Raw genomic sequence first — 60,948 nt, forward strand, 5'->3', positions numbered from 1 at the left:
TGTTATGTACTCTACTGATCCAAACAATAAACATGACATTTCACATGTTCACAATAATTGGATTTTCTTTTCACATGCTTAGGTAACTGTTATGTATTTCATTCTTGAGTCTCATTTACTGTGAGTCTTTTAGTTGTCTTTTAAAAAACAATTTCTATCAGTTCTTTTTTTTCTTGTACAGAGTTCATGTTTTTTTAAGCAGCTTGGAAGCTCTGCATGCCTCTGTGAACGACGGACACTAGGGGTAGTGTTTATTCTCAACGGTGGAAAAGCCACCCGCTGTTTCTGAGCCAGGCTCAGAGTATTTGACTGAAACTGGGTTTTCCTCTTGGTGAACTGTTTTCTCTGTTTTCTCTGTCTGTGGCACGTGCACCACAGAAGCACTTGGATAGCTAGAGAACAGCCTGTCCTCTGCCATCACAACTGGTAACTCACTTGTTGTTCCTTCCCATCTGGAAATAATCGGATCAACATGTCTGCAAACCACTTTACCATCTCCCAACATTCCTTTGTAAGAGACAGGACCAGTCACTGAGTCTATGAATCCAGGAATCCATTTCGACCCCTGACTGAAATTTGTGGTAAGGACAGGGTCCCCCTCGCCAAAACTTCTGCCCTTGGTGAATTTGTCACAATTCCGGTGTTTCTGAAGAACTCTTATGTTTCTGTACTCATGAAACAGGTTGCATTGTCGCTCACCACCCTCTCAGGTATCCCTTGACAACTAAAACTCGTCGTAGGCCATCTATAGCAGTGGTGGACGAAGCAAAACTAACAGGATACACATCCATCCATTTTGAATGTGCGTCGATGATTATCAGGAACAGTTTCCCATGAATGGCCCTGCGTAATCTATATGAAATCTTCTCCAAGGTTTCTCTGGGAAGTCCCAAGGCTGGAGGGAAGCTGTTGCTTTTGCCTGTGTTCCTGACACGTGTTACATGTCTTGACTAGATTCTCTATCTCCTTATTTAGTTTAGGCCACAATAAGTAACTCCTAGCCAACCCCAGGGTGACTCTGATGTAGCTGCTGTAGGATAGCCTGGCATGCCGATAGTTGAATAATCACTCGTGCTCCCCACAAAACGCAACCGTCCTGTACCCAAAACTCTGTTTTCCTGACTCTGAAATTCAATCCCTTCTGTTTGTTGTGGTCATCCCCTTACCATATATTGTCTAAATCTAGACAGTACTGTATCTTTACCTGTCCAGGTTCTCACTTGCTCTGCAGTCACGAGTGCCGTGTCTGTCCACGAACATCAGCACTCTGTCCTCTTGAGCTGTTATGTGGAAGATAGCTCAAGGCAGTGGAAGATAGCTCAAGGCATCTACATTCCCATGGTACTTTCCTGCCTTGAAAACGATGACATACTCATACTCAAAGTTACTGCCCACCTCTGAATTCTCGGAGACACCATCTGTGGAACTGCCTTCATTTCTTTGAAAAGAGACAGTAAAGGTTTATCATCTGTACATATGATAAACTTCCTGCCATAAACAGTGCATTCAGAAAGTATTCAGACCCCTTGACTTTTTTTGCTTCAAAAATGTATAAAAATGTTCCTCATCAATCTACACACAATACCCCAAAATGACAAAGCAAAAACAGGCTTGAAGAAATTTTTGCAAATTTATTAAATATAAAAAAATGAAATTTCACATATTCATAAGTATTCAGACCCTTTACTCAGTACTTTGTTGAAGCACCTTTGGCAGTGATTACAGCATCGAGTCTTCTTGGGTATGACGCTACAAGTTTGGCACACCTGTATTTGGGGAGTTTCTCCCATTCTTCTCTGCAGATCCTCTCAAGCTCTGTCAGGTTGGATGGGGAGCGTTGCTGCACAGCTATTATCAGGTCTCTCCAGAGATGTTAGATCGGGTTCAAGTCCAGGCTCTGGCTGGGCCACTCAAGGACATTCAGACTTGTCCTGAAGTCACTCCGGAGCTGTCTTGGCTGTGTGCTTAGGGTCGTTGTCCTGTTGGAAGGTGAAACTTCGCCCCAGTCTGAGGTCCTGAGCGCTTTGGAGCAGGATTTCATCAAGGATCTCTCTGTACATTGCTCCATTCATCTTTCCCTCGATCCAAACTGTCTCCCAGTTCCTGCCGTTGAAGAACATCCCCACAGCATGATGCTGCCACCACCATGCTTCATCGTAGGAATGGTGCCAGGTTTCCTCCAGACATGACGCTTAGCATTTAGGCCAAAGAGTTCGATCTTTGTGTCATCAGACCAGAGAATCTTGTTTCTCAGGTGTCGCTTATTATCCCCGTGTTTCCTGTCTCTCTGTGCCAGTTCGTCTTGTTTGCCAAGTCAACCAGCGGTTTTCCTTGCTCCTATTTGTTCCCCAGTCTCTTTTGGTTCTAGTCCTCCTGGTTTCGACCCTTGCCTGTCCTGACTCCGTACCCGCCTGTTCTGCCTGTTCTGTCTTCAAGCCTGCCTATCCCCTTGTACTGTTTGGACTCTGATCTGGTTACTGAACCCCTGCCTGGCCTGACCTCGAGACTGCCCTTCGTCTGGTACTGTTTTGTACTCTGACCCGGTTTATGAACTCTCGCCTGTCCCCGACCTACCTTTTGCCTAACCCTTGGATTAATAAATATTGGAGCTCAACCATCTGCTTCCTGTGTCTGCATTTGGGTCTCACCTTGTGTCCTTATAGTCTGAATACTTTCCGAATGTACCCCAAACTGTACTGCTAACCCCTCTTTGTCTAGTTGGGAATAGTTATTTTCTGCTGGGTTAAGAAGCCTCCTGCTCTTTCCCCTAAATGCCACTTTGTCTCTTTATGCAGTAGTGTGTGAAGAGGTGCAGAAACCTGTTATAATAGTTTAGCAGTCCCAGGTAAACTCAGTCACATTTATAGGAGCAGGTGCGTTCTGGATTGCTTGTACCTTGTCATTGAGAGGATGGATACCCGTGGCGTCCAATCTGTGTCCTAGGAACACTGCCTCGTTCCCCATGAAGGTACACTTACTCCGCTTGAGACGTAAGGCCGCACTCTCCTCCCCGTCACCAGGACATCATCTCTCCTCCCCGTCACCAGGAAGTCATCCAAGTAAATGGTGACATGTGGAATCCCTTGACGTACGCCCTTGATGGTCCTCTGAAAAATAGCAGGACTGCTGGAGACACCAGAAGGTAAAAGTTTATACATAAACAACCCCTTGTGTGTGTTTACTGTACAATACTTCTTAGATTCCTCATCCTGTTGCTATGCATGGCTCATATCTAACTTTGTGAACTTCTGTCCACCAGACAGATTTGCAAATAGATCCTCTGTTTTCTGGAATAGGATACTGCTCTAATTTGGATACTCTCTTAACAGTCAATTTGTAATTCCCACAGTATTGTCAGGTTTCAAAACAGGTACTATGGGAGCTGCCAATTCCAAGAATTTGACTGGTTCCATAATGTCCTCTCTCAAGAGACGGTCAATCTCTGCCTCCACCTTTGACTTCATGATATAAGGCACAGGTGTTGGTTTGTAAAACCTTGGTGTGTCCTCCTCATCTACATAGATTTTAGCTGGGGAACCTTTCAATGTTCCTCTTTGAACACATTCTCATGCTTTGTAAACACCTCTTCCAACGTGCACCGTTGACCCTCATCAATCTGATTTAATGTTCGCCATTCTAACTTCAGTTCTTTTATCCTGCCTCGACCTAGCAGGTTCTGACTCCGACTCCTACGGGTAGCTGAGTCACTGTGTCTCTGTGCTGCACAGTTACATTAGCTGCACCTAATGTGTCTCTCACCTGTGTACGTTTTGAGATGCAGAGAACAAGTCTTTAAGTTTGGAAATGTTGCACTGTCCTACAACTTTGAGTACTCTGATCTGTTCATTATGTTTACACTGCACCCTGTATCCACTTCAAACTTCACATGCAGGGGATTCAGCCCTGCATGCGTGTTTTATAGATCCTTGTTTACCACAACTATGGCACTTCCTCCTAAAAATGGCACTCACTTCCCATGTGATCACCTTCACATCTTTCATGTGCTCACCTAGCTCGTGCTGGTTCATCTTCCTGAGGCATTCTTAGCTTGTGCACACTTCCCTGGTATGTCCCTTGTTTCCAAGTCACATTAGCACTGTCCACACATTTTCCCTGGATTTCTTTTACACCCTTGTTGGCAGTCTCCATTGCTTGAGCAAGGAACAATGCTATAATCAAATGTAAGTCCAGTCTCGGATAATAACTTCAGTTGGATCCAGTCATTATTTATGCTGCAAACTAGCCTCTCTCAGAATTTCCTTCAGATTGTCCCCATAATTGCGATCTTGTGCCAGTATACGCAGACAGCTACACAGTCCACAACACTCTCATCTGCATTTCTGTTGCTTGAATTAAACTTAAACCATTGCCCAATCTCACTTGGCTTCCGGTTGAAATGTGCTTTTTGACAAACTTCACCATCTCCTCAAAGTGTTTATCCCCAGGCTTACCAGGACTATGCAGATTTCTCATAAGATTGTAGGTTTAGCTCAACAGAATGGCTATTTTCTTGTCATAATCTACAATTTCGTTTGCCTTGAAAAAATGACCAAGTACTTCACAGTATTCCTCCCACAATTGTGTCGGGTGATAAAAGGGAGATACCTACACAGATAGAACAATGAAACAGATATTTCACTAGATGTATAAATGTGAAGCATCTGATTGGCGTTTCCACTCACTACCAAATATGACATTCTGACATTCTGCAAATTTTCTCATCAATGAAACATTTGATCACACCACAGTTTTCTGCTCCCAAAACTACAATCTGTTATGAACAGAGTGGACTAAGTTTTGTAGACTTTACCCTTTGCCAAAGTAAAAAAAATTGCACTGTTTAGAAGTGCAAAGGCGAATTGAGTTATTGCACACGTACACTTCGCACACAAGGCGTTCATTAACGGAAATACACAAATGTCGCTAGAAGGTGCATTCCAATACTCTTAACAATGAAACCAATAGGTACTCAAGTGCTACATCCCCTGGTGGCGAGTAGATGTAATGACGTTAATACCACATTACCACACTATCCCTATTTTTCTGGGGGGGTTGCCTGTTTTGCATGTTATTTTGGTATTAATACATGTCACATATCACTTTGCAAACAATGTAAAAAAAAAAAAAATCATTGAGTTAATAAAGCCGCATTCAAGCATGGTCTCTTTGTTTTCTTGATTAAGGCAGCTCCAAAATGCAGGTGTTTCAGTCTAGCTCAGTGCTTTCTGTGGTGGTGGGGCAGCCGGCGTGAGGGTAGGGGTTGCTAATGTTCTCTAGTTGCGCCGTGATTGGCTCAGTGTTCTGTCACTCATGGGGACACTACGTCACTGATAAATCAAAGGGTAGAGCTCGAAAATTCTAGCCCCTTAGGTGCTGCCATACAGTTACATTAGAAGTGCCCATCCAAGAAGGCTCAAGGTCATTGGCCACAGATAAAATTACATCGAATCACGTTATATCTACAGTAGCTTTGACTCATGTCAACATCATACTTAATCTTAGCTAGCAGTCATCAACATGAATCAAGTCGACAATCTGCTGGCAAATCCTTTTTAATCCTTGTTATATGAAGAGAAGAAATTATAGTTAAAATGTATCGGAGCTCATCGGCCATTGGACTTGAACATTACACAAAAAGTTGGAAATTGCAAATTCAACAATGACTGGTTTGGAAGGAATCAGTGGTTAACTGCATGCATTGCAACGCAATCACTAGCCTGCTATTCAGTGGAGTGGGTGTGTGGTTCCAAGACTAGGATTAAGGGTCTCTTTTCAAACTTAAAATTATAAACATTCAACATTGACCATGCTTCAATCCAGCATGATTTCTGCCGCGCTCAAAACAACTGTTAACTAGAAACTGGGAAATCTGACTTCAGTGTGTTCAAGACAACTGGGAACTCAGGAAAAAATGAGCTCCGACTGGGAAAATAAGTTTTGAACGGTCATCCAACTCGGAATTGTAAGTCGGGAGCTCGTTTTTTCCCAGAGTTCCCAGTTGTCTTGAACTCACTGAAGTCAGATTTCCCAGTTCTGAGTTAACTGACGTCATCATGATTCCACCTTGTTTTTTCCCCGCATTTCCAGTTGTCTTGAAAGCCCCATAAATCCAGAGAATGCGAGACTTTGATGACAAAGCTTGATGACAAAATTTGCCCACGAAGGACCGCCGCACCACCTTTCTGTTCAAGTGAGCACAGCACAACAATGTGAGTCCAAAAATGTCTTGTATGCTGCTGTATAAATGATGTAATATGCCAGGGAAATATGTATACTGTAGCTAAGAATGTAATACTAAGTGTATGTTGTGTAGTAAACTGCTAGTAGTCCTTGTTCCTCACCCTAATAATTTGGTCTATTTTCCTCTCTTAATTTTGCCTACTATTCTGACTTGGTGGTGCACATGTAGCCTTTAACCTGTTTTAGAGAAATGTAATCATTGAATATTGTAAGAGCTTTCAATGTCTGCTTATATGCCCCCTTTATTTATCCTACGGTTCTGACTTGGTGTACATGTAGAACACTGTAAGAACAGCACATGTTCTGAATTCTGTCGCTGTACATTCAAAAGTTCTGAACAAATAGTTATATTGACAACGTCCCAATTTCTAAGTCGCTCTGGATAAGAGTGTCTGCTAAATTACGTAAATGTAAATGTAAATGTCCGTCCTAGCTCGCTCATTAACGTCTTAATCTAAATTACGGATTGCCTCTTATCCGCTTGTCGTCCCCTTGTGCCATAATTTGTACATCTCATTTAACAGTAGAAACCACATTTGTTTAAGCAAGTCAACCATGTCAGGTATGTATTTCTAAAAGCTAGTGAATGAGGCTGAAAGAACTGTTTCGCTGCCAGACAAGGCTCCGCTGATATCCAGGTGTAGTAGTGGTAAGGTGTTGGAACTGCTGTTGGGACTCTGCTGTTGGGACAGCTTTATGTAGGCCCTAACAGTTTGTGGGCACCGTTTGTCACCGTTATAGTGCAATGAATGTATTGTTTAGTGTTATGGCTTTGCTGGCATGCATCCCCCAATTTTTGGGGTTTGTTTGCCCCACCAAGATTTACATTCTAAAATCGTCACTGCCAGGGGCTAAGAACAAAGCGGTGTGAAAAGGCCTCACGAGGAACAAAAGGGCCAAGCATGTGCTGGTTCTGCTTGCTGCTATCCTGATGCTCCTCTTCATCAAAACAGGCCTGTTCTGCATCAGGAGGTGCTGTTAAGTCTAAAAGGAAGACAGTGACAGGTTCAGTACGCAATATTATTTCCATACTCTTGTACTGTTATTTAACTTGACTCTCTTCCTCGTCAGGGAGAAGTGATGGACACCAAACGACATCAGCATTTTTTGTCTCATATCTTACATTTCTGTAAGATTGCTCAATTTATTTTATTTCATGTTTGCGTTCATTCACTTTTTTGAGGAAATAATAGGCTTCACACAATTTGATCCTGTTCTTTCAAAAGAACAGTGTTCATAATTATGGAAATAATTCATTCTCTGACACTGTTTGAGGTTTTATGTGTCCATTTTGATCAGGTAACATCACATATAACATCTGAAAGTGTTGAGGATTGTAGATACACACACTGTGGAGGAGACTATTTATTGTTAAAGTTTTTAGTTCATTTGATTTTGGATTTATTGACCCTAATCTCATCAGGTGAAAATGTAAATATTCTTCAGGTGTTCTTTCAATCAACACAGCCACCATCAACAATAACAAGGTTATTTATTGTTCAAGTTTTTAGTTCATTTGATTTTGGATTTATTGACCCTAATCTCATCAGGTGAAAATGTAAATATTCTTCAGGTGTTCTTTTAATCAACACAGCCACCATCAACAATAACAAGGTTATTTATTGTTAATAAAACCCCATAACAGATTTATTTTCTTTTACTTTCAATATATTCTTATTTCCCAATGTTCAGAGTGCATCCCCAAATAATTTTACATTGACAAGAGAGACTGCGAGAGGAGCATAAACATGGTTAAACAAAAATGAATTTCACCAATTGACATAAAAATTATAATTTCAGTCCCTCTCCAAGCCTACCCAGGCCATTCGAAGAAAAGACCCAACAAATAACACTTCACCTTTATACAAATAAGTGACATTTGAACATGAATATTTGTGATTTCATGAAAAACGTAGGCGGGCGATGCCAGTTTTATTCAGATCACCATCGTTTAGTTTTACCATCTTTGACCTTCCACAACATGAGCTGTCACGTCTACTCCCGCTCCTTCTCTCTGGCACTCGATGTTGCCAGTTTATTCATTATTACGCACACCTGCCACCATCGTTACGCGTACCTGCGCCTCATGAGACTCACCTGGACTCCATCCCCTTCCTGATTACCTCCCCTATATCTGTCACTCCCTTTGGTTCTTTCCCCCAGGTGTTATTGATTATGTTTCTGTGTTTTATGTCTGTACGGTACTCGTGTTTCTTGTTTTGCTCCATTTATTATTAAATTCACTCCCTGTACTTGCTTCCCGACTACTAGCGTACTCGTTACATGAGCTCCATACAGGCAGCAGCATCTTCTGCAGAGTCATGGCCACCCACTGGAAGGGAGCGGAACAATACCATACACACAGTTACTATTAACCTACAGCGCACACACACAAAATCTGAAAACCTTGGATTAGGAATGATTCTCACATGTTTAGGACTTTTGCCTACTACAAAACACAAAATATGATCAATTCTCAGATTGTCTCGACTGCTTTTACTAGTGTTCTAAGAACACATTTAACTGTAAGCAGTAAATGGACAGAGTTGGGATTGTGAAACACTTCATTAAAAGATTCATGCAACATCTTTCCCTGCTTACACCATGATCAGTTTGACTGTTTAAAAATGTAATGACACACAGGTGATGGGTATTATTCCCATTACCAGAGACTTGTTTGTTTGACCCTCCACTCTCCTGGATGATCCTCGTCGGGTAGTCTGCTGTCAGGTTGTGGAGCGTCGTTTTATTTATGAGGCTGAGATTAGGCCTTGTCCTGGACTAAAAAAAATATGCTCAAAGACAATTCTCATTGGCAGTTGAAATGTTTTTATTTCAATATTAATCTATACTGTATCGAGAGAAAAAAAAGCAACTGGTATCGACAGACTTTCCATATCGGTGCGCATTCAGTAATAAATAGTTACTATTAATAACTAATGCAGCTGAACTTACCTTAAGTGCACAGAGGTCAGTTTCTAAGCGTTGGCCAATCAGTATAGTCTCTGCACTGACAAAGCTCAGAAGAGTCTCCTGAACATCTCGTATGGACGAGCTTGTTCCTTTCACATTAACTTCACTGATGCCTGAAAACCTGAGCAGGAGAGAGTATTAGTGACTGCGATGCCATCTTTGTTTAAAATGCTGGATAAAATAAAGCAGTCTGTCGAGATTCTATATTCATTCTGGAGTGTTATGTGGCCCTTTCTGGTGTTGTAGTCAATGACTTCATTATCAGCTTTCACAAAAGGTGTCATAGGTTACCTGCAAACTGGAGTTGACAAAGGTCACTCTAGCCAGCTCCAGACCATGAGTGGTATAGCACTGAAGGAAGAAAGACTACATCTATTAGTCATACAGTAAACAAAATAACTTTACCAGATCACTAGTATGGCAGTGTGGACATTGATGTTCAAAACACACTGACCTAACTTTAACTGGCATGTCATGCAAAAGGTTGCCTATGATTTCCATAATCAGACTGTTGAATCTCACCATTTCACAGTCGACTGAGAACACCTCCAGGCAGCCCTTATCAGAGGCAGGTCCAGGAAGGGTACTGACAGAGCCATCCAGGCTAACTGTGTCATGGACATGCAGCTGAGGGGGAGACGTATGTGGGGGATACTAAAATGTTTCATGACGTCTTTGAACGGTCTTATGGAAAATATATGCTATGCCCTGTTCGTCTTCTTCGTACCTTTAAAACGTGGCATCCAGGGCATCCAATGACACCCTCACAGCAGCTATAGCGTGTTTCCACTCCACCTGGAACTGTACAGTAGTAACACGTTACTCAAACAGGATTCCATTTCTAAATTCAGAAATGTGGAAGATACCATAACGTCCTCTCACCCTTCTTTTCACCTCCTTTCCGTTGTGGTAGTCACACTCCTCCGTGCGAGTGTGCTTTCCCACTTGGTTCACAGAGTAAGTGGCCCCACACCGACAGAAAACCCTCTTTAAAGCTTCTTTACCCAGAAACAAAAACACACAAGTTGCCAATTTGGGAGTAAAACAGGACTAGCCCTGAATACAAATACATCATAAAGTGGAAGTATGCCCTATTCTGGCATGATGGGGAATGATGAACAGAGCATGAAGAACAGGCCCATGTTGACTACAATACCCAAAGTGGGCCAGTCCAAGGGAAATGAATCATACCACAGCCTATAGGATATATTGCCTATACCAAGCATGTAAAAGGCATGCTTATGACTAAATATGTCACATTTCAAGAGGTATATTTTTACATTTGGTCGGCCCTTCGCAATATATAACTGAACAATACTTTGCTTCATACTGTACTCATGGTCAGTGAATATCACTGAAGCCATTTCAGTCCACCTCTACATCTTTAAGTTTGCACTCACCTCAGCAGGGATAAAGGCAGTGGGCTGAGGTTCTACAGGAACAGGGGAAATGGGTGAAACTGGTGGGACTGGGTACGGACTGGAGTGACTGCAGTAACTGGAGTGACTGGAGTGACTGGAGAACTAACTGAGGTGATGGACAGAGTATAGCTTCCCTCTGGGAGGATGACAGTGCAGGTTGTTGCCCACCTGGATGGTTGTTCCCACAGGTATGATGTTCACACAGGCTAGCAGGGAAAAAACACAAGCAATGACTTGGTACACACAATATCAACATGTTCCCAACTGTCCAAGTATCCTACCCAATGTGTGAGAGTGCGGGTGTACCAGCCTGGTGCGTTGATCCCTCTTCACCTTGTTGGCTTCCTCCAAGAAGATGCGGTAGCATTCCTCCATTGTATCCCTATCAGATGACTCAATACTCAAGCTCCTCAGAACTCAATAACTTGTTCATTCACTTCTTCTATGGTAGGTGGTTCAAAAGGAGCAGATTCTAATTCTATTCCATTAGTTGGCCCATATAACAGCTGCCGTTTTGTGATACCCGCGGTAGTGGCTGCTTGCTCTACAAAGTTTGTTGCCGGAACTGGACTAGGCAAGGCAAAATCATGCCCTTGAGTTTGGCCTGGTATTTTCTGAAGACATGGCACTGATGATACGCTTTGTACAAGTGACCAGAAGCTCTGTGTTGCTGTCTGCTTATCTCTCTGGGTCTCAATGGGGAGTTTATGGGGGGAGGAGATCGAGGGAGGGACTAAAACCTTGTGAGGTAGTGAAGATACATGTCCATATAAGACTTCATTGGGTTGAAGAGAGTTATTGTTCTCAACACAGTTGGAGGCAAGCTCACTTTCAAGCAATCCAGGCTCTGCCATCAGTCGACATCCGCATAACCAACTGGATCATTATGGTGACGTGTCTGTAAAGATGAAGCCTCCATTTTGGGACATTCAAGTTCTGTCTCAGTTACTTTCTGCAGTGGCCTCAGCCTCTTGGTAACAAACTATTCTCTCACTTTCACTCCTCAGGTTTTCCAAACATTTTGACAGGTCATCGAACACACTCTCAGCACTGGGTTTACCTTCAATTTCCTGACTAGCAGAAACACTAGATATGACAACACTTATAACCTCATCTTTCACACTCTCACACACTGCAGGTGGGGATATGACTTTGACTACTTTAGGACTAGGAGTGGACACAGGAAGTGGAATAGCAAGTGGAGGATCAGCCACAGCAGGAACAGAAACAGGAACAGGGTGGACTTCCGCTTTGACTTCCTGTGGAAGGTTTGTGATGGTCTTACAGGGCTTCTAAGCTCGACTCTTCTTCCTGTCGCTCTCCAGAGGTGGAATATCAATGATAAGGACCCCTTCTTCATCAGTCATCAACTAGCTTGTTTCTACTAGCTTGTGAGGGAGTGAGCTCTTGAGAAGTTTGGTTTGTTTCCCCTTACAAACATTCTCTCTCGTCCTATTCACACTTTGCCCAATTATCCCTGTACTTAAAACAATGAGTAGATCACAAAGAAGCTGAGAAGTTGGACAAGGGCTATTATTCCAAATCAGTCCTCTGTTTGGAGTTGTCAAACACGTACTTCCTCCTAGAAGGAGAATAGACTGTAGTTGACTGCCTGTGTGAAGATTTGGTGCTATTTCCATTCAAATCTTCACCTGCCGTTTCAGATTTGGGAATCGAGACTTTCTGGGACTCTATGCTTTTACTGTTAATCTTCACAGTTTGGTAAAGGGATAATCTCCTCTGCTCCTTCTCTACCTCATTCCCATTACTCTATTTCCTTGTTAATCCTCTCCAACTCCAAAAGGCAAAGGTCTTTGTTCTCATTGACCTGTGGGGCTCCATTGATGGAAGTGGAACGAGTTTTCCATACACCTGTTTATGGAGAAAAAGTCGATATAAAACAGATTTGTCATTAAGAATATTAAACGATGTAATAAAGTCCATTGCTACACGTCACATTACACTTTTTCCAAAGTGAAATAAAATGCAGCCAATTGATATTGCCTTCCATCATTCCTTACAAAGGCAGGTTTGATGCATTAATAATGCAATAAGGTTATAGGCCTACTTGAAAACAAGTAATCAGATTGCAAATTGATTAAATAAATGTACTACTGCCCATTACCATTTGAGAATGGCATGTTGGAATTAACTAATAGGCCTAGGCCTATTTTTAAAAGTATGGCAAAACCAAAGGCAAGCTGAAGAAGAGATACTTTGGGAAATTTGCATGTAAATACATTACAATAAAACTAGACTAACCTGCCACTTCTGTTACCGGTGATCCATACAGGGTGTTGTCCAACATTCCTCCCTCGACTCTGACATGCTTGTACAGACAGTAAGGCCTATCACAGAGGTCACGTCTGAAAAATGGATAGTATAATTCAGCGAAGAACCCACTGGAAGGCAACATCGGCAACTTATAATTTATCTGTATTCCCGATATGTTTGATCAAATTCATTAACGCGTGCACGCTTTCCATCAGTGGCCCACTCACAACACCATGCACCTGCAAAGCGAGAGGGATAACTGGGCGCTCAACAAGCGAGAAGTTTTTGAGTAGAGGTCAATGCGAGTGTCGAATTTGGTTAACAACATTTTTTTATGGGATATTTTATCAAAAGTTTCATAATGATTATTTGAGAAAAAAACACTTTATATTGGAGTTGTGCCTGGTCGTCATTAGTTACCACAGCCACAAAGTCATGGGATTTGCTCCATTGGTTTTGTTGGTAGACCTACATTATGCTGAAATAGCCACAATAGCCTGTTAGCTACTGTTTTAAACTGTAAGTTTAAAACTACTGTTAGTGTTCCCTGTAAACGTGTGCTGGAAGTTGCACAAAAATCTCAGAATGTTTACATTTTTGCACACAAGACCAAAAATTTGCTCAGTGCCCCAAAAGTTGTGAGGGAATATTGGCCCCTCCTATTATTAGGTTTTGAACAAACAGTGTTAAAAACTCACGGACAGCTAGAAAAAGCTCAAACCAGGTTTAGTCACTCACTTGGTCATACAGCTGCAAAGACAAAGACATGTTAACACAAGCACATATATTTCTACTCTCCTGCTAGGTTGGAGTCAATTCCTTGCACATCTAGACAGCCAATACATCTGTTAAGTCTGGAACTTCATTGGTTCCTCTCACTGGTGTAGTCATGGCCCTGCCTCATGCTAGAACCTTCGTGGGCATGGAAGTATATGTGTGTGGGATAGGACTGTTCCTTCTCACTTCATCTGACCTGACCTCGGGACGAATTCCTCACTCCTCTCTAATCCACGGCTGTCCTACCTTATCAGAGACTGAAACCAAACTGTTGCCCTTTGCCTCCCTCCTTAGGAGCCATAAGATTTCACAATACCATGTTTTGACAGAATGTAAACTTCCTGCTCTCCCCCTTCCTCACTCAATAACTTTCCATACATCTAGTTCTTCTCCACCCTCCATTTACCCCTAACATATACATTCCTTATACATGTACAGTAATGAATAAGATCTAATCTGATAACATGAATAAGTATATTTCAAGCTAGAATCCAATAATATTACACTCCGGAATCCGACATTGCTCGTCCTAATATTTCTATATTTCTTAATTCCATTATTTTACTTTTAGATTTGTGTATTGTTAGATACTACTGCACTGTTGGAGCTAGAAACACAAGCATTGCGCTACATCCGCAATAACATCTGCTAAATATGTGTTTTACGGAAGAACTCTCACCTGTCTCTGTGTTTTCCCCCATTCAGAGTCGCTGATGTCATTCTGTCCATTTAGTCAAATGTCTGGGATATGTTAAGAATTTCATGGACGTCACTTGAACTTTCTTCAAACTACAAATCTACCATTCCAGTGTTTTTCTTGCTATACTTTATTTACTTTGCCACCATGGCCTTTTTTTGCTTTTACCTGCCTTATCTCACATCATTTGCTCACATTGTATATAGTCTTATTTTTTTTTTTTTTTTTTTTTCTACTGTATTATTGACTGTATGTTGTTTACTCCATGTGTAACTCTGTGTTGTTGTATGTTGTCGAACTGCTTTGCTTTATCTTGGCCAGGTCGCAATTGTAAATGAGAACTTGTTCTCAACTTGCCTACCTGGTTAAATAAAGGTGAAATAAATAAAAATAAATAAAAAACAGAGATGGTTGGAATTGACTCCAGAGTCTGCTCGTTATTCATCATGACACTGAGTAGCCTGTCTAGCAGCATTCAGACTGGGTACTTACTGATAATACGGTTCTAAAGGTATCCATTTGGCTTAATGAAACCAGGATATGGGTTGTGAAACAACCTGTCAGGATACAAGTTTCCTTCATGTACAGCCTGAAAGGGTTTGGATTCTTATCCTTAGCCTTTAGTTCTTCAGTAAATATTTTCTTAACTCTATTTCTTGAACTGCCTTGTTGGTTAAGGGCCTGTAAGTAAGCATTGTATTCTGCGCATGTGACAAATACAATTTGATTTGATTTGATTTTAGTTAGAAGAAATGAAATGTCTTCATACTAGCAATCAGTTTACGATGACGTGAAATGCAACCAAGAATTGTGTATCTTATTGTTTTGTTTACTCAGCCTCAGATGCCAAAGTCATGGACCACCCTGGACTGGGTTGTTGTGGGCTCACACATCACAGCTGAACTGAGAACAGCCATCCAAAGCAAGCTGGGCCTCACTGGTGTCAGGCACCTTCAAGCCAAATCAACAAACCACACTTTTGCCAGAGAGTGTCAGAGAAATCATGGGTAGCCTAAGTGGTTTAGATAAAGTACCAGGTTTAGATATACGTTTTATTTCTAACTTGACTCAATTTAATTTATCCAACTCACTACATGAAGTATTTGTATTTATTATAGATCCCCATTAGGGCTCCAGCAAAATGAAGGCAGTTATACATTTTGAAAAACATTACAGTACATTCACAACAGATTTCACAACATATTACGTGTGTAGAGTAGAGATTATTGATGCTCAATGTAACCCATAGCAGTTATCACCTCTGTAGCTGTTGTCAAGCCATTCAGGTCTTTACCTTCACCCATCATGGCCCATTTCAGGAGGTAGTTTTGTTTAGTTGGATAGGAACAAGTACAAACACATTGAACAGACAATTGTCCTATGCATTGTCCTATAGTGTTTCCTAACTCACGCTCATTTTCAACACCTATCCCTAGTTGGACTTTAATGGAAACAAAAGGAAAGAAATAAGTGCATAATCAATGTTTAAAATAATAATAATCACATAAAATAACACATCTGTACATTATCATAATTATATCACAAAGCAGATGTCAGTCAACAATTAGACGCACAAAGCAAATCTCATACATCCAGTATATACCCCTAATATTTACAACTTGGATGTACAGCGCTCTTCTTGGGAGCACTTCATACAGTTCATACATGATTGCAATGTTGGAGCTGTAGCAACCAGTTGTTGCTGTTTCTTTTGAATGTATTGACATGTTCCAGCAGTTTATGTTCTTCTGATAACGTGTTCCATGCATGTGTCTCCTCCGTAAGAGGACTGACCTGTAGAAGTTTTATATAGAGGGACATTGCCGTTTCCCTCTGGTGCACCCCCTGGTGGACACTCCGGGCCACTGCAGCTAAAAGCTCAGTACATTGTACTTTTTCAGGATGTAACAGTGATGGTACCGTACAATGGCTACCCAGACTATTTGCATTGTGTGCCCCCCCCCCCAACCCACCCAACCCCTCTTTTTACGCTGCTGCTACTCTCTGTTTATCATATATACATAGTCACTTTAACTATACATTCATGTATATACTACCTCAATTGGGTCGACCAACCAGTGCTTCCGCACATTGGCTAACTGGGCTATCTGCATCGTGTCCCGCCACCCACCACCCGCCAACCCCTCTTTTACACTACTCCTACTCTCTGTTCATCATATATGCATAGTCACTTTAACCATATCTACATGTACATACTACCTCAATCAGCCTGACGAACCAGTGTCTGTATGTAGCCTCACTACTGTATATAGCCTCGCTACTGTATATAGTCAGTCTTTTTACTGTTGTTTTATTTCTTTACTTACCTATTGTTCACCTAATACCTTTTTTGCACTATTGGTTAGAGCCTGTCAGTAAGCATTTCACTGTCTACACCTGTTGTATTCACGTGACAAATAAACTTAGATTTTATTTGAAATAGTCCAGGTGGCCATTTGATTAATTGTTCAGTAGTCTTACGGGTTGTGGGTAGAAGCTGTTAAGGAGCCTTTTGGTCCTAGACTTGGCGCTCTGGTACCGCTTGCCATGCGGTAGCAGAGAGAACAGTCTATGACTTGGGTGATTGGAGTCTTCGACAATTTTTTGGTCTTTCCTCTGACACTGCCTAGTATATAGGTCCTGGATGGCAGGAAGCTTGGCCCCAGTGATGTGCTGAGCCGTAAGCACTACCCTCTGTAATGCCTTGCGGTCAGATTCCGAGCCATTGCCATACCAGGCGGTGATGCAACCGGTCAGGATGCTCTCATGGTGCAGCAGTAGAACCTTTTGAGGATCTGTGGACCCATGCTAAATCTTTTCAGTCTCCTGAGGAGTAAAAGGTGTTGACGTGCCCTCTTCACAATGGTCTTGGTGTGTTTGGATCATGATAGTTCATTGGTGACATGGCAGTGTGGTGCCAGGGCAAGGAACTTGAAACTCTCGACCCGCTCCACTACAGCCCTGTCAATGTTAATGGGGGCCTGTTCGGCCCGCCTTTTCCTGTAGTCCACGATCAGCTCCTTTGTCTTGCTCACATTGAAGGAGAGGTTGTTGTCTCTGACCTCCTCCCTATAGGCTGTCTCATCATTGTCGGTAATCATGCCTACCACTGTTGTGTCGTCAGCAAACTTAATGTTGGTGTTGGAATTGTGTTTGGCCACACAGTCGTGGATGAACAGGGAGTACAGGAGGGGACTAAGCATGCACCTGGGGGGCCCCAGTATTGAGGATCAGCGTGGCAGATGGGTTGTTGCCTACCCTTACCACCTGGGGGCAGCCCATCAGGAAGTCCAGGATCCAGTTGCAGAGGGAGGTGTTTAGTCCCAGGGTCCTTAGCTTAGTGATGCGCTTTGTGGGCACTATGGTGTTGAACGCTGAGCTGTAGTCAATGAACAGCATTCTCACATAGAGTGGGTCTAGGGTATCCAGGATGATGCTGTTGATGTGAGCCATGACCAGCCTTTCAAAGCACTTCATGGCTACCGACGTGAGTGCTACGGGATGTTAATCATTTAGGCATGTTACCTTATCTTCCTTTGGCACAGGGACTATGGTGGTCTGCTTGAAACATGTAGGCATTACAGACTCGGTCAGGGAGAGTTTGAAAATGTCAGTGAAGACACTTGCCAGTTGGTCCACGCATGCTTTGAGCACACATCCTGGTAATCCATCAGGCCTCACGGCTTTGTGAATGCTGACCTGTTTAAAGGTCTTGCTCACATCGGCTACCGAGAGCATTATCACACAGTCGTCCGAAACAGCTGGTGCTCTCATGCATGCTCTAGTGATGCTTGCCTTGAAGCGAGCATAAAAGGCATTTAGCTCGTCTGGTAGGCTCGTGTCACTGGGCAGCTCACGGCTGGGTTTCCCTTTGTAGTCCGTAATGTTGCACAAGCCCTGCAACATCCATCAAGTGTCAGAGCCGGTGTAGTAGGATTCAATCTTAATCCTTTATTGACGCTTTGCCTGTTTGACAAGGTACAGAACGGCAGGCAGGCTCAGGGCAGGCAGAATGGTCAAAACCGGAACTAGAAAAAGACAGGGGCAAGGGGAAAAACGCTGGTAGGCTTGACGAACAAAACGAACTGGCAACAGACAAACAGAGAACACAGGTATAAATACACTGGGAAAATGGGGAAGATGGGCGACACCTGGATGGGGGTGGAGACAAGCACAAAGACAGGTGAAACAGATCAGGGTGTGACAGGTGCAGGGTATTGGGCTGGGCAGTCTTGACGGTGTTCATTGCCCTGTCCATAGTAAAATATTTGGACCCAGTGTGGATCGATCTTTGCATAGCGGGGTATGGGCTTGCTTGTAAACAAAGCAGTCTCCATTGGAACAGTTAATTCATTGGTTCTTGTATAGAATCATGCATTTCATCACTTTCCCCACAGTTTTGCAGCCTGCTTTAGTTAGAAACTAATTCAGGCAGTTCTTTGGTTGTCTTAGGTCTCTCTTTATGCAGTGTTGTGGTGTTTCTCTTGTCGTGATGTGTGTTTTGTACTATATTTTTATTTTATTTTTTATTCTTAATCCCAGCCCACGTCCATGCAGGAGGCCTTTTGCCTTCTGGTAGGCCGTCATTGTAAATAAGAATTTGTTCTTAACTGACTTGCCTAGTTAAATAAATAAAGGTAACTTGGACTGAGTTCTGATTGGCCATGCATGACTTCAACCTGAAACAGTTGTTTTCCTTGAACACTGCATGCTTTCCACAGACAGATATTCCTCTAATTGGAGTTTTGCCCTTGCGTCCTTTTATGTAGATGGATACGCCAGAGTGCTCTAACTCTCTGTACTGACCTAAGGTGGCTTGGGTGGATTTCCTGGATGAGGCTATGGTAGAGCTCTTCTTCTTTCAGAGGGTTAGCTATGGCATCCTCCCTTGTAAGGATTTCTCTCTCCAAAATGAAGATAGGAAGAACAGTTTCCTTTGACGTGTTGCGCCCGGCAAATGTACTCCGGCCTCCTTTTCTAAACCATTTTCCTTGATGCTGCTTGATGTGTCAGCCTCCATGTACTCGGCCATGTTGACTGGTTCTGATGTCCCTATATTATGTCAAAAATCACAACAAATGCTTCTATCATCACAAAAATACTTATCCAACATTGTCGGGAGTAACGTAGTGAATATAATTCCCACTGTATAAACATTGGATGGTTGATTTTGTACTATATATTCACTTGGCCACCAGACTGCTAAGGGATTTCAGGCCCTGGGATTGATTAGTGTGCAGGACTTGCAGCTCTTCCCATTGGTTGACCTGGTGAGGGAGTTCGGAGCCTCCAACGCTCTTCGTCTCCAGGTTCTAGCCTTGGGCATAGACGACACTCCAGTCACCCGACTGAAAATGACAACTGATAAATGGAATAACCTTGTGATTTAAACCGTTTTCAGCTAACACTGTTAGCACTAACACAGTGCACATATTGATATGTCTTTCTGTCTTTTGTCTACGTACATATCTTCATAATATCCCAGTCTATTAGCGATGAAGACTCCGTTCATGAAAAATAAGAAGCAAATCATTTTGGACATGCGTTTTTCTGGATTATTTTGTTGTTATTCTGTCTCTCACTGTTGAAATAAACCTACCATTAAAATTATAGACTGATCATTTCTTTGTCAGTGGGCAAACGTACAAAAGCAGCAAGGGATCAAATACTTTTTTCCCTCACTGTAGGTGCAACAACAGCTGAGCCGTGAAGTGGTAGGCCACACAAGCTCACAAAACGGGACCGCCGAGGGCTGAAGCGTGTAAAAATCATCTGTCCTCGGTTCCAACACTCAGTTCCAAACTGCCTCTGGAAGCAACGTTGGCACAATAACTTTTCGTCAGGAGATTGATGGGTTTCCATGTCCGAGCAGCCACTCACAAGCCTAAGATCACCATGCGCAATGCCACGCATCGGCTGGAGTGATGTAAAGCTTGCCGCCATTGGACTCTGGAGCAGTGGAAATGCGTTCTTCCCCTCTCTCTGCCCTCGGACACTAGATAAGGGTTCAGAGGTCAGGGGTGGTCTCTGTGTCCACACAGCGGTCAGGGTGATTGCAGTGGACAATCAGAGGGATGGCCATTACTGGCCCATTGAGAGGGAACAAGGGCTTTACTAGACTAGGGGATCCAGGATGGACCAGTACAAACACACAGGGAGCAGCTGTACTCTTGACTTACTGGATCGGCACTTTCTGTTACATTAGTAAAAATGGTTGCATGGTGTCAATGGAATCCTCTTTTAATGATAAGAGGATGGTACTTAATTACTTTTGATAAATTCAAACAGAGTATTTTTTTTATTAATTTACAAATAATTTATTAAATAAATAGTTCCTATAAATAACATATTAACAACATAATATTAACCAACATTATACAAAAAGCATATTAATCACAATTTCCTTGAGAAAAGATGGTAAAATAAAAATCTTTGGCTACATGACATGACAATTGTACAAAAAGAGCAAGATTAATATATACTTGAATGGACAGACAACAAAAACTATTCATGTTATCTGTTCATACAATACAGTCCTACAATTGAAACATATTTCAAAGATAATTGTCAGTTGTGTTATCCTACAGCTCATTCCCTGTCGTCCAAATAAATAATCAATCAATACTGTACGTAGTCAATACATATAAGATCAATGTGTCACTCAATGAATGTGGTCATATTGCAGGATTTGAAACGTGTTCTCTGGAGTGACGAATCACGCTTCACCATCTGGCAGTCGGACGGACAAATCTGTGTTTGGTGGATGGCAGGAGAACGTTACCTGCCCGAATGTATAGTGCCAACTGTAAAGTTTGGTGGAGGAGGAATAAGGGTCTGGGGCTGTTTTTCCTGGTTCCGGCTAGGCCACTTAGTTCCAGTGAAGAGAAATCTTAATGCTACAATGACATTCTAGACAATTCTGTACTTCCAAATTTGTGGCAACAGTTTGGGGAAGGCCCTTTCCTGTTTCAGCATGAAAATGACCCTGTGCACAAAGCGAGGTCCATACAGAAATGGTTTGTCGAGATCAGCGTGGAAGAATTTGACTGGCCTGCACAGAGCCCTGACCTCCACCCAATCAAACACCTTTGGGATGAATTGGAACGCCGACTGCGAGCCAGGCCTCATCGCCCAACATCAGTGCCCGACCTCACTAATGCTCTTGTGGCTGAATGGAAGCAAGTCCCCACAGAAATGCTCCAACATCTAGTGGAAATCCGTCCCAGAAGAGTGGAGGCTGTTATAGCAGCACAGAGGGGACCAACTCCATATTAATGCCCATGAGTTTGGAATGAGATGTTCGACGAACAGGTGTCCACTGACTTTTGATATGTAGTCTAGACCTGGTATAAAAATGATGTACAAACAGTGGGTGACACAATACAAGTTACCCCCACATGCCTCCCCACATGTTGACCTCAAGATGATGTCCTAATGCATAAGAAAGGGAAACACTCAGTTTAGAGTATTAGCCAACTTGTTGAGATTCCAGAAGAATAAGAGGGAGAAATGACTTTTAGGGGGTTTACAAAGCTCCCAGTTTGCTGAGTTCCACTAAAATCCACATAAGCACACATTATTTGTAGACAGGGCCGCAATCCAGTTATTAAAGAGCTTTTTCCCCCTGAGAAATACCAGAAAACACAAGGTCTGTGAACACCGCACTCTGTGGTTCTTTTTTTAGCTGGAAACTCCTCCCTTATAGCATGTGAGAGGGGGAAAGGTTCAGGCAATAGCTATGTGTTTGCCAAGGACTGGTTGAGCTCCCTGAATGGAAGTTGGCAGTACCTCTGGCTAAATCGGTAAGATTGAATTTATTTATCGTTTTTTCTCCAATCTTGGTAGAGTGAAGTTCATGCATTTTGTAGCAGCATCATTGAGTGGCATATTGGTTTACTCATCTCCAGGCATTTCATCGGGCATTGTATTGTCTGTCACACTGTATTGTTGGGGGCATTATAGTTGGCCTACATTTTCTGAAAGGGCATTTTGAGACGTTCCTTATGTGCATAATGGCCATTTATCTTCAAGAGAATCTGCATACAGATTCATTTGTTCTATGGATAATTTACACATTCTCTGCATACAAAATAAATATTGTCCAATGTCTTAAATATTTCGGGCATCACAGACACATGCCATTGAAAGAATTTCATCAGGCCTACTTTTTCTCATCTTTCAATAAAGACAACAGACAACTGAGCAGAAATATCATATTGATAATCCACACTGGAAATGAGTCAGCATTTCATATTGGCATCTCATTCCTTTTTCAGTGCCTATGGAATCTGAGTCGTGTGACAGGCCATTTCCAAGTAGGAAGCAGATTGGATATAAAACATTTTAAATTAACAATAAGGTTGTGCTTTTAGACTGTTCCCAACACAATAATGGATCAATTGATGTCCATGACGGTAATGATGTAAAACTGTCAACATTTGATATTTTCTTCCACTTGATCTTCATCCACATACTACAAGATGCTTTGTCATGCTATTACTCAAATAAAGAGTTACCAGTGTAACTGAATAAGTTACAGGACCCCAAGGTCGTTTTGCACTCTTTGTATTCTGCCTCTGTACTATTTGAGAGTGTACTGTATGAAAGACAATGAATAGAAGCCACAGTTTAGAGTTTTCCTGCAGCTCACACAGGACAGCCACTTGACCGCTCATGTGAAAGCTGGGTCGAGTCATGTGCTAGCTCTGCTCTGATCAGCTTTTAATGACTCGAAGTTGTGACGGCCTACTAAGCCAATGTGATCATGAACCCACTGACTGGGAATTTCAGCTATGTGTTAGGCCAATGTTTGCCTATTTGTTCAATCCTTTTAGGGCACTTTGTAGTATATTGACTATAATAGCCTACAGTACTTTGGTTTCATATTTTAGGGCAGGTTTGGCACGAGGCTGCACAATGACGACTGATTGGGATTATGACTACCTGATCAAGCTCTTGTCGTTAGGGGACTCTGGAGTGGGGAAGACCACTTTCCTCTACAGGTACACCGACAACAAGTTCAACAGCAAGTTCACCACCACAGTGGGAATAGACTTCAGGGAAAAGAGAGTGGTGAGTCGTGATGCTTTACTTGTGTGCAGCCCATGACATTCCTTTCAAACATATCATTCATGTTCAGTCATCCTTGCTCCACACCAACTTCCAATGATAATGTGGTTATACAAATCCAAATGTTGAATATTGGATTGTTTTTTGGATGGAATAGTAGGGGATCAACTCACAATTAAAGTAGAACATTTGTTAAAAACATATTCCAGAGCGAAAGAGCATGCCTTTGGTCCCAGCTCTTGAGATGACGCTTAATCTACAACTTTCTTGTGTCTTCAGACGTATTTGGGGACAGGCTCTAATGGAACGACAGAGAAGACTTTTAAAGTGCACCTACAGCTCTGGGACACAGCAGGGCAGGAGAGGTAGGCCACAACAAGCTGACAGTACATGTGATATAGGAACTGTCCTGCTCTGCAAGTCTGTCACATTTCACGGTATTTGCCGTTTTTCTAGGAGTATACTGTATTTAGAAATTCAAAGGCAATTTTGTATCATTATTAGATGAGCATTTTCAATGGTATAATCCACATCCATAACGTTACCAGTGTTCGAACATTGTTGTAATTGTATAAATTCCAGGTTCAGAAGTCTCACTACAGCCTTCTTCAGAGACGCAATGGGCTTCCTTCTTATGTTTGATCTGACCAATCAGCAGAGTTTTCTGAATGTCAGGAACTGGATGAGTATGTCTCAGCACACGTATCTGCCAAAGCACTTAGATCAATGTCAGCCTATAGTCAGTTTGAATCATCCATTTAGTAGTAGAGCCTGTAAGTACAATACCACATTGATAGTGTATTTTACGTTGAATTTGGCATTATAGTAAATTATCTCAATCTAGCAGGGTAGGTTACTGTTTGTGATTCAAATACTAACTTACATATCCATCAATAACTGGAATTTGATTACCTCTTGTTGTGATTGTTCAGGTCAGCTACAGGCAAATGCCTATTGTGACAGTCCAGACATAGTCTTAGTTGGCACCAAAGCAGACCTCAAAGACCTGAGAGATGTACAAGGAAAACAAGCCAGGGACCTGGCGGACAGATATTGGTAAGTGAGATGGATACCTGCTTGCTCAGGACAAAGTTCTGCTATCTCCGCAAAATTTGATCTAACCATTGGCACAGCTCTCTTCTCCAGTGAACCGCCATGAACTGAGGGTGTTTGAGTTCATACTTTTAGCACAACTCTGAAGCATTCGTACCGATCTAGTGCGAATGCTCCAAACAGAAGTAGTACTATTGTACTACTTCTGTTAATTCACCAGGAGGTTGAGTCAGTTAGCTACTACCATCCACTCTATGGAGCCTCTTCAGCATCTTTAAAGGCCCAGTGCAATCAAAAATGTGATTTCCTGTGTTTGATATATATTTCCACACTGAGGTTAGAATAATACTGTGAAATTGTGAAAATTATTATAATGGCCTTTTAGTGTAAAAGCTGTTTGAAAACACTGGCTGAAATTTCAGCCTGTTTAGGTGGGATGGAGATTTGGCCTGCCTTTTAATTCACCAGGTGGTAAATGAGTTATTAGACCAATAAGAAAGAGAGTTCCAAACCTCTCTGCCAATAACGGCTAGTGAAATATCCCCCCCTCCCCACTCAGACAACTCCCAGACAGTCTGAGAAATTCCTCTTTGCTAAGAAGATATTTTTGCTTATTTCTGACCAATTAAATTGAAAACAATCACAGTAAGGTACTTAATTGTTACCCAGAATTGATTTGATATTAAGATACAAACGGCTGCATTAGACCTTTAAAGTAAAAATGACCTCATTAGAAATAAACCACAATTCAACTGAACGTTGTGACCTTTATCCATTCATTAATAATCACTATAATCAGTATAGTGTTCAGGTTAATAAGTCCCTCCCTTTCTCCCTAGTGTCCCCTATTTTGAGACGAGTAGTGCCACAGGGGATGAGGTAGACCAGGCAGTGACCACTCTGCTGAACCTGGTGATGAGGCGCATGGAGCAGAGCACAGAGGGGCCTGTGTCAGAGGCTGCCAATGGGAGCGCAGTCATTAACAAAGTGGCTGAAACCTCCACCAGCAGGAAGTGTGCCTGTTAGGGTGTCAGCCACATTTCATGGACATGTGGTTGGCTGCATTCAGAATGAAGGACCATCCATTCAAATGTGTAACTATTGCATCATAGGAGTTTTATTATATTGGAAAGTTCAATTATCCCATACAGTATTTTAAGGATGTGTATTATCCTCTTATGCAATAATGTGTGTTTATTTTTGGATTGATAACTGCTGCACTGGCTAATTATTCCCAACCTGGTCAGTATTATTTTCAGTCTGTACTTGTGCTGTATGTTAATGACCCGAAACAAGCAATATAACACACAATCCAGTTTTATAACATTGTAAAATGATTCAAAAGTAAATGAAAGCAGCATGTGTAGATCTCAAGCCAATATTTGTAATATGACTAGGCTTTGTGTGATTCTAAATTGATAAATACTAATCAAAAGTGTTTGAAGAAGAGTGAAATGTAAAAAGTATGTATTTTTTTTATTTGACACATTGAGGCATCGATGGAAGGAAAATGCAGGCACGTACATTTATAATTGACAATATATAATCCAAAACTGATTATGCAACAACTCATTCACAGTCATGGTTACATATCTTATATAGGAATGAGAAAATGTATTATTGTTTTACACAAACATAGATAGCAAAGTGCATGACAGGATCCATGGGTTCTACTGTATACGACAAGGAGCACATTTGGTACTAAGCTTGACTATTACTGGAACAAAATTGTCATGCACATTTAAGAAAGTATAGAAAATGTTTAGAGGTCATAATTACTGACAGAAAAAAAATATTAAATAGGTTTTAATACAAAGTCTTAAGAATAAATGCTGTCATTTTAAACACAATTAATGTTAGTTTTACCAATAATTGCCTTTTGACATGAAAATGGCTGGCTGCTTTGATGACTTATCAGTTTGTTCTTATCAAATAAATACATGCGAGCACAAACTTGGGGTGATTTGCAATCCGGGATTCTGTTAGTACCATTCCTTTTGAACACAAACGCGTCTGCACACACATTACTACGCACACATTGGACATTTTGCTCTAAGGACATGTGGGGGAGAATACATTCTCTTCATTTATGTGAGTAGTACTGTAGTTTTCTTTGGAGATGATCAGTACATGGAAGCATTTAAAGGAGGACATTCATAGAGGCATTATAATTCGACAACAGAACCCATTAGACAAGACATAAAAGGCAAATATACCACACAACTACCCAAGTGTTTTCTATGTCAGGAAATCATTTGACAACACATCAAATAAAAAACATAAATTGAATGAAATATATTGTTGTACATTGGTTGCCATACTTAAGCCAACATTTTAAATCACATCACATTCAGATAAATGAGTATCTCTTGTTTAATGGGCTTTCTTTGGTGTATTTACTTTTAAGAAATAAACATGAGTGAAAATATAAATCTAATTTCATCTAATATCGAATCTACACGACCAGGGTATGGACTAAGAGTAAACTACTACCTAACAAACTAATGGCACATTCATATCATATATTTGTGTCATAATAATGATGACAGACAGTACTATGATGGGAAAACAAACCGGTCTGTTCTAAAAGACTTCTGTGAGCATGACACCCATGGTCGATGTAATACTGAGTAACTTGTCTTTTAAAAGTACCAATGATCTGGTTCATGAGCATAGTAAATCTGAACTCATAAGCAAAATATGTTTTAAGGTAAATTCCTAAGATTTTCTACCGCTGCTCATAAAGGCAATCCCATATCTTGTGCATGCCATGTACACTATGACACAACCCTCTGTCTAATAAATACAGCCAACTTGTGGTGTTTTTCACCAACCTCACCTCCTACCCAATGTGAGCATGTGCTGTGAATCATCATGTGGCTATCATACGGTACCGTTTGAGCAAAGTCAATGTACAGACGTCAATGGTTAAATCCTTAAAGCTACAGTACCAATCCATACCCAATCCTCTAACATAGTGGAGCTTGATACAGTATATGTTTCATGTAACATTTTGTTGAGGAGAGTAAATATAATCTTGAGATATAAAAATAAAGTTACATTAGTTCTTTAATTGTCAGAAAGGTAAAACAAAGAATTTTGGTCCCAGTGGTTTGATAGGAATTTCTGCCTTAAAACAGCATTCATACAAAGTTTCTGGTGATATTTAAATTAGAATATCAGCACAAATAATTTGTTAGTTTCTTACATGCAGTGTCATTCAATAGTGTATCATGCTCTTTGTACAAGATGCTACAATTATTCAACAAAACTTAATTTCTCTGGTTTATGTCTCAAAAGTCAACGTAATGTATACACTGAGTGTACAAAACATTATGAATACCTTCTCTTTCCATGACAGACTGGACAGGTGAATTCAGGTGAAAGCTATGATCCTTTATGGATTTCACTTGTTAAATCTACTTCAATCAGATCAGTGTAGATGAAGGGGAGGAGACAGGTTAAAGAAGGATTTGTAAGCCTTGAGACAATTGAGACAATATTAGGAAAGTGTTCTTAAAGTTTCGTACACACAGTGAATGTGGTGGGAAGCAAAACGTTTCCCTGTGTTGATACATGGGTCATAACATGAGTTATGTGTTCAGCGTTTGACTAAAACCAAAAATGCTGTTACGGTAAGCATCCCACAATGTAAAGACTGGTTGGTGAAATTCCTTTTACCTTCAGCACCATGGTGTTCAATGGTATTTCCAAATTAGATAGAGTTGAAGTCGTATGAAACTAAAACAGAATTCTGACACTTTTTCTGAATGTTTTGTTCAATTACTCAAGAACAATTCTTAATCGGGATGATAACAACAATAGATATACTTTAAAGTGTTCTGTAACTAAGCTCAGTCTATGGCTTGGTGTTGGAATGTAGATTACTCATTCGCTAATTTGAATATTACCAGAGCTATCACCAGAATCTCAGTAAAATAGTGGGACTATGGCTATCGCCACAGTATCTTTATCTATATAGGGCAGCAATTATATACATTAAGGGGCATTGTAAACAAATCTCACTGCTACAGTAGTTAGCAGTGCAGTGTGCTGGCTGGGCCCGTTGTCTGTCTGCTGGCACCTGTGGTACTTCACTGTATGCTAAAAAAGGGAGGGGAAATAGACAGTGTGTCTGTTCGCACCTCAATGGGAGCATTTGAATCTGATAAAAAAAACAAAAACATTCCTTCTCTTAACTCCTTCCCTGAGACTAAGCAGTGATATCAAAAGAACAATCAAATCCCTTTGAAATAAGGCTATAGCCTAGTAATAATTATGCCCCCCCACCTTACCCCTACATTCTGGAAAAAACTTTTGTTTGGAAATAGTGATTCTTTTTCATAAAATGTATGTGTTTTATTGATCTATTTATCCACACAATTATGATAGCAATGCAAATAAATTGATGTGAAATATTGTATGATAAGTACTATGATAGTGTGACATAATATATTCAGCATAACATACATCATAACGACATCATCAACCAGTAATCCACCTTTGAAATACTGTGCCATGTTCCTCGCAACCTAAAGTGTGAATTACATACCCTATGAAGAAGCTGAAAGGCAAGATGCAGTGGTGGTATGATGGTGTGTTTCTGGAGTGAAAGAGTAATACGTCTTACTACTAAATCATGCATTGTCTGCTTCGAGTCGCAAAATATATTATGTGAGCGCAAGGTCAGCTGCTGTGTTTGGAGCTCCACCAAATTAATTTCTTGACGCCCTGTCACCCAGACTGGAATGTCTAAGAACAGTGTGAAAGGCTCAGCTTGGTCACACCTTCTCCATGCATCTTGTAAAGCAGCTTAAACTCACTGGGCAGCTGGTGGGTCTCCTGCCACTTGGTGGTGAACTTGGTTCCTTTCTTGTCATAGTAGTGGTAGGGCAGCTCCTTGCCTGTGTTGGGATCCCAGCCGAAGGGCCAGAAGCCATACAGATGGATCTCCTCACACATGGCCGATGCCAGAGTGTACATGAGGATACCAGTGCTGAGTCGCTTCGGGGACAGGTTCTTGGTCTTCCAATATCTACGGGAAAAAAGTAAACACTTTTTTGGACAATGAAGTGTTCGAATGATGGCAAAAAAAGACAGTCAAAAATAAATCATAAGGAATAAGGTTTTGAAGTGTCTGTCCTATATCTAAGAGATTTACGAAAGCTTAGGAAATAGTTTAGCTTTTTTGGCACAAAACTACCTCCATACTTCCATTCGTGTTACCTTCAGACAAGTCCCGTGACACTTGTGTGGGTCATAGAGCAAAAAAGAAAGTCCCCCCTTTCCATAGTGGGGTCCTATTAGTTTTGTAAGCCAAACTGTTTGGATGCTACAGACGTTTTCATGAAAAGATCGATTTTCGGTATGTCTCATGGGCTGACAAACACAGCTGTAGCTCGGCCACTTTCCGGATATGTCTAGCTTAAACTGACGGATTTTGATCGAGTTTTTGATTATGTTACTTAGATTCGTTTTTTTGGTTGTATTAGACAGAACCCACGGTGGGTTATTTTGACCCAGCCAGTTGGGTTGCGTGAATAACCCAACATGTTGGGTTGTTAGGATTACCCAAACATGGGTTAATTTAACCATCAGTTGGGTTTTATTCACTTTCATGCTAGGTTGACCCAGCAGCAGGTCTTTTTTAATGTAATCCTTATTCTTTTCAGGAGGTATGGCTTATTAAGGGTGTGGCTTTCAGATAGTTATTTTTGGTCACCCATGAGAGTACATGTCATGCCTGTTCATTTGTTCTGTTCTATTGTATCACATGTTAAGATTGTACACTGAATTTTTAAATATTCCTTAAATATTTTTGGATATTAACATTATTAATTACATATTGTAATAAAGTGGTAGCTATCCCAACACTGGAACTTGCATAGGTTCTTCAAGATGGAACCCGCAGTAGTGGGAAACAGCGCCACTGGCCACCGCACCACCAATGTTTTTTTATTTCTTTAGAGCGGAGGAGCGTTGCACAGCATGATAAAAAAAAACATTTGGAGTACATATTGTGCTCTTCTATCTCGCATCCAATAAAAAAACGTATTTGCTGTTGTAATATCACAAACGGATGTGGCTGTTTCACCATTAAGGACTCCTGCTTTAAAGGTCCAATGCAGACATTTTATCTCAATATCAAATCATTTCTAGGTGTCAGTTAAGTACCTTACTGTGATTGTTTTCAATAAAAAATAAAATACAAATAAAAGCTTCCTAGCAAAGACTCTAGCAAGAATTGTGCTAGGACTGTCTGGGAGTGGTCTGGGTTGGGGGGGTAAAACACAAAACTAGCTGTTATTGGCAGAAAGGTTTGTAACTCTCTTTCTTATTGGTCTATTAACTAATTTACTGCCTGGTGGTGTGACCAGGCAGGCCAAAACTCCATCCCACCAGGCGGTCTTTGCAAAGTGCTCTTACACAAAAAGGAAATTATCATATTTTTCAACATTTTCACAGTATTATTCCTAACTCATAGTGTGGAAATATATATAAAATACTGGAAAATCACATTTTTCATTGCACTGGGACTTTAAGGAACACAAAACCTCTGTAAGCCTTCTGTAAGCCTCATAGAAGCTTCAAAACTGCCAGTGTTCAACCTTAACATGCGGTAACAATACAACAGAACAGATTAACAGGAATGGCAATTACTTTCACAGGTGGCCAAAAATAACTATCTGAAAGCCACGCCCCTACTAAGCCACGCCTGCAGTATATTTCAATAACCCAGCATTAAAACCCAACCTTGCTCTTTTAAAAGAAAACAATCTAAGTGACCCAATGCCTACAACCTAGCAGTTGGGTCATTTTTTGTGTGTACAGTTTGTAGTAACAATGGTGTCTGAAAGTGAGAACAAAACCAACAATGACAGTTCTGATTCCCAGAACTCTGGCACAATAAACTCAGTCTCTCCATACTCACTTGTTGACATCCTGCATGATGTTTCCCGGCCAGGCCAGCTCGATTTTCAGCTGCCCCTTGTGCTCAACAAAGAAGTCCACCAGGGTCCGTGTGACGGTGGCCGAGGTGTGGAGGAAAAATGCAGGGATCCACAAAATGGCCCCCTCCAGCTTCTTCAGGTTGAGGAAGAAGTTGTTGCGGTCCTGGATGGTCAAAAGGTTGTTGTAGTACCTCTCCAGGATGCTGGGGTTAAAGGTGGTGAGGTTGGTCTTCCGGCCCACATCCTTGTAGTAGGAGTCGGTAGGGGCGAAGTTGCAGCGGAAGATAAAGTCGGAACTATCGATCTCTGGCCCACAATGACTACCAGTCAGGATCCCACTGTTACCCACCACGGCACACACATTGTAGTGCTTGTTCTGGATGGGCGAAGCATCAGGAAGCAGTGACTTCAGGTTGTTGCTTATAGAGAAGACATACTTGTGACTGGAGTAGTCAAAGTGCATCAGCTGGCCGACGCGCACACCATTCTTGGTGAGGGAGAAGTTGTTGGCCACATCAATGTAATGGAAGATCTCTTTCCTGAAAAGTTGTAAACAGATCAAAATATCAGCTCACAGCTGTTGTTTCAACAAAATGCAATGTTATGTAGCCAACTGCAAACGACAAATAAACTGAAATGTTCTACTAAACACATAAACAGTATTCTGTTTAAACCGAACACTCCATTAAAAACAATAGAAAATGTTTCTACAGATTATGACAGATAACCCACATAATAATAATAATACCTTTGCTGATAAAAAGCTGTCCTATTGAATTTCCATTTGGAGGGTTTCCCTTGCAGCTCATCATTCAGAGCATTGGTTAATGGGATGAAGGATGGGTCCAGGAAATTCATGGCAAACTGTGACCTGAGAAGAAAAGGGTTTTTCCTTATTAAAGATGCTATTCATATTGTCAGAATTATTGTCAGCATATTGTCAGCATGTCCAAGCCCACTCATAGCATGCATTTATGTGTGGGCTTGTAACAGTATAGACACAATAACAGCTAGCAGCACCTTGGACAGTTCTCTTGATTGAAATTGGGCTACTGATGGAGCAACGATATTTTGTGAAATATGTATATATACATACATATATATTATATATATAACAAATTGGCCAAAAACCTACTGTCAATGATTCTACAGTTGAAATCTCATTAAAAATGTAATGTAAGGCTAATTGACGCTGGGGTTTGCATTAGATTAGGCTACTCCCGTTTGCAGAGGAATTATTATTTATTGTGATTATTTATTCAGGCCCCGATTCCTCTAATACAGTTGGCCATACAATGCCATAGCCTACATAACAATGTAGACATAATCAATCACAAAGATTACGTTGGGAAAAAAAATGTAACGCGTGCGCCTTGTCAGAGTGAAATAAATCACATATTATCGGACCATTTCAGGATTTTTACATGCGTCATATCAAAAGAAAAAATGATGAGCTTCCAGATCTTGGTTTTAGCCTACTCACCGAAATCCTGCGTGGAACATTATCCGTGGTCCTCCCATGTTGTCATTTTTTGTGGAAGAGAAGATGCTGTCCTTTCTAATGGACACATAACTTATTAAGGATAAAATGAGAAGAGCAACCATCAATATGACCAGACCCAGTGCGTTTGCGATGCGGACCATCTTGGAGCGTTTTCATTCCTTGAAGAACAGCGATGGAAATGTGCCAGCCTTCATCACCTCGATTCTAGATGTTGATTTTGGCTATACATATTGGTTTTATGATACAAAATAAACATGCTTTCCAATGTAAAATGGACGGCAAATATGCAATGTGGTTGAAATGGTAGTTAGCGATTTGTCTTCGTGCACTCACATCATCCCTGCTGCCTTGCCTTGCCTTCGCACTGAACTACAAATTCTCTCCAGGCAGCCAGATTAATACCATTAGGACGATGCATCTGAAATTCACGTCAATGTATCAATCCAGCAAAATTCTCACCGGTCTCGGCTACGCAACCTCTCCCCATTAAATCATTTCACATATTCCGGTGCAAATGGGGAAGTGTTTGTTGAGCCCAGATGAAAATACGACTAAAAGTGTCATGACTGTATTACACCTCCGTGGTTTAGAGATGGGAGCAATAAACTTAGTGTGTTATGCATACCATCGAATATTACTTGCTGACTGTACAAAATATTGTATCACATAATATTTTGCAAATGTGGAAGCCTGATCCGCATCTGAATAAGGGATGTCCCTACGAATATTAAAGTACATCTCATTAACAGTAGCATATCAGTTTAAAGGTCCAATGCAGCCGTTTTTTTTCACGATAACAAATCATTTCTGGGTAAAAATTAAGTACTTTACTGTGATTGTTTTCAATTGAAATGGTCAAAAAGAAACAAAAATAGCTTCTCAGCTGTTATTGGAAGAGAGGTTTGGAACTCAGTTCTTATTGGTCTTTAACTAACTTACTGCAGGCAGGCCAAAACTCCATGCACCAAAACAGGCTGACATTTTCAAACAGCTCTTACACTGAAAGGGCATTATCATGTTCACAGTATTATTCCAACCTCATGGTGTGGAAAAAGTATTCAGACCCCTTGACTTTTTCCAAATTCTATTACGATACAGCCTTATTGTAAAATTGATTTAAAAACAATTGTCCTCATCAATCTACACACAATACCCCATAACGACAAAGCAAAAACAGGTTTTAGTATTTTTTGCAAATATATACAAAATTAAAAACAGAAATACCTTATTTACGTAAGTATTCTGACCCTTTGCTATGAATTTCGAAATTGAGCTCAGGTGCATCCTCTTTCCATTGATCATCCTTGAGATGTTACTACAACTTGATTGGAGTCCACCGGTGGTAAATTCAATTGATTGGACATGATTTGGAAAGGCACACACCTGTCTATATAAGGTCCCACAGTTGACAGTGCATGTCAGAATGAATAAGGGGGAAATTCAATTTAATCAATTTTAGAATAAGGCTGTAACGTAACAAAATGTGGAAAAAGTCAAGGGGTCTGAATACTTTCCGAATGCACTGTATAAAGTACAGGAAAATCATTGACTGCACTGGGCCTTAACAATAATAGGGAATACACAACAGGGTTTAAAAATTGTAATTCTTTTATTTGCAGGGTTCTTTTTTCCAAGCAAACATGGTTTGTTTATAACAACATGTTGATATACAGTAACATAAAATGGCTTATTCACAAAGAATGATAAAACATTCACTTTTTTTAATAATTTCTTATACAAGTTATGTAAATGTATAAGTCATTTACATATAAATATTTTGCACGTGTACTGAATCAACATCATTCTCTAACAGAATCCCATTGACATACTTCCATACAAGTCCCCATTAATAGAATACAGTATCATCCTGCGTATAATCACAAACACATTACAATAACATGGTGAACTGGCAACTACTACAATAATACTATTCTATAAAACCGGTAAAACTTGCACAATGTACCGATGTTGGGCATTTCCCATTGATTGAACAGTTAGTGTGCGGGACGGACATCCTAGGAAGAAAATAATTTCGCCCTTGTGCTTAAAGGGATAGTACACCCAAATGACATAGCGTATTGGTTTCCTTACCCTGTCTATGGACAAGGTATGACAGCAATCCATGCTTTGGTTTAGCATCCCTAGCACTGTTTCCACATGCTAAAGTTTTATCATTTGTGGAACAAATCTAACATTGTATTTTTCATGCAAAATGTTCAAAACATCTAGAAGTGACTTTGTTGAACTTCATAATCAATTTGAGATACTTTTGCATGATTTGGAGATGCGTGAAAACTGCTAATACCGATGACTTGAATGGGATTTGTGCCACAAATGCTAAAATGCTACAATGTGGAACAGTGCCAGGGATACTAAACCAAAGCATAGATTGCTGTCATACCTTGTGAATAGACTGCTTATTACATGGGTAAGCAAACTAATGTGTCATTTTGTAATTCTGGTGAACTATCCCTTTAATGACAACTGGAATGTGTCAAGTTTTGACATAGAGTGACACCAGGAACATATTTAAAAAGGCATTTTAAGATCTTATTGCCAGTCAGCTGCCAAGATATTGCAATTTAAATTCCACTAAGATCTTATCTAAAATCATAACAAAAGTTTAAAAACTGCACATGGATTAACACAGGCACTTGGTAGGGCCTGTTGTTCAGTATTTCCAGAATACATACGTACGTAGCAGAGGTGGTTTGTTGAATACGCTCCCATGATCAGTAAACTTACTTTGGACCGGAAGATTTGTTAGCTTCCACACCTAGGCTTTAGCTCAGAGGTCTAACAAGTCACGCAGGGAACTTGAGTTAGATACCCATCTGTCACACATACTGTATAGTAATTAACATAAATGTTTTTACAAACGACAAGGAAAGTTACATTTAGGGAAAAGTTACAGTTAGCACCCTGGTTATACATACAATCTCTATCGAGAATTTAAGCTGATCAAAAAGAGAGGAGTATCATTTTCTGCCCTGGTTGCAAAACTCCGAGGGGAAGAAGGCTCCCTCTGCATCACTGCCAGGAGAGCCGCACAGGCTGTCCTCTTCACAGCTCATATCCTCACAGGAATCCTCACTAAATATATGCAGGGGAGAACAGATGTAATCATTAATATCTTCAGATTAGTGAGTTAACTTTTCTTTCTTCCCTGAAACATCATAGCAATGTAGAAGTGATGTGGTGCATTACGTTGCAGTTCAATTTAATAATTAGCCTTTATGTTAACACACAGTAGCTCTAATGTAATCAAATGTTATTCTATTATTAAACAGTGAAGTGCATTAAAAGGGGCTGTTTGTTTACCTCTCACTTTCACCCCAGCTGCCCTCTGGAATAGTCGGCAGTTCAGGGACACTGAAGTGATTCGCGTGCAGATTTTGGGCGGTTCGTCTGGACACGATCCACACCAGTTTTTTGTTGTCTGGTTTGTTACATTCACTTGAGCTGTACTCAGTCATGCATTTGGCCACGAGTCCCCTCCAGTAGAGTAACTCACTGTCAACAATCTGTGAAGGGAACAGGAAACATTTGAGAGGCTGGCGGAAGACATAAATATAATAAATAAATATTAATAAATAGAGTAGTCATCCAAGCCAGAAGGTGCTAGTTTCCATGTAGCATGTTGTCAGATGAATTCACTTGTTCAGTGCCAGGGTAAAATATAATGTCAGTGTCAGCCTTAGTGGGTCTTTGTAGTATAACAATATAATAAATGTCATTGGTCACAACACCATCATATCAAACTGAGGGCTCTGTAAGTAAACTGTATAATACCTTTAGGTGTCTTTTGAGTTCTTGGACAATTTCCAACATGGCAAGAGACTGGAGGGCATCAAATTCCTGAGTAATGACAGACAGTGCCAGCACCGATGGCTGAAGAAAAAAAATGAAAAAACGTATCAGTCCTACAACTCAAAGTTAACATTCTTGTCATTTAAAAGTGTATTGGGAATAATTCTTACTTTTGCTTTAGAGAAAATAAGCTGGCATAAGCAGGCTTTTAGCTGGGCTTCCAGTCTCCCAATGCTTGGGATCTCCCCCCTTAAAATAAAGGGAACTCTCATGTGATCCTCATGTCAACTGATCATTAGGATATCAACTTTACAGCATCTAGCCATTGGAAAAATACTGATGATATAACGCGAAAAGTGATCAATTGAGAAACAAAGTGCTCACCTTTCTGATGTAAGTGATACAATGACAGCATGGTATAAGTGTAAAAAGGTTAAGGCTGTGACGGCTTTGAGCTCCAAGTTGAGTTTTCCAGAGATGATCTTCTCCATTCGGCTGAGGTCAGAAACAGTGAACTTGCTTTGGCTGATGCGGATGAGTTCATGGGTGGGTGAGATGTTGCACTCGTCCTCAACCATTTTGGCAGCAATATGGAGACAGGAGACTCCAATGCAGGGCAGGTGCTTAGGTTGGACCTGTGAACATACCATTATAGTGATACACTAGTCAGCATTAGTGGGCTACTTCTGCAGAGTTCTATTAAAATAAAAAACTAAATAAAAGGCATGCAAATGTACATAACGTAAACAACAACAGAGGTATCAAACAATAATTTAAAAAAATGCATACAATATGCCAATTATGTAGAATATTCAGTATGACCACATCACAAAACAAATATACATTTATATTTTAGTCATTTAAATATCTTTAAAATACACACCTTCATAATGGCTAAGAACCTGTCCAGTAGATTGACAGCTAGGACAAATGTCTGGGTGCTGAAACCAAAGAAACTGGTCAGGCTCCACAGGTCTTCAACTTTGGCATTTCTGCATTTTGCAGAGACTCCATTGTGATTCTGAAAATGAATGTTAAATACCACATCAAAACACTACTGAAAGGTAAGTACAGTATATAGAACTGGGTCACTGGGATAGCAATACCTACCTCTGCTGCAGACTCCATTATATTGAGGCCAGTTTCCCTTGGTAAAAAGTCTGCTTCTTGAGCAATGTATGACTTTAGCTCTTTGACAAGCCAACATGTTTCATTGTCAAGGTCTTGAAGAGCCTGCATCCTGAAAAAACATTTGTTTTATGTGATTAGATCCAAAACAAATAAACTGTAACATTTCCCTCAGAGAAAGGGGGACTGTTTTACCCCACCCACAGGGTGTCAAAATGTCAAACCCCACCCATAATCATAGCTAGCTAGATTGCTAATTGTGAAAATGCCATCATCTGAAAAGGTTCAGTTATCTGATTTAAGTGCACAATTTCACACATCTCTGAGCTCACATGCTCGATATTGTACCGTTGAGAACACAATCAGAACTCTATTTCACGTTTTATATTTGATCCAGCTCATTTCAGTCAGGAAATCATCCGTTGCTGGGATTTTTAAGTATTTTTCCCTTTTCACTTGCCCTGCGCCATGAAGCTGTCAGCGGTAGGTCAGATTTATGCTGCAGAAGAGCTCGCCAGTTTGTAGTCCTAAAAAACGGAAATTAAACCTCTGGTTCGTTCAGCCATTCCAATGGGGGAAATTAATGGGGAAAGACTGGGTTTTTGGGATAAACGCCAAAAATAAGGTCTGAGGTTAACACAGGCTTAGAAGATCTTATACGTTTTGTTCTATGAGATAATATCAGTCAGTTAACATGACCTTTATGAATTATGAAGCCTTATTTTGATTACATAAATGCTTCAAAATTCACAAAAAGTGACATTAGCTGATGAAGATGATCATATAGAACAAAACGTATAAGATCTCCGAAACCTGTGTTTACCACAGACCTTATTTTGGGCTTTTGTCCAAAAACCCTATTAAATTTTCACATAGGCTTTAGCCAACGAGCGATGGAGCAGTTAACTCTGATGCATGCTTCCCAGTCAAAATAGTTTTTCCGACTGTTCAAGCACACACATTTTTTTCTTGAGGCAATAGTGTGCAACTGCAACTGTCTACCGGTCGGCCCCGCCTCCGGCTAGCACAGCGGGCAAGAGGCTTGGGCAACACCGTGTGCTAGCTAACTTGCTAGTTAGCGACACCGAGGGCGAAAGACGCCTTCTGGCCGTGCGTACTAGCTAGCTACCATTGTCGGCCGCGCCTCTTCTGTGGGTTTTATAGGCGGTTGGAATCCAACGTCATAGTGCATTACTGCCACCTACTGTGTCCCTACCCCTCCCCGTCTATGTACAGGAGATGCAGGAATGTCCCGAATTGCGGAATGCAGTTGCACCCTTCTCACATCCTGTAGCCGAAGCCTACACACCTTCGTCTGTGATTGGTCAACAGTACTACTCCTAGTAGGTGTGAGAACATGAAGAATTCGTTGTCATTCAACGAGAGACGGCTAGTTTTCATGCACCAAACATCTTAGCTAGATGTAAAATTGCGCGAGTAAGACCTCTTCGGCAAAAACTTCCAAATTAATGATAGATTTCTTGATTTATCTTAGATTAATTCTTACTATTTTGAGGATGTGTTTCTCGCTATGTTGTTGCTACGGTGGTTCAAGAGGAACAAAGAGTAATATTGCTGCTTTTTCAAATTTTTAAAGTGAAGGTCTTTAGGAATTATGCGAGACGGTTGCTGTTAACTAAAATGACACAACGATTAGGTTCCAGTTGAACAACGTTTAATTCATCGTATTTCCACAGTACATAGTTGCCATTGCACTTTGGCCAGGTCCATCTCCAGTGAGACTCTTGCGCAGGCGTACTAAAAACAGAGTGATAGCACCGTAACAACAGAGTGATAGCCCCGTAACAACAGCGTGATAGCACCGTAACAACAGCGTGATAGCACCGTAACAACAGATAGCACCGTAACAACAGAGTGATAGCACCGTAACAACAGAGTGATAGCACCATAATAACAGAGTGATAGCACCGTAATGACAGAAATATTGGGATACCTAAAACATGAACTTAACAGTTGCTTCCCCTAGCCGAGTTCTGACAGGAGCAAACGGAACCTGTGTATGCGCACGCCTTAAGCCTCTGTTAGTGCCTACAAAAAGATGCCATTACGATTGCTCTCAATGTTCTCCATTTAACTAGCTAACAGTAATAAAATCACTTCCAACTTCACTGCTGTTTACAATTATCTTTATTTAGGAACAGTGCTACAGTGGTGAGAGTATTTGAGATTGAGAAAAAGATTTAAAGGAATTTTGCCAGGTCACATTGATATCCTTGGTTAGCTTGCTAGCTAGCTTAGACACAATAGGGCTAGGTAACGTTTGCTAGGTAACCGCTTGTTCAGAGTACATATATTATTATTTATATTTCCAGAGTACATTTATTAGAAAGGGTCTAGCTATATGGTAATATTTGATCAGAAATACAATAGCTATATTATTTTCATGTTGTAGTTAGCCACGTTTTGGTGGTTAGCTAATGTTAGTTGGCTAGCTGACTGCAGGCAGCACCAATGGCTGTCTAGCTAGCTAGCTTTCTAGAGCTAACTAGCTAGCTTGGTAGTTTACTTATTAGGAAACAAATATTTCTGCCAGATAAGTTGATTAGCTAGCTAACAATGATATACATGTGTTGTGCCATCCAACAATTTCTTATCAACTCAAAAATGTAGCTAGCTAGCTAGTATTCACTGTTTAAAATGGCAGCATCATCAAGTTGATAGGGAATTCACTGACTGGCTATAGCTGACTAACTAACAACTATATCATATCTCATTATCTGCATATGAGTGATCATTATTGACAAACGTTTATTCCCCACATATTCTCACATCAGTATCATTTTTCTTCATTTCTGATCCATAAAAGGACTCAAATCCAAGCAGCCTAAACTCAACTCCTCAATTTACAATGGAGTTGAGCAGTGTCTAGGGTGGGTGGACTGGAGCGCCAATGTCACATAAAATGTCATTAAAAAAGTTAAAAACCGACTAATTTCAGCAACCAAAGAATAGCACACAATTACACAGAACAATCTTGTGTGTAATTGTGGGCTATTCTTTGGGTGCTGAAATCAGTAGCTAGTTTTAAAAAATGTGAAGTCGCTGCTCAACTCTTGTAAACTGGAGTTAATCAGCTAACAAACAAAAGCCAAATCTGTAACTTGTGTTGCTTGCAGTATTGTTGTTTTTATTTTGACCTGAAATGATGTCCTCAAATGATGTTATGGACAGAAATGACATATTCACCAAAATGTAGAAATAACAGCCAAATGTAGTGATAGACAAAATTGCTGTTGAGGCTTATTTAATGAAGCCTAAATTAACATTATGTTTTATGGTTTACATGGAGACCTTTGCCTGTCATCTTTAACATTATTTCTTAAAAAGTATCCACCAAAATCTTATTGATAGTAGAATGGATGGATTTAAAAGCAAGCAGTTTAGTCTCATAGGCGGGGCACAATTGGCCCAGCGTCGTCTGGGTTTGGCCGGGGTAGGCTGTCATTGTAAATAAGAATTTGCTCTTAAGTGACTTGCCTAGTTAAATAAAGGTTAAATAAAAAACATCGAATTATTACTATATTATTTAGCTTGCTGCTAACGTTAGCTGAAAAAAACGGTCGTATATAGGTCACGTATCAAGCTCATATTGTGACATTATTTTTGACGCAATTAATTAACGTCAATAATCTTTAATGAAAAACGATCCCATGTATCTCAAAATTACATGCTAAGAGTATACAGTATACCATCTGCAAAGCAAAAAGTGTCAACAAGCTAGGCTAGCTAATGTGAGCTAAGTTAGCTAACAAGACAGAGCAATTTCGTACCTTGCCAAACGCTTGGAACAAGACGAATTTGTGCACATATCAAATCAGTATTCACATTTCCATTTCGATTATGTTAGCTACAACGTAAATTAACACTATGTTTCCTAAATGGTCATCTAATGTAATGTTGGTGTTGATAATGTCCGTCTTGAACTCAATACAAACAACAACGCTTGAACCACAGATAGAACAATGAGAGATATTTCGACGAATGTATAAATGTGAAGCTTCCGCTTGGCGTTTCCAATCACTACCAAATATGATGGTGAGAGGAAGCCCAGTGGCCGGCAGTGGGAGAAGATGGACCGAGATAGATTTTGTCCGACATTCTGCACATTTTTTCATCGATGAAACATTTGATCTCGAAAAGGTTTTCTGTCCTTAAAACTATAATATGTTATGAGCAGAGTGGACTAAGTGTTGTAGACGTTAACCATTGCCAAATAAAAATTACATCGCGTTGTTTAAGAGTGTAAAGGCGAATTTAGGTATTGCACACGCGCACTGCACGGAGTAGGCGTTCCCAAACGAAACATGCAAATGATTTCTACAACGCGCCAATAGGATTTCGCTAGCTCGGGCTTGGCTCTGCCCACCTCCTTGCTTGTTCTGCCCAGTATGACTCATTTGTCCCCATTGGAAACAACAGGCTGTGGTCTATCTTGGGTTAGTTATAAAATCTTCGCGTGTCTCGTAAACTGTGAGAACTACAACAGGTTCTACTACCCTTTAATATTTTGTATTTAACAGTAAAGTAAATATCTTTCTGTTAGTTCTTGAGATAGTATCTATAAAGTCATGAACATGTTTCAGGAACAAGTTTGTGGCGTTAGCTAGCTAACGTTACCGTTTCTAAAATCCACCAACTTTGAAGAAAGCACGAAATCAACGGTTTCCATGGCGAGCGATTAAGCTTCCCTAACGTCATAGTAGTTACTTGTAGCTTGCAGGCGTTTGTTAATTTGCACATGCTATCCCACACGACTAGATAGCTAACCAACTGATAATGTCATCTGTATCTCAACATTCCATACCTAAAGATAGTGATTTATCTATCCATAAATCGTCTGAATTGTTTGATGATGGATTATTGCACGAGATTCCAACAACAACAAGTAAGTCAATTAACCTGACTAGCTAGCTATAACGTCGTTAGCTAGCAACGTTTATTTGTCATAGTACTGATCCCTGGCGCCATCAGCAGTGGCAGCACTGAGCCACCCCCTTTGGCTATCTAATTAAGATAACTATCCCTACCTTACAGGTACAAATGACACCAGTACTGTCCCTAAAAGGTACAAGAATCTGGATGAGTTTAGGTAATTTTTCCACTTGTAAGTTTCTCTAGCTAGATAACACGTTACCAGTCTGCCTTTTGCACCATGAACCATCATCCATTTGGAAGCGAATTTGTTAGGTTGGCTTTCTTTACAGTGAGGAGCTCAACAGACGAACCAAGGAGACCCAAATGCTGCAAGAAGAAGTGGAACATGCAACTGAAATTACCATGGAGAAAATGGGACGCACATTTCCCAGCAGCTCACCCTCACAAATAAATTACTTTCCCATTTTTATGGGTGAGTATGAGGTTTTCTTGTATCATTCATAAAAATATAGCCATTGCAATGCGTACACGCTAGCTAGTACTAGCTCTATACAGTAACATCAAAATATGACACTAACCTATTTTGAATTCTGATACTACCTGTAGTACTTTGCTGTGACACGTTTTACCTATTGCCCCCCCCCTTTTTGTATATATATTTTTTCAATTATTATTATTATTTTATTTTTTTACAGATGGTTCATCGGAGGAGAACTCAGAAGTGCTGTCACCGTACCGACCGTCTTTGATCCAGCCTCTTACATATGACCGGGATGGCCTGGATCTGGAGGTGGTCAGAAGTGGCGTAACCTTCCCTGGGAAAGATGTTTTAGAAAATGTAATAGAGGACTACTCTCAGCAGGTGTCGGAGCTCCAAAAGCAGATGAGTGAGGTTAGTCTGAGATGGAGGACTATTTATTTTCCTTTCCTGCTGAGAGTTGTTGATATAATCTGGTTGAAGGAGGCCTCCTGAACTAAATTATTCGCATCAAAAGCCATGCAATTCTGTGCCACAGAGTTGCCATTGATTGCAGCACATTTGCTAATACTTTTTCAGATGTTTGCTTTTCATGAACAGCAGAAGTTCAAATTGCGTCAGTCCATCATCAAGCTGCAGACAAAGTTGCACGAGGTCCAGATTGAGAAAGATGCCCTGACTGATCTAAGGTAATTCATGCTAAAACCCTTGCAATGTAGGCCATTTGTACTGTATACCTTTGGACAGATCTCAGCTCATTTTAACTGTAAAAGTAAGGAAGTAAAGGATATAAGTTGCGCCAATGTTAATTGTTTTGTCCCTCAGAATGAAAGAGAGCAGAAAACAGGCAGATGTAATGGGGAAAATGCATGCAATAATCAGAGTGCTGCAAATCAATAAACAGACAGGGGACCAGAGGCTACTGGAGGCTGAGGAGGAAGCAAAGTCACAAAGCAGGAAAGCAGAGTCAATGGAGCATACACTACAGGAGGTTCACTCCACACTGTTGGCCTATGAGAAACGGTGTAGAAACTATTTGTACACCAGCCATGATGCACTGGGAGTTGCGGTGGAGAAAGTATTACAGGACTTGGAGCATGAGAATCACAATCTGAGAGAGAGATTCCTGCTGGTAATACAGTCTTATGTTTTATGCCACTCTAAACACTTTTGTCAAAGGTTTGACATGTTGTTCTTGATATTGTATCTTTCTATTCCAAACTCATTGTGCCAGGTGGAAGAGCAGATGGAGACTCAAGAACAGAAATGCCAAGATAAAGCAGAGATACGGTTGAAGGAGCAAAGGGAAAGGTACTTTTTCATGAACTTTTGACAATTCTTGCCTCAGCCACTTGGGTTACCTGGGATTAGTCATTCATTCACTTCTCTGATTTTTAAAAACTGTAAGTATGTTTACGACATAAGTTCCTTGAGGCGACATGTCAAGTTGCCTTGCTTGGCTTGCTTTGCTCTTTTCCAGACTGGAGCAGCTTATTACCAGTCATGACCAGGAGGTGGCGATATTGACTGAGAAATTGAGCAGCTCCAGAAGCAGTGCCTCCAGCTTGTGTGTCCAGGTGGAATTGTTACAGTGAGAGACGTGAATTAACTAGCAATACAATATCTACACATTTCCTGAGTTGAATTCAATTCAAAGCTCTTTCTTTCCCCCCCAAATGAATTATATCACCTATATTTTAATTTAGTTGTGAGACACCAGTCTTATCTTTCAGAAAGTGTCCAAAAACATGCATTATTTCCTTCTGACCAGAAAACAAGGTGAGAGTCAGGCTTCAGTGCACCAGTGTCAGGTCAAGGACTTGGAGTCAGCTTTCTCCATCCTGCGCTCCGATCTACTGGATGCCAAGCGGATCCATGAAGACAAGGTAATGGCTACATATCCCTATTGTGTTATAAAATTATTAGAATAATGATAGTGGCCTTGGCCTATTCAAACAGAAGTTTAGGAGGTAGACATTGTAACACAGGAGGTTGGTGGCACCTTAATTGGGGTGGATGGGCTCGTGGTAATGGCTAGAGCGGAATAAGTGGAGTGGTATCAAACACATGGTTTCTATGTGTTTGATGCCACTCCATTAGTGCCGTTTCAGTCATTATTATGAGCTGTCCTCCCCTCAGCAGCCTCCACTGCATTGTAATATTCTATGTGAAGGTTCTGAAGGTTTGGGTTGTCATGATGTTGTGTGCCAGGTGAGTGCTCTGGAGAAGCAGTTGGCTGAGGCCCAGTCTCAGGTGGAGGAGGCCCAGAGAGGGAGAGACGGATCTCTCCAGCAGGCAGAGGAGCTGGACTCTCAGCTCTGCCAGCTCACGGTAAGACAGCCCAGCCTCAGACATAAACAGGGAGGATACATCCATAGTGTGCTCCCTGCTGCTGTGGAAAAAGAACATTGCACATTTTTTTAGATTCCATAAAGCCTACATCTATCAATGTATTTGATATATAAATGGTAAAGTGGCTTTGATAAAAAAATAAAAACGTTTTGAATAAATCCAAACATATGAACACAAACAGCGATGAGTAAGAGTGGGTACTGTGTTACGTGTGGGGTCAGTCAGAGCTCCGGCAGGCCCGTGAGGAGTTGGCCCGTGAGAAGGAGGAGACCAAACAGCTGTGGGAGCGGGACACGGGCCACAGTGTGACCAGCGACGGGCTGCGCAGGGAGCTGGAGGAGCGACACCTGGGGGTGCAGCAGCTGGAGGTTCTGGTGGGATCTCTCAAAGACGACTGCCAGGCACAGATGGAGGCTCAGGTGAGAATGAAATTAAAAGCCTTGAGCTGTTTGTTTAAATGTTTTTTAAATGACTTCAAGGCATTAGTTGTCAAACACGTACTATTTTGTATCTCCTCTGCCAGTTGTTGGGCGAGAAGCATCAATGGGAGCAGCAGGAGGAGCTGGCTGTGCTGCGAGGGGAGCTGAAACTTACCACAGACCAGCTGAACAGGGCCAGGGACGAGGAGCTGAGACTGCAGGCCCTACATGGGGACCGGGACGAGGAGCTGAAGAGGGTCCAGGCGCTGCTGGAGGAGAGGGACAGGGAGCTGCAGCTGAGGCAACAGGAGGCGCAGCAGGGCCGGGCCAGGCTGGAGGAGGCCCAGGGCCGCTGCCAGGCCCTCAGGGCAGAGACTGAGGTGCTGAGGCTCAAGCTGGAGGACCGGGAGAAGATGGTGGACCTGCTGCGGCTGCAGATGGAGAGCACCACTCAGATGACGGTACAGCATGGACGTAGCATTGACTCCCTGCACGACGAGAAGAGCCGCCTCAGCAACCAGCTCAGTGAGCACAAGCTGGAGATCCAACAGCTAAGGGTTGGTTTGTTAGTTAGTTAGCTAGTTAGTTTGATCATAGTTTATTTGCATCATCCTACTTTAATTTCATGGTTGGTTGTTTCCTCCACCTCTGGGCCAGAGGTCATACAGTCTGCTAAAAGGAATCCTCAGTTAACACCAAGAATTGTTCCTTCTCTTGGATTATAATACTCCAATGTTTTCTTTTTGGGTGTGTTTTCAAAGCTATCCTATCAATAATGTTCAAACCCTGCTGTGTCCCGCCCTGTACAGACAGACTTGGAGCAGCGTGAGGAGTGTTTGGCAGTGCTGGAGAAGGAGAGGCGAGTGCAGCAGGCTGGCCTGTCCAAACAGAGCCACTGTGTCAAGGAGCTAAAGCTGGAGAAACAGAAGCTCACCGCTGAGCTAGGGATGCAACGCATGCAACTGGTCACCCTCACAGGTACACTAGCTGTCATTATAGATGGCTTTCATATGAGAATATTCCCCGTGCACAGATAAAATGACACACCCTCTCTGTCAGTTCTTTCATCAGCAGGATAGTGTTGTGGTTATCCGTCTTGAGGCTGGCTCCCTAATCAACATAAACAATTGTGTTGACGTCGTGTCCTTGATTTATCCAATTAAATGTTTTACTCCTGTGACCAAACCGTTATTTGTTAACGTTTCTCTATGAATTATGATCTTTATTAATTCTGTAATATTGAAGACCTTTCAGTGATTAGATATAACGCCCTCCATTTCTCCAGTCTTTGGGGTAATACAGGTCTTTAGTGGCAAAAGGCAAGAATAATGATGATGTTGCTTCACTGTGTTGGAAAAACACTTCAGCATGTACTGTATGTTTTTCATGTTCAACCAAGCCCTCATTGTGCTTTGTGTGTGTGTGTCCATCTGTCTGTCATCCAGAGGAGCATGAGGAGTTGAAGAGGCTCCACAGCAGTAAGAGAGAGGAGCAGGAGGGTGTGGTGGTGAGTCTCAAAGCCCAGCTGAAGACCACCCGGGCTGAGATGGACCAGGCCAGGAGGACCCTAGAGGGGGTGGACGGACACGGTCAGCGCTGCATATCTGACAAACATCACGGAGAACATTATAATATAGCAGAGAATTTTGTGTTTGTATGATTATGGGAAATATACACTGTGTTTAGGCATGAGGTTTTTAGTCGAGAGAACTGACTATTGCAACAGATGAGTAAATAGCTCTGGAAGTAATACATTTTTTAAAAATCCAACCAACATATTTCCAGACTAACCCATCTTTCCCAGTACACTACTATTTGATTTGCAATATATACATCTGTTTTACTGTGGTGTCTTACGAGGGTCTAAACCTCTCTATTTGTACCATTTTTATCGAGATTGCCCCACCAAAATAAATTGTGTACCTAAAAGTATAATCATATTTTCCATTGTTTGATCGTGGTTCTTCAGATCTCTTAACAGTACTGTTAGTAGGTCCACACAGACATTGTGACTTAATTAACAACCAATCCTGGACCTTATTCCAAAAGTGAGCCACCGAAGGACAGAACCAAAAGAGATGATCTATTGGTTCTGTTTCCTTGTGGCAGAGTCTGCACAGGGATGACTGTTCAATGCCACATATATTGAGCCTTCTTTTTATGACGAGAATTTTATATAATAGTTTTAATTAAAAAGAACGGATTGATGTGACGATTGTTGTTTTGTCTATCAGTTCATAAACCCGATGCCTTGGCATAGTTGGCAAACCTCTCGATCTTAAGTAAAAACTGATACATTTTACAATTTATACTAGTCATTTTAAGCCATGCATGGATTTTCTTTGGAGGCAGACCAACCAATTCATTCCTTTCTCTTTTGAGCAATTGCCTCTTCCATTTTTGTGGCAGAGCTGCGACGACTTTGTTGTACTTTTGTATTGGGCATACACCTTTGTTAATAGCTTGGGTGACAATTTGACTGTTTTTATTTACAATGTCATTCATAAACATGATACTTTCCTTATACATTTTTATTTTCCAAGAAAATTGGTATTTTCTCTATCAGTACATTGGCATTTTAGCCATATTGTGTGCTGTAATACTCGTTTTGCCTCATCTGGAGGATGAAATTGGATTTGTAACCAACTCTGTATCGCTTAATTTAAAAAAACAGGATACTTTTAACAGGAATCCATTGTCAATCCACCGGAAATGGTTGGTTTTAATCTGTATAACGTCCCAAAAAAAACTACTTTTGAACATGGATGTGCCTCTTAGTAGCATCCTGGAAAACAAGTTTGGATGTAAATATAATTTCAGTATAATAGAGGCTTTAATTAATTCCCCCCTCCATTGAGTAGACAGAAAGAGATGAGAGTAGATGAACCTTGATTGACTCGTCCTCTCTGCCCTGCCTCCCCTTTTCTGTCCAGGCCTGAAGGTTACCATGGGAATGCAGAACCAGATAAAAACTAAGCGAGACCAGATCCACTATCTCCAGGGCCGAATCCAACTACTGGAGGAAACCATGGACAAAATGAGCCAAGTAGGAACACCTCAAAGTCTGCTTCAGGGCTCCATTAATCCCCCTTGTCTCTCACTATTACACATGCCCTGGCTTCCATGCAGAAAATAAGGCATGTGTCCTTAATTATGTAGGGATTTTAAACAAGGGATTCTAGTGTTTACTTAAATGTATAATAATCTGCCTTTCAATATGGTCTCTCTCTTCCCAGGAAAAGTGTTACCAGAGTCTGGAGAGTAAGCGTCAGGTCCAGGAGCTGGCCTCAGTCACAGAGGAGAAGAGACAGATGGCAGCTGAGTTGGAGACCGTCCGTTCCCTGGAGAGACTGCTCAGGGAGAAAGTGGCCAAACTGGAGGCGACCCTACACAAGGTGGTGTGGCACTATCTTGTATGTAAACTCACTTTATCACACAGTATGAAGAGATATATATATATATACGCTTTGACTGACCCCCTTTTTTACACTTGCTACGTTCCTCAGATGTCTGGGAGCATTATTGACTGTCAAGACTTCATCCAGTTGCAAGAGCAGGCGTTTGTGCGGCTGAAGCTGCAGCATGCTCTGGATGTGAAGGTACAGTTCAGTAAGACGGGTGTCCATTTGCCTCTAGAGGTCTAATGCATATGATGTTTTGTTGTTTCTGTCTCTACCTTTTCTACTGTGTGCTTTTTCAAGTGCTGTGTCTTTTCAGCAGGAGCTGCGGGGTGAAAACCTGCGAGACACAGGGAATGCTCAGCGTTCTTCCCCTACAAGCCCAACAGCCCGGAATGCACTACCCTCAACCCAGCACCGCTCTAACTGCCTGCTAGAGGTAAATCAATACAGAAACCTCCTACAAAATGGCTCCAATCCTCCCAGGGCCTGGCTTTATTGCTGTTTATTCGGCTGTGGAAAACAAAGATACAAGCTCAGCACATCTGACTTCCCCAAAATTAAAAACACACCCTGATTGCATTCCTGTGGTAGCACGACAGACTCGCTCATCAACCGTTTGACTTGACTCTGGAACGGCCGGATTTAAGCCAATTTATTCAAAGCATGGAGGGATTCCAGATAGTAAACAAAAGATTTCTGTGTTGAATGTACTGTAATCCTTATTGGTATTGACCATAATGGTATTTTACACAGCACCTCTTCACCCCTCTTGCAGTTGAAGTCTCAGCGTCTGCTGAAAAGCCCCACTATGGAGCTGCGTTCTCTAGTCAAAGAGCTGCGACGTGTAATTTCTGAGAACCCCGGACCACACACCAGCATTATCAAAAGGAAGTCTGCTCCAGAGAGAGTGCACAGGACCACCCTGTAAGTCTGTCCTCATCTATTAGAGATCATGTGACCATTTAGAGGTCATGATGTTACCAGTTTTCACCCCACATTTTATAGTGTGCGCCAATCAATTTATTTCACAACCACTAGTGACATGTTACTCAAATGTTTACTAAGATTGTGTTCTATTTGGATCTCAATCAACCCATTAACTAAAATAACGTGGAGCCTCTTTCATTCAAATGTAATACAATAAAATATTTATCTTACACCAATGAAGTCACCATTTTTTTTTTTTACAAATAATGCCAAAACGACAAAGGGGACCTACAGCAGGTAAGAGCATGTATCCTTGAACCTCTGTGTCTGACTGCCTGAGCATGGCAGTTGGCAACCGGCCCCTACCCGTGTCTTGGCTTTTCTACTCCTCAGGCCACATGCATGTGCAGTGTCTGTGGCATCGTTCTAATGCATGTTTGTGTATGCAATATGTGTAGTGGTGTGCCTGACCTCCTTAGGACAACTGATCTGGATGAGCGGAATTTATACAGCACCTTCTCAAGCGAGAGTGAGTTTGTCTTTGTTGGTACGACCAACCGCTTAAACACAGTTAACAAAGCATGTGCTTAATTTCCCTTATTTCACACGTTTCGTATCACTCTTCTACTCTCCTTTATCATCCCTGTGGTCCCCTCAAACGTAATATGATTAAGGTATACACCATTTTGATCAGTTAATCTTTCCTCCACTTTAGACATTGTTTACTATTTCTACAGGCCAGGACTTCTCTTTTGCTGCAACTCTGCCTTGCTACACATCGTCACCTCGAGCCATGGCACTGGGCCGCACGTCCCCTGTACACTCACTCCTGACTACTGACCACAGCCCCACGCATCTACAACCGAGCAGGCCTCTGCCTCAGGCAGGAAGCCCTCTTGCAGACATGTGCACCTGTAAGTCCTACTGCCTTCCAGTATTATTACACCTCTGTTGTGTAACCAATGTGGGAGATGACAGGCCTTCTTTGCACCAGTTAAATGGGCTTGGAGTTCCTCTGTTACTACAGTATGTCATCATAATAATGTTTGAATTTCTGAATTCTAATCTGTTGACCTCTGAGTGAGTTACTTGTGGTTTCACTTGAAATGTTTGTCCAGTGGCCAATCCGCAGGCTGAGTTGACAGGACACACATGCAAGCACTTGCAAGGGAAACTGGACAGCCTTCAAAACATGGTGGATGACTTGCAGATGAAGAACCAAGGTTTGTTGAGCAAAGACACTGTTTTTTGAGTTCATATGAGTGTTGTGCAGTGGTCAGTGACTGACATCAGTGCTAAAGAACTGAATCTGTATTTAGTGTTGAATTAATTAGCCTAGATACCAATGTTGTCCACACTACAGTTGTGAGAATCCAGACTTCCTTGTTATGTCTGTCCTTCCCTGCCTCGTGTAGCAAACAAATCTTTAATAAAAATGTAATCAGGAAAAAGAGGATATTGGCTTGGGGGTAGGTCAATTTCATGATGTATAAATAGATGGTTTAGCTGACAACGTCACAAACGATGCACACGCTTCAATGGGGCAGAAGTCCGTGACTTGTGATTCTGGATGGCCAGATAGCTACCAACAATGACAAGAAACTGCCATGTGGGGAATCACAATTTACTTGTTTCAGGTAGTTTCATCTTATTCTTGATACCATGTCTTGTTTTGACTGATTTCATGTCATTGCTAATATGGATAAAATTCACAAGCTAGCTATTTATGAGACAATAAGTGCTCATTGTGCAAATGTATTTGTTTTTAATAAACATTGGAGACAAAATATAGTTTACATGTTGTCAACAATCTAAGTCAACCTGTCTGTTTTGCCCCATTGTTGAGCATGCATCGGTTTTGTTGCTAAACAACCAACCCGTCTAATTTGTAATAAAAAAAATGTCAATGTCAGAGAAACATGAATTCCCGATTAATCCGGAGAAATTCCATTTGCTGTTTATGTCCGAAAAACTGTATTGTCCTTCAGGTGGAATTTGATATGAAAACTCACTTTCTGTGAGAAGCTTTTCTCTTTTTTTTTTACAGACATGTCCTCTATGATAAAGGGTCAGGAGAGGAGGTTGATGTTCAAAGACAAAGGGAGGCTTTATAAAAGCAAGGCTCTGGGTGAATGTCTACATGTGGAACAAAAATAAACTTGTATTTAAATGAAGGCACTCTGAGTATTGTGAATTGTCTTTTTATTATTCATTCAAATTGCCAATGGCATGTTACTTTCAACACCACAAGATTGGCACTAAATATGATGACGGAAGGATAAACAGGCTAGCATCTCTCTTGTTATTTATAAAATATGTCATTTATTCAAGGTAACTTGAGGATGATCTGTGATGTACATGCATTGACAGACAGGCAATGTTTTCTAAACAATTTTTCACGAGTTTCCAGATTAAGATCCACTTTTCTTTTTTACCAGCATAGTATCTAATTATTGTGTACTATTGTGAAACTGACCTACATAATGCCTATTGAAACATGCCTGAAGGACCAATTTCCCTTTCCGTGTTGAAGCCGAGCCTGCTGCATCTGGCCTTGATCAATTGTCTCGCTCCTCTTCAGTGAAGGAAAAAAATAGATTTTTCAGGGGGTGCTGCAACACCCTCAAAACCCCTACGTCCTGTGTTTTATGTACGCAGTCCTCCTCACCTTCTTTATGGTCATGGCCGGTTTGTGTTCGCTGTGCTTACCAATGAGGCGACCCAGTCACAGAAAAGCTTGACTTTCTTGATGTCCTCTTGAGATGTGGAGCACAGTCGTTTGACATTGATTATCTGGTCTTCCTTGGCACTGCTCTTCTTTGCTTGCAGCTCTTTGGGCAGGAATCGTCCATCCTTTAGCAAAAAAAAGAATAGGGTTAACAACAGCACAGACTGTTGGCTATATATCATACATCACCAGTACTTATACCAGTAGATCAGGGCCGGCTCTAGCCTTTTGGGGGCCTGTCATGCCAAATAGTGTCCCCCTCTGCGGGACATTATTTGGCATGACAGGCCCTAAGTGAGATTTGGCTGAGGGGTCCCCCACCTCACAGCAAAACATTTTCATGGCCCCTCTCTTGACGGTGGAGAGGATTTTTTCCTGCAATTCTACACATGTTGATATGATATCTGAGTGAGAATGACTAACAAGTGAGAATGACTAAAGGTCAGGGCACATGCCCTGCATGTGTAACCGATGTGAAATGGCTAGTTAGTTAGCGGTGGTGCGCGCTAATAGCATTTCAATCAGTGACGTCACTCGCTCTGAGACTTGAAGTAGGGTTTCCCCTTGCGTTGCAAGGGCCGCGGCTTTTGTGGCGCGATGGGTAACGATGCTTCGTGGGGTGTCAGTTGTGTGCAAGGATCCCTGGTTCGAGCCCGGGTTGGGGTGAAGAGAGGGACGGAACCTACACTGTTACACATGTCCAGTTGATATTCGGCAATGATTACTACACATTAAGATAGATGGCAAGACTATTTTTACTCTCAATAGTAAGTTGAGATCCCAACAGTTCTTTTCGGTCAGGGACCTGTCATGCTAAATAATACCTGCCAAAGAGTGTCCCCCCACTGCATCACAATGGGATTCCCACTGTGACGCAGGGGGGACACTTTTTGGCATGACATGTCCCCATGTGGCCACGGGCTCTAAGCAAGCGCTTATGTCAGGAACCGGTCCTGCACTACAGTTTATACCCTAGTGATGAAGATTTTGCCCCAAAACAAACTTCTCTGGAAATTACATTGCGGTGACCGATGGTCCCTCTCTCACTTCCTCCTCTGACTCGGATTCCTGCATGATGGTTTCACACCGCTCAGTGCAGTCGTCCACATGCTCCTCTTTTTCTGGTGAAGTCACTGCAGAAGCTCTGTTCACACACATATCCGGGCCCAGGACACGTATAACCTGATCAAACAACTATCGGATGAAAGACAAACAGTAAGTAGTACATTCAATTGTGTTGTTACAAGTAAGCAAAACAAAGTCATGCTGTAACAACAGCGTAAGAGTTGACTACTTTTATAATTCAGCAGTGTGTGCGTGGACCATCTGATGTATATTTTAGGGTCTGATTTCTCGGACGCAGATTAAGCATTCTCTTGGACTAAAACCCTTTCGATGTGTTTGGAAAGATGCCCTTTGTCTTATTGCAAAAAGGAGGAGGCATCTTTCATCTTCAATGTCATGACATCGCTAATTAGTCTTGTTATCTACCTGCCACTCACCTCTGGGGGCATGCCATGCTCTTAATGTGGGTACAGAGCCAGAGGATGCTGTTTGAGTTTGTGCTCCACTGCAGCCACATGCTCCCTGTGTGCCTGCTGCAGAGCAGTCTGCTTAGAGAAGCACATCCTTAGTGTTTTATCAGAGAGAGACGTAGAACATCCCAACTACCGAACCATCCAATGATGGGATTTATAAATGAATTATCTGGGCTCACAAAATAACTGATCTCCAGAAATAACTTTTAGAATGCTCAAATTCTGAGCTAGCCATTCAAAAAGTATGGTCCACTGATCTAACTGAATCTGTACAACCCTTTAACTGGAAAATAATATGGCCTGCCGTAATCCGAACCATCAATTTATAACTTTTAAATTTGTTCACAGACTGTATTTAACACCAAGGAAACGTTTTAGGATGAAATTGGCCCCAACTCCAGGTAGGCACATTCCTTCATATGATGTGGAAGTACACTGCAGTTAAACGCTTCAATGCTTTGTATCTACTATGTTACTTAACGATGATAGCCCATTGAATCTCTCAATACATTTTTCCTTGTCCCTGTGGGGTAAAAGCTAAACGGCGATTACTTTCACATTGCCCACATTTGGAAGCTCCAGCGACAGTAGATTGTGGAAGGTCTTGAATTATTTGTCAATTAAACATTTTATTTATTTATTTGTAACCTTTATTTACGGCCTACCCCGGTCAAACCCTCCCCTAACCCGGACGACGCTAGGCCAACTAAGTCAATTAAACATATGACAAAATATGTCAGCCAGATATTAAAGTATGACTGTTATCACTATAACAAATGCAACCCAGTGCTGTCTTTTAACGTTAGCTAGCTAAGGTGGGAGTAGCTAAGGACTTAACCGTAAATTTAGCCCAAAGGCCGGAAGCTGGCGATATTGAGTCAGATTGTCAGTGATATTGGTAAAATGAAACGACGCCATGTCGCCATCTGCCGGCCTATGGGCTACAGTTAACTCTAATGGTCGACCGTCAACATTTGGACCAACGTTGACCATTAAGTCCTTAGGTACTCCCACAATAGCTAGCGACAATCTTTAGCTAACGTTTGTGTGAGAGATGTAACGAGCTAGCTAGCAGCACATCCACATTACCAAGGGTAGGCAGGCAGCATCGTTCTGGTCTCCATTGGTCCATTTTGAAATGTTTTATCAGTCTTTACGTGTCCTTGTTTTGTCAAATGTCCATGTATTGATTTCATAATTTCATAATTCCTTTCATAAAGTTTGTTCGTTATGTGGATACTATGGTAACGGTGGTTCTTATGCGATGTCACAAATATAAATCCAGAGACCCTTCATTTTGTTATTTAGCTATATTTACATATGTACATTGCTTATTTAGCCATATTTAAATATGGACTGTGCACTCCAATGTTGTACACCATGATTGACAATATATTAAACCTTAACACATAAAAAACAAGAACAAAATCAACACATACAGCCTTACTTATTTTGACCACTAGATTGTGGTATTTTTTTAATGTTTTATTATTATTCTGACAAAAGAGTGCTTACTTACTGGGCACAGATGTCAATTCAACATTATTCCACGTTGGTTCAATGTAATATCATTGACATTATATTGAAACAACGTTTGTACAACCACTGTGTGCCCAGTGGGAAAAGAAAGGATTGTTTAACATTGTAAATTCGGCCTGTCGTGTACTTTGAGGTCTTCCGAGTTTTCATTCCTTCTTGCACCATGTATTCCTCCTGCTGTGTCACAGGACTGAGGTCAACACTGTTGAACAACATCACAGCCTCTTGAATGACAAATCATCAGTGTCATCAGCATTCGATTCCATCAACATGGCACCATTTGTTAGGCCAGTGAAATTCCACTTCATGGATTAGTGGTCTGTGGAAGTCCCAGCCTTTAGTAAATGCCTCACAGCATTTTGACCTTGTCGACCAACTGTGAAACAGCTTAGGCCTGTTGGAGCTGTCACAGAAAGGTTATGAACTTTGTTTCCCGATGTCACGGGAAGACCAAAAAGAACATCAAGGACAACAACCACCCGAGCCACTGCCTGTTCACCCCGCTACCAACCAGAAGGTGAGGTCAGTACAGGTGCATCAAAGCTGGGACCGAGAGACTGAAAAACAGCTTCTATCTCAAGGCCATCAGAGTGTTAAATAGTCATCACTAGCGCAGAGGCTGCTGCCTACGTACAGACTTGAAATCATTGGCCACTTTAATAAATGGAACACTAGTCACTTTAATAATGTTTACATATCTTGCATTACTCATCTCATATTTATATGTATTCTATACTATCTATTGCATCTTAGCCTATGCCGCTCTGACATTGCTCATCCATATATTTATATTTATTTATTTTTATTTGATTCCTTTACTTAGATTTGTGTGTATTAGGCATTTGTTGTGGAATTGTTAGATATTACTTGTTAGATATTGCTGCACTGTCGGAACTAGAAGCACAAGCATTTTGCTACACTCGCAATAACATTTGCTAACCGTGTGTATGTGACCAATACTATTTTATTTTATTTGACATATTTTAACTTCTTTGGCAAATATGTCCTCTTGGCTCCAGGACCATCTCACAAGGAGTTGTCCCTTTGACAAGGCCTGCCCACTTTCCTTGACATGTTTAGGTTATTGTACCATCTTCCATCATACCATCATGTTACTGTCTTCTGATAAATGTGGTATGTGGTTCAGAACACTTGATAATAAATAGACCTTACCAAGACTGTACTGTATACAGTATATGAAAGGACTAGAAGAAGTATTAACGTATTCAAAATATGAAAATGAGCTTGAATGGGTTTGTTTACACCCTGAGGTTTGTAAACCGTCACTGTAAGATTTTAATGTTTTGAAGAGGTGTAAAATAAATTCGCCCTACGTTGTAATATCAAGCATTTCTAGTTGGGAAACAATTTCATCAATTGTGTCATGAATTTATATTGACTGAAATATGACACGTTTGGAAGTTGTGATCAGCTGAATGATGCCTCCAAATAGTTGCGTTGACCATGGTCCGACTCTCCCTGGAGCCTTGCCATTTGGCAGATCTATAAGAGAAGTAAATATTTGGAATCGAAAGGATCTCAGGATTATTTGTCCGATATACTCCCAAAAAACAAACACTATTTACATGTACAAACTTTGGCAATGTGACATACTTGAACGTCGAAGTCTGATTGTAAAGGTGGAGTTGTCAGTGTACTTTAACATTAATACTCCTTGCATGATGTAAACGTTCTAACTAACTTAAGTGGGTGTGTGTGGAACTATTATTCTATGGCGAATCATATTTTGTAATATATTCCATTGTATATCTTATTCCATTTGATGTTGGGTGTTGACAATCGAGTGCGCATTTCCAAAAATGTTCCAACAACTTGGGAACCAAAGCAACAGGACAACATTAGTGTTTTTTATAATCATCTGCAATCGTAGATTTCAGAAATCTGCAGAGAAGTAAAACAATAAAAAAAAGGTGCGGCACTGTCAGGCTTTTCCTCAAAATGTGTGCAATAAGATGAAGATGTAAAACATTTATGTTTTGTATTTTATTTACATTTTTATAAATCTGCAGTTAGTGAATTTTCATTTCTGTTTACACTTCAAAAAGTTGCATTGCATCCTCTTAGTCTTGTTGCAAAGTTTTCCACTCAATGTTGGGAATATGAGGACCACATCTACAGTTTAAGTGGGAAGTTTACATACACCTTAGCCAAATACATTTAAACTCAGTTTTTCACAATTCCTGACATTTAATCAGAGTAAAAATTCCCTGTCTTAGGTCAGTTAGGATCACCACTTTATTTAAAAAATGTGAAATATCAGAATAATAGTGGGTTTTGTCTGAGAAATGCTTCACTGTTGAGCAACAGGTACTGCCTCCAAAGTGCAAACCAAGCGCTATGGGCACACTTTCTTGCTTCTAGGACAGGAACTTGTGAGAAAACAATGACTGATATGTGGGGAAAAATGATACCCAGACGGGTTAGATTAGAAGAACTTATTCAAAATGATTTACCTTCTAAATAAAAGTCTCCTTGTCCTGGTATGTATGAATGGTTGCCTTATATGCACACTGGACCCTTTTAGAGTGCACAAAGGATATGTCCCTTGCACCCAAAAGTTTTTGTTCCCAATATGATCAAATAGTGTTGTATGTATGGGCTGTCAATTTTAATTTATTTAACTAGGCAAGTCAGTTAAGAACAAATTCTTATTTACAATGACGGCCTACCCCGGGCAAACCCTAATCCGGATGACGCTGGGCCAATTGTGCAACTCCCAATCACGGCCGGTTGTGATACAGCCAAGAATCAAACCAGGGTCTGTAGTTATGCCTCTAGCACTGAGATGCAGTGCCTTAGACCGCTGCGCTACTCGGGAGCCCCTCTTAGGAGCAACTACAAATAAAATCAGTTTTCGCTTCACTAACCAAACCGTTTTTTCCCCCCAGAAACAATGTTGCTGCATTACTTGCCTATTATCATTCTTCCCTGATGATTTGTTTCAGTATTTTTTGCTTCTCTTGTTTGAACAGATGCCACCCCCCTCCAGCATGGCCCGACCCCCGGGATTGTTATAGTACTTACTTATTAGTACATTGAAGTAACACGCAATTATATTCATAACACTCAAGTCAGTTCCCTTTTGTTAACAAGCAACGTCTAATGATATGATGTATAACCTTTCCTATGGATTATAATCAATGGGCATCTTTTGTCTGATTCCAGGGAATGGCATGCAAAAGGTTGTCTGAAGTAAAAGGTTGTTGCATGACTGCACTCAACAGCTCAGTCTGTAGCCTCCAATACTGTCCAAACAGCATTTTAGCAGGATTTAACCTATTGGCAAACCAAATTACAATAAAGTCATGGTGATCGTGAAAAGTCGGGTTCCTGAGTGGCGCAGCGGTCTAAGGCACTGCATCTAAGTGCTAGAGGTGTCACTACAGACCCTGGTTCAATTCCAGGCTGTATAACAACCGGCCCTGATTGGGAGTCCCACAGGACGGTGCACAATTGGCACAGGTTTGGCCGGGGTAGGCCGTCATTGTAAATAAGAATTTGTTGTTAACTGATTTGCCGAGTTAAATATATATATATATTTAAAATAGTCAATGGGAAACATATTACATTTTAGGAGCCGGTCTACTTGTGAAACTTATATTAGTTTGGTGCTGGATTTATATCTCATTGTAAAATAAGAGTGGCTGAATGTTTTGCCAACAATAATTTCAGGGCGGATATGCAAAGTGTTTGCAGGCTTTAGGGCCAACACCCAATGACTGTTCTTTATAAATATTTGCCTAATTTTCCAGGTCACGAAAATAAGAGACTTTATTGGCTGACTTATCCATTTCCCTACGCCTAACCTGTTATCTGACCACTAATTCACTCCATAGAGGTTCTGTGTAAATACATGTCCTTGAGTCAAGCAGCAGGTGTTAACTGTAAATAAGGCTGGTTGCTCACAATGTGCTCTAAAAGCACCCGTGTCTTATTACACCCAACTGTCCATCTCAAATTGGGAATGACACATAATCCCAAAGGTAATTTGAAAAATGTCCCTGAAACCACATATGGTGGCAATGAGCTTGAGCTATGACACCCTGGCATCCAGTCTCAACATGGTGTGATCCGTTTATGAAGGTTAACTTGTGAAACAAATTAACCTAAAAACGTGATAACTGTCCCCTATAGAATATTGGTTCTCTGCTATGCAAGGCCCTCCTATGCAAGGATTCCAAATTTGGGGATCGTTGTCAAACGTTTTTTGTTGCTTTGGGGAGGGTTGTGGGTTTTTTTTGGGGGGGGGGGGGGGCACAGGGGAGGGTAGTGCATTTTTTCCCTGGTTTAAATTCACTCCGCAGGTACTATATAATTGCTTCCATCCCAGCCAAATTTCCTCATCTGCTTGCTTGCCCCTCCCCTATATCAAGGTGTTTTGGTACTTTCCTTATGCACTACGCTTTTAACCAACTGTGCTATTTTGTGTGTTTTTTCACATTGTTTGTAACTTATTTTGTACATAATATTGCTGCTACTGTCTCTTATGACTGAAAAGAGCTTCTGGATATAAGAACAGCGATTACTCACCTCGAACTGGACAAAGTTTTTTTCTTTAATGAGTCCGACGCGAAGGATATAAAAACCGATGCTGGCACTAAGGCTGCACTCAACGAGCTGTATAAGGCCATAAGCAAGCAAGAAAATGCTCATCCAGAAGTGGCGCCCCTAGTGGCCGGGGACTTTAATGCAGGCAAACTTAAATCCGTTTTACCTCATTTCTACCAGCATGTCACATGTGCAACCAGAGGGA

General features: G+C 41.1%; 4 protein-coding genes and 2 long non-coding RNA genes across 20 annotated transcripts; 2 read left to right on the forward strand and 4 right to left on the reverse strand.

The window, feature by feature from the left end:
* The first annotated feature begins 22,079 nt into the window (after positions 1 to 22,079).
* LOC115199875 (ras-related protein Rab-27B) lies at positions 22,080 to 25,942 on the forward strand. 2 transcript variants are annotated; one of them, XM_029762396.1, is made up of 6 exons: positions 22,080 to 22,184; positions 23,274 to 23,454; positions 23,731 to 23,816; positions 24,034 to 24,137; positions 24,384 to 24,507; positions 25,344 to 25,942. In XM_029762396.1, the coding sequence occupies exons 2-6, from the start codon at positions 23,299 to 23,301 to the stop codon at positions 25,528 to 25,530; spliced, it is 657 nt and encodes a 218-aa protein (XP_029618256.1). In that variant the 5' UTR covers positions 22,080 to 22,184; positions 23,274 to 23,298; the 3' UTR covers positions 25,531 to 25,942. The 2 variants fall into 2 exon arrangements, with proteins under 2 accessions (XP_029618256.1, XP_029618257.1); XM_029762397.1 differs by having other exon boundaries at positions 22,083 to 22,184; positions 23,253 to 23,454.
* A 21-nt stretch (positions 25,943 to 25,963) lies between these two features.
* On the reverse strand, positions 25,964 to 33,579 carry LOC115199874 (sia-alpha-2,3-Gal-beta-1,4-GlcNAc-R:alpha 2,8-sialyltransferase-like). The gene is made up of 4 exons (XM_029762395.1): positions 32,938 to 33,579; positions 32,203 to 32,325; positions 31,436 to 31,993; positions 25,964 to 29,539 (listed from the first exon to the last, which is right to left on the reverse strand). Exons 1-4 carry the CDS (start codon positions 33,096 to 33,098, stop codon positions 29,257 to 29,259), a joined length of 1,125 nt encoding a protein of 374 aa, XP_029618255.1. The 5' UTR covers positions 33,099 to 33,579; the 3' UTR covers positions 25,964 to 29,256.
* Positions 33,580 to 34,548: 969 nt separating this feature from the next.
* Positions 34,549 to 43,086, reverse strand: LOC115199877 (cyclin-G2). Of its 2 annotated transcripts, none has more exons than XM_029762411.1 (8): positions 43,052 to 43,086; positions 37,879 to 38,008; positions 37,652 to 37,789; positions 37,153 to 37,403; positions 36,939 to 37,017; positions 36,751 to 36,849; positions 36,280 to 36,482; positions 34,549 to 36,051 (listed from the first exon to the last, which is right to left on the reverse strand). In XM_029762411.1, exons 1-8 carry the CDS (start codon positions 43,069 to 43,071, stop codon positions 35,937 to 35,939), a joined length of 1,035 nt encoding a protein of 344 aa, XP_029618271.1. In that variant the 5' UTR covers positions 43,072 to 43,086; the 3' UTR covers positions 34,549 to 35,936. The 2 variants fall into 2 exon arrangements, with proteins under 2 accessions (XP_029618271.1, XP_029618270.1); XM_029762410.1 differs by lacking the exon at positions 43,052 to 43,086 and adding an exon at positions 41,688 to 42,151.
* LOC115199876 (coiled-coil domain-containing protein 158) lies at positions 42,259 to 52,547 on the forward strand. 13 transcript variants are annotated; one of them, XM_029762398.1, is made up of 24 exons: positions 42,259 to 42,802; positions 42,952 to 43,006; positions 43,122 to 43,264; positions 43,488 to 43,684; positions 43,850 to 43,959; positions 44,096 to 44,402; positions 44,505 to 44,581; positions 44,751 to 44,861; positions 45,042 to 45,156; positions 45,482 to 45,601; positions 45,844 to 46,041; positions 46,146 to 46,598; positions 46,851 to 47,019; positions 47,487 to 47,630; positions 48,975 to 49,087; positions 49,278 to 49,454; positions 49,548 to 49,640; positions 49,759 to 49,878; positions 50,218 to 50,366; positions 50,664 to 50,666; positions 50,828 to 50,898; positions 51,107 to 51,283; positions 51,488 to 51,592; positions 52,417 to 52,547. In XM_029762398.1, the coding sequence occupies exons 1-24, from the start codon at positions 42,694 to 42,696 to the stop codon at positions 52,524 to 52,526; spliced, it is 3,426 nt and encodes a 1,141-aa protein (XP_029618258.1). In that variant the 5' UTR covers positions 42,259 to 42,693; the 3' UTR covers positions 52,527 to 52,547. The 13 variants fall into 13 exon arrangements, 11 of the variants coding, with proteins under 11 accessions (XP_029618258.1, XP_029618260.1, XP_029618261.1 ...); XM_029762400.1 differs by having other exon boundaries at positions 49,762 to 49,878; XM_029762401.1 differs by having other exon boundaries at positions 49,278 to 49,436.
* LOC115199879 (uncharacterized) lies at positions 45,571 to 46,236 on the reverse strand. The gene is made up of 3 exons (XR_003879432.1): positions 46,124 to 46,236; positions 45,832 to 46,016; positions 45,571 to 45,662 (listed from the first exon to the last, which is right to left on the reverse strand). It is a non-coding gene; the product is annotated as an uncharacterized LOC115199879 (long non-coding RNA).
* A 3-nt stretch (positions 52,548 to 52,550) lies between the features above and the next one.
* On the reverse strand, positions 52,551 to 55,799 carry LOC115199880 (uncharacterized). The gene is made up of 3 exons (XR_003879433.1): positions 55,725 to 55,799; positions 54,116 to 54,291; positions 52,551 to 53,222 (listed from the first exon to the last, which is right to left on the reverse strand). It is a non-coding gene; the product is annotated as an uncharacterized LOC115199880 (long non-coding RNA).
* Between the last annotated feature and the right edge of the window lie 5,149 nt (positions 55,800 to 60,948).

Source organism: Salmo trutta, chromosome 9 (genome assembly GCF_901001165.1).
Source record: "Salmo trutta chromosome 9, fSalTru1.1, whole genome shotgun sequence".
Lineage (NCBI taxonomy): Eukaryota > Metazoa > Chordata > Actinopteri > Salmoniformes > Salmonidae > Salmo > Salmo trutta.

Coding starts and splice junctions, on each gene's coding strand:
- LOC115199875 (XM_029762396.1), top strand. CDS start 23,299: ATGACGACTGATTGGGATTATGACTACCTGATCAAGCTCTTGTCGTTA. Junction 23,455..23,730: donor ACTTCAGGGAAAAGAGAGTG/GTGAGTCGTGAT, acceptor TTGTGTCTTCAG/ACGTATTTGGGGACAGGCTC. Junction 23,817..24,033: donor GACACAGCAGGGCAGGAGAG/GTAGGCCACAAC, acceptor TATAAATTCCAG/GTTCAGAAGTCTCACTACAG.
- LOC115199874 (XM_029762395.1), bottom strand. CDS start 33,098: ATGGTCCGCATCGCAAACGCACTGGGTCTGGTCATATTGATGGTTGCT. Junction 32,326..32,937: donor ATGTTCCACGCAGGATTTCG/GTGAGTAGGCTA, acceptor TTTTCTTCTCAG/GTCACAGTTTGCCATGAATT. Junction 31,994..32,202: donor ACAGCTTTTTATCAGCAAAG/GTATTATTATTA, acceptor ACAACTTTTCAG/GAAAGAGATCTTCCATTACA.
- LOC115199876 (XM_029762398.1), top strand. CDS start 42,694: ATGTCATCTGTATCTCAACATTCCATACCTAAAGATAGTGATTTATCT. Junction 42,803..42,951: donor CGAGATTCCAACAACAACAA/GTAAGTCAATTA, acceptor CCTACCTTACAG/GTACAAATGACACCAGTACT. Junction 47,020..47,486: donor GCAACTGGTCACCCTCACAG/GTACACTAGCTG, acceptor TCTGTCATCCAG/AGGAGCATGAGGAGTTGAAG.
- LOC115199877 (XM_029762410.1), bottom strand. CDS start 41,725: ATGTGCACAAATTCGTCTTGTTCCAAGCGTTTGGCAAG. Junction 37,790..37,878: donor TAATGGAGTCTGCAGCAGAG/GTAGGTATTGCT, acceptor ATTCATTTTCAG/AATCACAATGGAGTCTCTGC. Junction 36,052..36,279: donor AGCTGGGGTGAAAGTGAGAG/GTAAACAAACAG, acceptor GCATATATTTAG/TGAGGATTCCTGTGAGGATA.